General features: G+C 37.6%; 2 long non-coding RNA genes across 10 annotated transcripts; both read left to right on the forward strand.

Moving 5' to 3' along the window:
* Positions 1 to 6,592: 6,592 nt before the first annotated feature.
* Positions 6,593 to 32,930, forward strand: LOC111577808 (uncharacterized). Its single transcript, XR_008604401.1, has 4 exons — positions 6,593 to 6,766; positions 12,228 to 12,337; positions 23,781 to 23,982; positions 31,374 to 32,930. It is a non-coding gene; the product is annotated as an uncharacterized LOC111577808 (long non-coding RNA).
* Positions 32,931 to 53,365: 20,435 nt separating this feature from the next.
* Positions 53,366 to 60,285, forward strand: LOC111584907 (uncharacterized). 9 transcript variants are annotated; one of them, XR_008604438.1, is made up of 7 exons: positions 53,486 to 53,503; positions 53,578 to 53,661; positions 53,746 to 53,926; positions 54,272 to 54,440; positions 56,842 to 56,998; positions 58,279 to 58,402; positions 58,466 to 58,683. It is a non-coding gene; the product is annotated as an uncharacterized LOC111584907 (long non-coding RNA). The 9 variants fall into 9 exon arrangements; XR_008604434.1 differs by lacking the exon at positions 53,746 to 53,926 and having other exon boundaries at positions 53,438 to 53,503; XR_008604436.1 differs by lacking the exons at positions 53,486 to 53,503; positions 53,746 to 53,926 and adding an exon at positions 58,725 to 60,285 and having other exon boundaries at positions 53,510 to 53,661; positions 58,466 to 58,623.
* The last annotated feature ends 8,897 nt before the right edge of the window (positions 60,286 to 69,182 follow it).

A 69,182-nucleotide genomic window follows, 5' to 3' on the forward strand; every position in this document is an offset into this window, starting at 1 on the left:
GTGAAAGACATGTTCTGGAACATGAAAGACTTAAAATTTTGCTGAAAATGGGCTTAATATGGGACTTTTGAACTAAATGAGCTCTGAGAGAATGAAATCCTCCACTAAGGCTGATGCCCTTTCTTGAGATTTTAAAGAAAGAGATCCAGATCTTTCTTCTTTTACCGTCTATTTCTGTTTCTGGCAAACAAAGCACCCAAACACTGACTCAACTATAATCAAAGCTGCCGTCAAACCAGCACTTCTGACCGATACAAAGTGACATTTTCTTTTCCCTTCAGAGAGCCTGTTTATTTGTGGAGGCTGCAGGAAGAAAAAAAGTGTCTTGAGCTGCATCAAATGGAGGAAAAAAAATCCATTTTCACCTTAAAGACTCAATTCATAACAGCTGCTGGGGGCCAGCCACTGTTCTTGGGGACCGACTTTGTTAATGTGGTGATTTATAGGCGGCGGGACGTTGAAGGTATACGGTGATGTAAGCGTCGGTCGTAACAGGACACATCACAGTCCCAGCATTAGCTCTCATCCTTCCTGTTTCTAATCCTGCAGCCCTCTCCATCAGCCTATTCCCCCCGCCTGGTCCGCTGCCATCCGTCTGCCTCTGAGCCGGAGGTGCCGCTTGCTATTTGGATGATTTAGTCGTGGAGGGAGCGAGGGATTTCATTAGCTGTTTACCTGAGGGCCTCTGGTACCTGCGGTGCTGGAAGGTTCGGCTTTATTGAAAGAAGCCCACGCTCGGCGCGGTGGAGCGGCGGGTTAAGGTTCACCTGCTGCATCTGGACGCGGGTTTGAGTCCTGGGAGCGAGCCCCGGGATGTGATTTAGCATCCCGGTGCAGGGGTTCGGCGTGTTCCAGGTGCACCGCAGGTTCGAGTCCTCACACCTGGGATTGGGTTGGTTTATTAAAAATCCACACCACGCTGGTTTGGAGCGCCGCCGCCTCCTCGGTGCTCAGGTGGAGAGTCTGAGTCGGTTCCAGCGGCACTTAAAGCCTCTTTTATTAGTTTGGTTATTAAAGCAGGATCCTGGTTTATGACTAGCTGAGCCTTATCTGCAGTATTTTTAGTGATTACAAACAGAAAGCACAGGGACAAAAACTCACTGGTGTTTTTTAATCACCATAATAAGGAACATATGTGCATATACTATAAATACTACTGATACATCTTCATTTATTCTTCATACCTACATACTTATACTGTGGTTAAAGCTCAAAATGTGGATATTTTATCACTTTTATTCTGCCATTGAGGCTCTTCCACCTAGATGTTTTACATTGCACTGCACCTTCACTGCTTTTTTGTTGTTATTTATTGATGATATAATAATATGTTATATACTTATAGTAGTGGTTTGATATTTCTATATTATTTATTTATTATATTTACTATTTTATGTCATTTGCACCTTCTGTCACTCTTTTCTCTATATTATATTTTAGATTTTTTCATTTTTATTTTTTTGTTTTGTTTTATTTTTATTTATTTATTTATATATTTATTTATTTATTTTTGTCTGCATTTGTTCTCATTGTTTAACTCCACAAAAGGGGTGTCAACATTGTATGTTATTTATTTTATTTTATTTTTATTTGCCTTCACTTTATACCCTAACATTCTGTGTTGTCTTATTGTTTACCCCTTTATTGAATATCCATGCTGCTGTAATGATTTAATTTGATTAGGGTTAGGGTTAATTAATAGGACTTAATGACTCAAAATTTGTCTAAAACAACTTAAAATTTGCCTAAAATGTCTCAAAACTTGTTTAAAACTACTCAAAAGTCCACTGTGAGAAGGAACGTGGTGGAGTTATGTGGCAATCGGCATACGTCCGTCCGTCCGTCAGCAACATTACTCAAAAACAGACCAACAGATTTGGATGACATTTTCAAAGAAGGTCAGAAATGACACAAGGACCAAGTGATTAGATTTAGGCAGTGATGCAGCTTATAGTCTGGATCCACAGATTTGTTAAAGATTTCTGTATCATTGCCAGATAGCAGCACGGCGTCACTGTAACCATGACAACAAGTGAACACTACATCAGCTGCCTGCTGACGATCACATGATTGTGATCCTACTACAAATCCATCACTGAGGACCATAAATGTTTATAAAACTGTAACTGTGAAACATTCCTACTTTTTAAAGAAAATTACAAGAATTTGAAGACAATTTAAAGTCATTTTAGGCACATTTTTAGTAATTTTTAAAACCCTTCTCAGCCATCCTAGACTATTAACTCATTTTTGACAGGTTTTGAACAGTTAAGGAGGATTTTTTGAGTAAGTTCTGGACAATTTTGATTAATTTCTAGTCATTTTGTACATATTTCAGGTCATTTTTGACAAATTTTGACAACATTTAAAGAACACACTTATTCTATGAGGTCGAATTTGAGCCATTTTGGATGTGTTTTTATTGTTTTCAGTCGTTTTTGGAACCCTTCTAAGCCATCCTAGATGTTTAACTCATTTTGGACAGATTATGAACAGGAAAAGAGGATTCTTAGAGCAAGTTCTGGACAAATTTCTAATCATTTTGGACAAATGTGGAGATTTGTTAAAGATTTCTGTATCATTGCCAGATGGGGCACAGCCTCACTGTAACCATGACAACAAGTGAACACTAGTCAGCTGCCTGCTGATGATCACATGATTGTGATCCTACTACAAATCCATCACTGAGGACTTATCAGGACTTATCCATCAGAAATGATCCAAGGAACAACTGATTAAATTGTGGGGGTGTTTCTGAGTCCCATCAACTCCCACCACCTGCTACATATTTAGGTCACGTGATTCGGTATCCGTACATGACGTACACATGCAGAACACACGCCTGATCTCAGCACAAGGTCATTTTGTTTGTGAGTACATCTATATTAAATGGACACATTCTGTGTTGCCCTGATTTTTCTGCCACAAATTTTTTCTAGATTTCATCCATCAGAAATGATCCAACGATGGCTTTTCTTGTTAGTTCTGCTGCAGCTTATTAAGTTCTGCATACTGAGGTATTTGTACTTCACATCCAAAGTTTAAGTTCAAATGGTGAAGCTCTTTTAGGGGCTGGTTTTTATCAGGAATCTACTTTGCGGTCCAAAAATTAGTAATCCATTTTCCCGAGCTGAGTCAATCAAACGTGGATTGGCGGTGGAGAGTTCTCCCCGTCGTCGGCGCTCCGTAATGAAGCGGCAGTATTTGTTCGGCTGTCAACCTGCGGTAAGTGGCAGAGTTAATCAAGCTTATCTTTGTAACGTCAGCTTTAATCAACGTCGCCTCACATGTTCTGGGGCCTTTGACATCATTTGTATGCAGCAGTCGGCGCTCGGCTGGCTCAGACAGCTGTGGATATAAAAGGTCGCACACTGAACCTCCGCCACACACATGCACTGCAGCACATACGAATGCACAAATAGAAATGGAAAAAGAGCTGCCACGTGCACACCAGCTTAAAACACTCACATACAAATGCACAGCTGCAGGGAAAAGAGTTCAAATACAAATAATTTAACTTTTTTAGCCCCAAATCTGATCTGAATCATTTAATACTGAGTATCTGAGTCTTAAATCTAGTGTCATTTTCTGGATATTACATGCTTCAAGTCAGATAAAGCTATTAAAATTCCAGTTTATGTGCTTAACAACTGAGTATTTCTGCAGTTATTAAAATAAAAACCCCTGCATTTTAGAGGGTAAAAGTAGCATTAGAGGGTAAATGTAGTGTTAGAGGGTAAATGTAGTATTAGAGGGTAAATGTAGTATTAGAGGGTAAATGTAGTGTTAGAGGGTAAATGTAGTGTTAGAGGGTAAATGTAGTGTTAGAGGGTAAATGTAGTGTTAGAGGGTAAATGTAGTGTTAGAGGGTAAATGTAGTGTTAGAGGGTAAATGTAGTGTTAGAGGGTAAATGTAGTATTAGAAGGTAAATGTAGTATTAGAGGGCACATGTAGTGTTAGAGGGTAAATGTAGTATTAGAGGGTAAATGTGACATTAGAGGGTAAATGCGACATTAGGGGGTAAATGTAGTATTTGATTCCTTAAAAATTGTACAAAGCATCTTGAAACTTGTCAAAAAGTTCATATAACTTGTGTGAAATCACTCAAAAATTGTCCAAACTGACAAAAACACGTTAAAAATGACTCAAGATTTGATGAATGTGACTCAAAAGTTGCCCGAAACGACTTTAAATGTTTCCAAAAACAGTCAAAAATCGTCCAATTCATGTTGATACCAATCAGTTAAAACTCCCTCGGTCGGCTCGTCCCTGATATGAATCCATACGTCCTGCATGTTATGTAATAAACATATCCACACCCACATGTTACCTTCTGCCACAGTGGAAGAGTTGAGGAGTAAATGTGAGGAGGAGGAGGGTCAGCGGGGAGGAAGAGATGAAGAGATGCAGCTATAAAGGGAGTGTAACATGGGGGAGAGCCGTTGTGTTTGTCTAATGTGAGCTTTTATGGAGCCCAGCTGGACAGAAATTCTGCCGTCACTCTTATTATCACATCACTTAGACGGTAGCAGCAATAAAACACGCAGCTAGAAAAGTTTCAGCATCACGAGGAATCTGTGGGCTGAAGTTCGAATTCCAGACAGACTCTACAAATAGAAACACAAAGAAAATGTGGATTAACAGCGACACAAACAATCTGTTCTGCTAATGTGTTGCTGCTGATAGGTTTGTGTTTATCTCTACATAACTAACAGGATTTCCAAGAATCAGAGAACTACGGGGCCCAGACAATGGAATCTAATACTAAACAATGTAAACACATGGTAAAAATCTGCATGTACACTCATGCCCATAAAGTTAAAATGATTTTCAGACACATTCCCTTTTTATTCCTGCTTCACTTGTCACCAGGTGCAAAGATTACATACTGAGTCCCAGTTGCCCAAGTGAAACCAGTTCATGCTTATCAATAGTTTGGTGCTATAAAAAGCAAGGCATTTGCTGTGTTGTCCTTTTCCTGCTTAAAGTCTGTGCGTAGTAAGTCCACATTTTCAGAACTGGCTGGCAAACAAGCCAAACATCATCAAGAGGAGGATCATTTGAGGCCACGAAAATCTCCAGGACAACCACAACTAACTACCAGACGAGATGCCGTAGAAATCGGAAAATGCAAGCAAAGCAGCCTTGGTCGTTTGTGGAGAAGACACCATGGAATCAACGTTTCCCGCCAAACTGTACATCGCAGATCGCTTCAGCTTGGTTATTGAGCAAGACGAAGACCAAGCCTGATTGTTCAACACAGAGTTGCTCGACTTCGCTGGACAAGGGAGCACAGAAGATGTTGTCTTTATGGATGAGAGTCGCTATATCCTTGACCGTATAGACGGAAGACAAACGGTGATTACTTGGGGAGAAGCTCTACGATGACCCCAACCAGGAAACCATTCAGCAAGGTGGTGGCTCAGTGATAGCGTGGGCCAGAAGTCATTATGGAGGAAAAACTCCATTGGTGGTGCTGAATGGAAACGTATGCGATGTTGTGTACTGGGACTTCCTGCCTCTCAGACACAAGAAGGTTCTATGGGAACAACTTTAGGCTGCAAGACGACGATGCAAGAGCACATCAGAAGGGGTCAGCAGAGCCATGGTCTGCTTGCTCCCCTGATATGAACCCTATCAAGCAGCATAGGTAGCCTTAGGACGAGAGGGGCAATATTCCTCGGAGTCAACAGGAATTAGCCTGGTGTAACAGGCCAGATTAACCTCCGGCCAAAGTATTACGGGTATCAAATGACCTAGCCCAAAGTATACCCTGGGGTATACTCTGGCCTAGGTCATTTATACCTGTTGACACATAAAGATTAAACATGTTAAACTCTTAATTATTTAGTTATTTAGGTGTTTTTTTTTTTTAACAAATAGGTATGGCCAATGAACAAATCACTAGGAAAGAACATAACTAGAATGTCTTTGAGCTAATTACAGTAGAAAAAGTTCAAATCAAAGGAAAACTGAATTGAAAACCACAAAAAATGTAAAACATTATCAAAGAAGATCCACATTAGCTGATGTTGCTTTCAATTGTTTCTGTACAACAGATCTCAGTAGAATATGTCTTTGGAGAAAATACTTAAATCTATGCACTGTGCATTGTGTGCTTCTATCTATCTATCTATCTATCTATCTATCTATCTATCTATCTATCTATCTATCTATCTATCTATCTATCTATCTATCTATCTATCTATCTATCTATCTATCTATCTATCTATCTATCTATCTATCTATCTATCTATCTATCTATCTATCTATCTATCTATCTATCTATCTATCATCTTTGAATTGTGCTTAAATTAAGATTGACTTGATCTGCGCTCCATAAGTCAATCCTTGTATCAGCATGATGTGTCTATAACCCGGGTAGATAACCTCAGGCTATTAATAATGTGTTTTTAGACAGTATTCTGAGTTAGTCCCTTGATTTGCTTTTCCTCTCAGGAGAATCAGTACCTTAAATTGGCCACAAGGTGGTAGTAGAGGGCCGCTATTGTCCCTAAGATTGAATTTGATAAATTTTCTTAGTGCGCGAAGAAGTGCTCAGGGTGGTCATCTTACCGAAATACGCCATCTTTTCTTTTTCTGCCTTCACCAGTCCTGTGTAGATGCTACGCTCGAGCTCGAGCTGGATTTACTTAGCAAACAAACCATAAAAGAGGTATTCTGACACTGAAGTTAACTGCAGAAGTTACGGAAGTAGACAAGAATCATCAGACGTCTTTGAACCACGTAGAAATCGATATTCCGGTGAGTTATGGGTGTTCTTCAAGGTTTTACCGTAGCATGCTAACGCTAGCGAAGTGAAGCTAAAAACAGGAAACACGAGCCCCGTAGTTTGTCTAAAAAAACAGCCGGGATAACTTTGATAGGAATTAAATGGTTTTCCATTGACATTTGTTAACTGTTTCATGTGTTTACTGAGTTGTATGTTGTTCCTACTTGAGTAATTTGCTGTATAAAATGAAGGATCTCCACTCGGTGCTGGCTAGTTAGATGCTGCATACGTTCAAATGCTAGAGTACATTTCATGCGGCTAGACTGAGTTACTGAGTCTTAGTCCAACGTGACCCAAAGCTGGCCAGAAAACTTCCAGATTTGTCAAAAACAACTTGAAAATTAGGGAGGAGGTTCCACTGACTGACTGGTGGAGAACCTTTAGATCTCCATCAGGGAGGCGGTTCCTGTGACTGACTGATTGAGAACCTTTAGAGCTCCACCAGCTGGAGGGGGTTCCTCTGACTGACTGATGGAGAACCTTTAGATCTCCGTCAGCTGGAGGAGGTTCCTCTGACTGACTGATGGAGAACCTTTAGATCTCCGTCAGCTGGAGGAGGTTCCTCTGACTGACTGAACCCTCGTTTCTCCTCCAAACCACTGGCGGAATGATGAGTCAAACATCAGGGAGGGAATCAAGCCCCAGAGATCACAGCTGGAGCTTCATCCTCCTCCTCCTCCTCCTGGCCTCGACCTTTCCTCCTGACCTCCTGCTATTCTTCTGCTCTCCTCCTCCTCCGTCCTGCAGCTTCACCCCCTGCTGCTGCCATCGTCTCCCTCCTCACCCTTTATCCTCCCCCGTCACCCCCCAGTGTTCCTGTCACCTTTCTGCTTTCACCCCTCCGGTCCTCTTCTATCATCCGTCCCTTCTGCTGGAGACATTAGAACCTCTGTCACTCTACCTCCCCCTCCTCACCTCCTCCTGTCAGCTGACCCACATACAGTAAGTCCTTCTCTTCTTCTTCATTCAGGTTATCAGTGTCTGTCTGCTCAGCCTGCTTCCATCCCTGAACCCCAAATATTAATGCAGAGATTTCTACACAGAAAATAAAATAAGAATCAACAAAATGACAGAAAATACAAATAAAAATCATCAAAATGACAGAAAATACAAATAAAAATCAACAAAATGACAGAAAATACAAATAAAAATCAACAAAATGACGACAATTACCAGCCAGAAACTGTAAAAAAAACAGTTGTTCTGCATCTGTTTGTGCTTGTTTTGTGTCTCTTTATGACAATTTTGCATCTAATTGTAGTAGTTTTGTGCCTGTTAATTGTTGTTTTGCATCAGTTTCTACTTATTTTGTGTCTCTTTAGAGTTTTGTCTTTTTGTTGTAGTTTTGTGTCTCTTCCTGACAATTCTGCATCTAATTGCGTTCGTTGTGCATCTGTTTCTGCTCATTTTGTGTCTCTTTGTGGTTGTTTTGCATCATTTTGCAGTCATCTTGTGTGTCTTTGTGGTTGTTTTGCATGCCCGTATGACAATTTTGCATCAAATTGTGGTAGTTTGCATCTCTTTGTGCTTGTTTTGTGTTTCTTTGTGGCTGTTTTGTTTCTCTTTAAGGTTGTTCTGCCTCTCTTTGTGATAGTTTTGTGTCTAGTAGTTGTTGTTTTGCATCTGTTTCAGCTCATTTTGTGTCTCTTTACAGTTGTTTTGTGTCTTTTTGTTGTTGTTTTGCATCTTTTTGTGGTAGTTTTGTGTCGTATTGTGGTGGTTTTGCATCTAAGGGACTGCAGATGGAAATTAGCTTAAAGCTAACTCTGGTGCAATACATCAAATGGAAACATTATGTTTAATATTGTGCATGTTCCCTTTTTAAATAAACTGATAATAATAATAAAACAAAATGTCTTTATGACAATTTTTCATCTTATCATGGTCATTTTGCATGTCTGTACTTTGTGTCTCTACAGTTGCTTTGTGTTATTTTGTTGTAATTTTGCATCTTTATGTGTTTGTTTTCTGCCTATTTGTGGTGGTTTTGAATCTTTTTATGATTATTTTGCATGTAATTATGGTCATCTATTTTTGGTAGTTTTGTGCCAGTTTGTCGTGGTTTTGCATCTTTTTGTGGTTGTTTTGTGTCCCTTTATGATAATTTTGCATCTATTTGTGGTACTTTTGATTGTCTGTGGTACTTTAGTTTCTCTTTGTGGTGGATTTGAGTCTCTTAATGAGAATTTTGCCTCTAATTGTGGTCATTTTGCATCTCTTTGTGGTAGTTTTGTGTTTAATTGTGGTGGTTTTGCATTTCTTTATGACATGATAGCTGATATCTCTGACTGGGGTTGTAGTTTTGTTGATCTGTCTTCTGATTTGTAAACATCATCATGTTTGTGTTGCGCTCCAGATATCATTCAGAGACACCAGCAGCTGAAATAAAACAAGGTGTAGCTGCTAAATAAGAAGTGGGATTCTGTAAGTCGACCACAGAGTTTATTTACAGAGCAGCAGGAAACACAAACAAACCTGGGCCTGCTTGAATTCAATTTAAATAACTGAATTAGAATTACATTTAATAGTCACGCCTTGTTTCTTAGAGCAGGTTGATAAACGCTGAGAGTTGATCAGCTGAAGGTGTCTCTGATAGAAATGAAACACGACGACGGCCTGATTTAACGGCGTCTTTTGTAAACAAACACACAAACATGCTGGTGAATGTAGACTGTCAGAGTGAGACACTGATTGGATGTGATTCATTTGTGTGTTAACAGCCAGACTGTGACAGTGCTCATTTTGCTTCTATTTCTGGTTATTTTGTGTCACTTTATGACAATTTTGCATCTAATTGTGGTACTTTTGAAGGCTTTGTGGTTGTTTTGTGTTTCCTTGTGGCTGTTTTGCATCTATTTGTGGCTGTTTTGTTTCTCTTTATGGTTGTTCTGCCTCTCTTTGTGGTAGTTTTGTGTCTATTAGTTGTTGTTTTGCATATGTTTGTGCTTATTTTGCATCTTTTTGTGGTAGTTTTGCATCTAATTATGGTGGTTTTGCATCTCTTTGGAATTGTATTCCATGTTTTTATGCTCATTTTGCATTTCTTTGTGGTTGTTTTTCATCTATTTGTGGTAGTTTTGTGACTCTTCATGACAATTTTGCATCTATTTGTGTTATTGTTGAATGTCTTTGTGGTTGTTTTGTTTCTCTTTGTGGTGGTTTCGTATCTGTTTCTAGTAATTGTGTGTCTGTGTGGTTGTTTTGCATCTTTTTGTGGTAGCTTTGTGTCTATTTGTGGCTGTTTTGTGTCTATGGTTGTTCTGCCTCTCTTTGTGGTAGTTTTGTGTCTATTAGTTGTTGTTGCATCTCTTCCTGACAATTGTCCATCTATTGCATTTGTTTTGCATGTTTTTGTGGTAGTTTTGCATCATTTTGTGGTGGTTTTGTGTTTAATTGTGGTCATTTTGCATCTGTCTGTGCTTACTTTGTGTCTGTTTACAGTTGTTTTCTGTTATTTTTTTGGAGTTTTGCTTCTCTTTGTGATAGTGTTGCGTCTCTTAATGACAATATTCAGTCCAAGTGTGGCCACTTTGGATCTATTAGTTGTTATTTTGCATTTCTTTGTTGTTGTTTTTCATCTCTTTGTGGTAGTTTTCTGCCTGTTTGTGGTAATTTTACATCTGTTTGTAGTTGTTTTGCATCTTTATGAGGTAGTTTTGTATCTATTTGTGGTAGTTTTGTATCTCTTTATGACATGATACCTGATATCTCTGACTGTTTTTGTTGAGCTGACTCACACTAAGAAAGCCAGATTAACATGAAAACTAGAGCAGGTTGATAAACGATGAGAGTTGATCAGCTGAAGGTGTCTCTGATAGAAATGAAACACAATGACAGCCTGATTTAATGGCGTCGTTTGCAAACAAACACACAAACATGCTGGTGAATGTAGACTGTCAGAATGAAACATTGATTGGATGCAGTTCATTTGTGTGTTAACAGACTGACTGACTGTTTAAGGAGGAAGCTAAGTGACAGCGATCCAAACACAAGCTGTGCTGCGACTCCCTGAACCTGGTGTCAGACGGCTGCCTGCTGCACTGCGTCAGGAACTCCATCTAAATGTGCATCGTATGTAGGAAGAACGTGCACAGCCTCTGTTTGCATGCAGCATCATGTTCCTGCTGCTCTGCTTCACCGACTCCTGGCATATCTCAGCTTATTTCCATCCTCTGCTCATCCAGCTTCATGCATAAGAACACGTCTGTGTAGACAAACTACTTCTGGAGATAACAGCCTCTTTCATTCGCTCCTTGTTTGCTCTGAATGAACGTCGGCTCTTCCATTTAAATGCATGTGTGTGCATTTATAACGATCCACCTTATTAAAGCTACCTGAGCATCAATACTCAGTGAGAGACTCGTATCTGGAAAACGTCTCTGTGCAAAGAGAATAGAGGAAGCAGTGAAATGTTCTCAGCAGGGTCGGCAGGAAACTTCTCCACTCTGAGGAACCTGAAATCAGTCACTAGAAGTTGCAAAACCGCAGAGAAACTTAGAAGAAATTTTTGAAACTTCTTATAGCAAATTCTGTGTCTCAATGCCGGCGAACAAAACCTATGAGTTCTAATAATGTTTTAGAGAGTTTAAGGGATGTTTATTATTTCAAATAAGGTTCTTTTGTCGCTAAAAGTGAACTATGATGGAACGTTTAAACATTCAGAGGAAGTTTGGAGAATGTCGTCAAATTATGTTGCATGAAAACAAAAGAAGAACGTTCTCAATCCAAATCACCAAATGTTCTGCTGTAAGAGTGAACACAAGAGTCTTCATGCATTGAACAAAATTACTTGAAAATTGTCCAAAATGACTCAATATTGGTCCAAAAATAATTGCAACTTGTCTAAAGTGGCAGAAACGGGTCCAAATTGTCCAAAATGAAATTTGTATGTTTGCTGGCTGGACTCAGAGCGCCCACTAGTGGCCCAAAAGAAAATGCATAAATTAGCTGTTAAACTACAAAATTTGCAGAATAAACTGGAACCTGAACACCACTAGTCTCTCTCCGTCCACATTTCTTTGTGTTTCCATCAGGTGCTGCTGAATTTGTGGCTTTGTTCCTTCTCAGTCTTTCTTCCAGCGGTGATACTTCACACCTAACTCATTTTTGTGTTATTTTAGCATCCTTTTGTGTCATTTTTGTGTAAGTTTAGTATCCTTTTGTCCTTTTTATGTCATTTTTGTTATTTAAGCCTCCTTTGTGTCATTTTTGTGTCTTTCTGTGTCTTTTTTGTGTTGTTTAAGCATCGTTTTGTGTCTTTTTGACATTTTTGTGTTATTTTAGCCTCCTTTTGTGTCTTTTTGTGTAATGTTTGTGCCTTTTATCTAATTTTTGTGTTAGCAACACATCTACAAACTAGAAAACTTGCAGAATAAACTGGAACCTGAAGACCACTAATCTCCCTCCATCCACATTTCTTTGTGTTTCCATCAGGTGCTGCTGAATTTGTGGCTTCGTACCTTCAGTGTTTCTTCCAGCGGCCGGTGATGTATGTTTGAGGCCTTTTAAAGGTTCCTATCTCCCCCCGTCTCCTCGGCTCTCAGGTGTGTTATTTATGAGTCAGCCTGCTGGCCTGTGAATGTCTCTGCCTCCATTTTATGCTCAACTCCTTCAGAACTCATTAGAATGTGAAGGGCAATCTACCCACCACAGAAAGAGAGGGAAAGTGCCAATTTTTCCTCCTCTGCTGTTTTTTTTCCTTCTCTTTCTGCCTCGCAGCCATTACACATGGATGTCTGTTTTCAGAGGTGGGCAAAGGCATCTGGGACAGCATCGATTTGGATAACAACTGAGTGTCATGAGGAACAAAAGTGACAAGAAAAATACTGCTGGAGTGTACTTACTCCTCCAGTGTTTACTTCAGCTCCCAACACTTAATACAATCTGTAGACAAACAGCCAGGAGAAGGTTTCTAGGTGTTTTTTCTGCTTCTGTCTGAGAGGCTGCACTTTACTTTTTATTCTGTGGATCTGTGTTCTGGTGCATCTTCACTGTGCCCAGACAAGGGTGGACTTGTAGAAGGTGAATCTGAAGCTAACAGAGGAAAACACCAGCTAGGGTTAGGGTGAGGTTACTAATTTTTTCTCATTTTGTTCTTTGTTTTTGTTGTCTGTGTGTCATTTTTGTAATATTTCATCTTGTTTTTGTTGTTTTTTGTCTTTTTTCTGTCTGGCTTTTATTGTTTGTGTCACGTTTTTGTCGTTTTGTTTCTCACTTTTGTTGTTTGTCATTTTTGTAATACTTTGTCTTGTTTTTTGTCTTTTTTAAAAGTAAAATCCTATATTATTCAGATAGCTGTGACTAAATGTTGTGTTCCTTTATAGACACTCTGTGATCTGGAAGTTGTGATGTGGAAATGATAAACTGAGGCTGAATGTTGATGAAATTGAACTTATTTTTCTTAACAAATTTCTGGTTGTTCTTAATGTTTTGTAAAAAAATAATTCCTTAAATGTGAACATTTTCAGAATGTACTTTTTTACACTAAAACAAGGGAAAAATTTGGAATTGTGGCTATTTATAGGTTATTATGCTCTGGCTGTGCTGGTCCAGATCACTTGAGATCAAATTGGGCTGAATGTGGAACTTGAACTAAGATGAGTTTGACACCCCTGACTTAAGTCATCTGTTTCTATAGCGTGTCTCTGTGTCTGCCTCAACATCCCTGAAGTTCCACAACACTTTCTACCCACCCAGATCTTGGAGGCTACACATGTCCATTGTCTGATGTGACTCTCGGGGTTTTTTTGCAGATTGTTACAACACAAAGGGCTCCTTGTTCGACTGCAGCAGCAGACATGAAAGCTCACCTGCCACATTTCCACTGTAAGAAGCTGCTAAATCAAGGCGAGCAGACTGAGCTCGCTGAATTTACATCGCAGGGTTTGTCTTGCAGAAAACCTTTGTGTGTTTTAGCCTGGGATTTGACGGGGGAATACTTTGCATTGAGCTCGTGTCTTTCAGTCGCTCCTTTATGAAGCAAACCTGATGCAACAGCACACCAGCCTCCACAGCTGGGTATTGTTCCTCATGATCAAAATCCTCCGTCTTTCTCTTAACCATGTCTTTCTTTTCCCCTCCTCCTCCTCCTCCGACTCTCACATCGATTTGGTTTATCCCCTGTACTTTCCCCTCCCCGACCCTCCCGCCTCCCCCACCGATCTAATCTCCCTGTAGTATAGTATTGTCAGACTTTGATCAAAAACCTGCAGCTCTTATTCACTCTGCTCGGCTCGGGCCTCGCTGTGCTTCTGCTAATACTCGGTGGACTTAATGAGTACTACGGGCCCCGTTTGATGGAGTGCTGCACGCCGACACCACTGGCCTCCAAAGTGATGCAAGATAAAATGCTGACTTTACTTTCAAAGAGAATGAGGCAACAATTAGCGCTCACTTGAAGCGTTAATGAGAGATGATGTAGTCGTGAATCATCGCTGTCTCCAGCCGTCCTCACACGCTGCCTTCATATACTTATATAATTTACACACGGCTGCTCGCGGATTGGAAATAACATGAGACAGCAGAGACCCGGTGCAGGTTTTGATTACCTCACACACACACACACACACACACACACACACACACACACACATATATATATATATATATATATATATATATATGCAGCCATATTTATCCTGCCAAACCTTATTCTGCAGCTGTCTGAGGTTTTCAATACAATTCTCCAGGAGGCTGTTTGTGCAGCCGGCAGTTCATGAATTCACATCTAAACTGTCACGTCAATATCAGCCAGGAAGCCTGCTCCAGTACATACAAATATACGATCTAATGCACACATAACACTCATTTTGGAACCTTTAAAGGAGAAATATCTTGTATATTTCCAGTGGCACATTTTATATTGTAGGATAACCCTGAAAAAAATCCTTATATATATTATACTGGCCTTAGTTAATCCCATAGACTGTACTAGTACATTAAAAATGGACATAGCCAACATGACATCAACTGTTTTAAAGAGTTTATAATTTGTTTATTTTGGTCTTTTGGTCATTTTGACATGAACCACACCCGTACTGTTGATTTAACATTAAAATAGACTTTTCAGTTTAATATGTGCCACAGAAAACATATTGTTTATCCAGAATCCGGTTTAATCAAATGGTTAATTTTTGGCAAATTTTTAAATTCAGATATTAACAAATAAGGTAATTTTGATCAAACCTTTAAGCCACCCTAACAACAACCTTCAGAAAGTTGAAAATCTGACAATTATTTCTGTTTTTAACTTTTTTTTTTTTTAAGGGCAGCTGCAAGGGAAATGGTGCATCTTAGTTATTATATAAATACAGCATTGAGCATAGTATTTATAAGCTTTTTTAATTCCTCTTTTACACATACTGCACTTTTTACATTTGTTGTGTATGTAAAGACATAGTGACTGACACATTGATATTGATACTGTAGCAAGCTGTCAATCACAAGGTCACCCTAAAACTCACCCTGTTTTATCATCTATTTTTCTCTAAATAGGATCGTAATTTATGAAAATAACATCTTACTGTATTTAAAAAGTCCTAAAACTAGCAATTGAGAACATGAATTCATTAGGAAAATGTTCACTGAGGTAAAAAAATCAAGTAAGAAGTTTATCATTTGTATGACTGGACTTTTTGCAGAGGAGTTACCCCCTACTGGCTGTTAGATAGAATGCACCTTTAACGCGCTGTTGAGTTAGCTGCATTTTTTTCAACTTCAATCTTTTATATCCATTTTATGGTTCATCCTCTGCCTGAAATAGGTTATTTCAGTTCCTGTCTCTTTAAAGCCCCCCTCCCTAAAAGCCCACTCTCTTCTGATTGGCTAATATCCGAAAGCCTGCCAGGAAGTGTTTGTGAGCTGTTCTGCTTACACTCTGTAGACATGCTGAGTCTGAATGTTTTGACTAACAGGGATGATTTTACATACATTTATGTAATTATTTGAAACCTTGGAGATGTTTAATATAAACATCGGATTTGGTAGCATTATATGTGACAGAAAATAAGGAAAAGCAGAGTAGACTGGGGTCAAATGGATCAAAAACTCACAGCTGTTGAGTCATAGATGGAACTATTTTATGATGAGCAGAAATATATTTTTCATATATTCATCTCATTGTCAGCCTTGATTGAATGTCTCACTCTACATCATTTTATCAGGATCAGACTAATTCTTTGGACTGTTTTCCATCAGTTAATTTGTCCTCTTGGTCAGCAGTAACAGCAGCTAAATATCTAGCTTCTACTGCTGAGAAAAAGATCACATTAGCATGGATTAGCAACCCTGTTACTGTGATTAGAGTAGGGTTAGCAAACAACACAGAAAACATGGAATAAAAATGCTACCATTGATGTGCAAGCTGAACCAATCAAGCCTTTGATAGTTTATTATCTACTATTGATCAATATGGAGCAGAAAACTGGAAAAGAGAAGGTTTATTTTTCAAACATTTTGAAGCCCAAATGTCCTCCAGTTCTGGAATGACACATTTACATCACATTTAGGAAGCTTTGATGCTATTGTTGGACGTTAACCTTCATATTTCTATTATTTCAGTATTTTACACCCTAAACCATCCCTGAGTGTGTGAGTTCGTATCGATCTGTCTGCTGCCCAGTTGAGATCTGAGCAGGATTTGAGACCATCAACCTTCCCCTCCTTTTTTTTTCTCTCCAAGAAATTGGGTTTCTTTTCTGTCTTTGTTTCCTGCATTCGTCTATTTTTGTGCCTCTTTTCAGTGAGAGAAGTCAATTACAGTTGACACTGAGCAGAGCCGACAAACAAAACCCTGAGCTGCTGTTTGTTTTCTCTAGTTAGACTCTATCTGTCTGTTTGTAGGGGGGTTTATTCCTCTAAAAGTCTTTCTCTGGCCTGTTTCTCTGCAGACTCACACTCTTACATTATGTTTAATACGAGCTTTGCGCCGTTTCTGGCTTTGAAATGACACCAAAGCCTTTTAAATTACTCTTGAAACTCTCTTTTTTCCTCTAATATTTCTCTCAAAAGAGCCGGTGAGTAAAATATCCTTTTAATTCCTGCCAGTTAAAAGCTCCCGCCACCTCTTTCCACTGAGCTAAATTAGAAAAAGGCCTTTTGACAGCCTTCGCGGTGACTCTGAGTTAGTTGTTGATTTACGGTGTAGTTCGGAGCTGTTCATTGTGGCGCTCACCTTGACTTCAGCCTCCAAAAGCAGCGGCACCAAGCTGATTTCCATCCCAACAATGGAATGAATGGAGTAGATACTTCATTCAAAAGGAAGCTGTTTAAGACAGAATGAAACCTCCATCTGCTGTCAAAGGCCTGATTTCTGTCTGCAGAGTTAAAAAAGTCACTAAAGCAGCCTGTTGCACTGGAAACTCTGCTTATTTCTGGAGTTTATCTCTGAAACTGGTGAATTTACTGAGACAAATTCAAGCCTCAGTTCTTTTTGTGCATAAATTCTGCACTGAGATTCACATAAATCTGCACTTTCATGTAAAATGTGTGGTTTAGTGTGGATGTTATATGGAGGTTACAGCAGACCTTGTGATAGCCGTTTGATATATTACTGATGTTGAATTTTTTTCCATTGTCATTGCCAGTATGTGTTCATCATTGTCATTTTGGACTGTTTTGAGTCATTCTGGACAGGTTTTAAGTTAATTTGGAAAGTCTTTATCCTTCTTTCAATTAATTCTTATTCATTTTGCACAATTTTCAAGTAATTCTGGACAAGTTTCCAGCCAAAAATAGTCAAAACTAGAACTTTCTGTTCTTGAAACTTATCAAATAGTATTGATGTTAGAGGCTCAAAAGTTGGTGAAATGTTGACCAAAGACTGTAGAAATATGGATCCATCCATATATATATATATATATATATATATATATATATATATATATATATATATATATATATATATATATATATATATATATATATATATATATATATATAAGGAAGTTTCAGGGGACCTGTGGTTGAAAACTTTGGACTTCTCACCATTTTCATTGCCAATAATTGTTCATCATTGTCATTTTTGGAGTGTTTTGAGTCGTTCTGGACAGGTTTTAAGTTAATTTGGACAGTCTCTATCCTTCTTTCAACAAATTCTTATTCATTTTGCACAGGTTTCCAGTAATTTCTGACACAGTTTGAGTCATTCTGGACAAATTTCCAGTTAAAAATAGCCAAAACTGGAACTTTTCCTTAGTGTTTGAAATGATGTTGATCTGAAGGTGGATGTTCATCAATGAAGAGATGACACAGGTAGATCAAATTAAGAGTACATTTAATACGGACGAGCTCGTGATTCAAGCATCATGCGGTGAATGAACGAAGAGAGTTACAATGACTAGATCTTTATAGGTTTCAACATCTGGCATAGATTAGAATACATTGCGTGAGAAGAAGAAAGAGAGAAAGAGGGAGCCAGGAGGTCCCTAGTCCCTTTAGGTTAACCCACAGGTCAACCTGTGATGAATGATGGCTAAAGTAAACGTTTCAACATATGGTTTCATTCTGTTTAACATTCTTGAGCTAAAGAAAATATATAGAAAGCACGTATCCCAGAAAAACACATACTATCCTAAATGTTGTGTTCCTTTATAGACACTCTGTGATCTGGAAGTTGTGATGTGGAAATGATAAACTGAGGCTGAATGTTGATGAAATTGAACTTATTTTTCTTAACAAATTTCCGGTTGTTCTTAATGTTTTGTAAAAAAATAATTCCTTAAATGTGAACATTTTCAGAATGTACTTTTTTACACTAAAACAAGGGAAAAATTTGGAATTGTGGCTATTTATAGGTTATTATGCTCTGGCTCTGCTGGTCCAGATCACTTGAGATCAAATTGGGCTGAATGTGGAACTTGAACTAAGATGAGTTTGACACCCCTGACTTAAGTCATCTGTTTCTATAGCGTGTCTCTGTGTCTGCCTCAACATCCCTGAAGTTCCACAACACTTTCTACCCACCCAGATCTTGGAGGCTACACATGTCCATTGTCTGATGTGACTCTCGGGGTTTTTTTGCAGATTGTTACAACACAAAGGGCTCCTTGTTCGACTGCAGCAGCAGACATGAAAGCTCACCTGCCACATTTCCACTGTAAGAAGCTGCTAAATCAAGGCGAGCAGACTGAGCTCGCTGAATTTACATCGCAGGGTTTGTCTTGCAGAAAACCTTTGTGTGTTTTAGCCTGGGATTTGACGGGGGGAATACTTTGCATTGAGCTCGTGTCTTTCAGTCGCTCCTTTATGAAGCAAACCTGATGCAACAGCACACCAGCCTCCACAGCTGGGTATTGTTCCTCATGATCAAAATCCTCCGTCTTTCTCTTAACCATGTCTTTCTTTTCCCCTCCTCCTCCGACTCTCACATCGATTTGGTTTATCCCCTGTACTTTCCCCTCCCCGACCCTCCCGCCTCCCCCACCGATCTAATCTCCCTGTAGTATAGTATTGTCAGACTTTGATCAAAAACCTGCAGCTCTTATTCACTCTGCTCGGCTCGGGCCTCGCTGTGCTTCTGCTAATACTCGGTGGACTTAATGAGTACTACGGGCCCCGTTTGATGGAGTGCTGCACGCCGACACCACTGGCCTCCAAAGTGATGCAAGATAAAATGCTGACTTTACTTTCAAAGAGAATGAGGCAACAATTAGCGCTCACTTGAAGCGTTAATGAGAGATGATGTAGTCGTGAATCATCGCTGTCTCCAGCCGTCCTCACACGCTGCCTTCATATACTTATATAATTTACACACGGCTGCTCGCGGATTGGAAATAACATGAGACAGCAGAGACCCGGTGCAGGTTTTGATTACCTCACACACACACACACACACACACACACACACACACACACACACACACACACATATATATATATATATATATATATATATATATATATATGCAGCCATATTTATCCTGCCAAACCTTATTCTGCAGCTGTCTGAGGTTTTCAATACAATTCTCCAGGAGGCTGTTTGTGCAGCCGGCAGTTCATGAATTCACATCTAAACTGTCACGTCAATATCAGCCAGGAAGCCTGCTCCAGTACATACAAATATACGATCTAATGCACACATAACACTCATTTTGGAACCTTTAAAGGGGAAATATCTTGTATATTTCCAGTGGCACATTTTATATTGTAGGATAACCCTGAAAAAAATCCTTATATATATTATACTGGCCTTAGTTAATCCCATAGACTGTACTAGTACATTAAAAATGGACATAGCCAACATGACATCAACTGTTTTAAAGAGTTTATAATTTGTTTATTTTGGTCTTTTGGTCATTTTGACATGAACCACACCCGTACTGTTGATTTAACATTAAAATAGACTTTTCAGTTTAATATGTGCCACAGAAAACATATTGTTTATCCAGAATCCGGTTTAATCAAATGGTTAATTTTTGGCAAATTTTTAAATTCAGATATTAACAAATAAGGTAATTTTGATCAAACCTTTAAGCCACCCTAACAACAACCTTCAGAAAGTTGAAAATCTGACAATTATTTCTGTTTTTAACTTTTTTTTTTTTTTAAGGGCAGCTGCAAGGGAAATGGTGCATCTTAGTTATTATATAAATACAGCATTTAGCATAGTATTTATAAGCTTTTTTAATTCCTCTTTTACACATACTGCACTTTTTACATTTGTTGTGTATGTAAAGACATAGTGACTGACACATTGATATTGATACTGTAGCAAGCTGTCAATCACAAGGTCACCCTAAAACTCACCCTGTTTTATCATCTATTTTTCTCTAAATAGGATCGTAATTTATGAAAATAACATCTTACTGTATTTAAAAAGTCCTAAAACTAGCAATTGAGAGCATGAATTCATTAGGAAAATGTTCACTGAGGTAAAAAAATCAAGTAAGAAGTTTATCATTTGTATGACTGGACTTTTTGCAGAGGAGTTACCCCCTACTGGCTGTTAGATAGAATGCACCTTTAACGCGCTGTTGAGTTAGCTGCATTTTTTTCAACTTCAATCTTTTATATCCATTTTATGGTTCATCCTCTGCCTGAAATAGGTTATTTCAGTTCCTGTCTCTTTAAAGCCCCCCTCCCTAAAAGCCCACTCTCTTCTGATTGGCTAATATCCGAAAGCCTGCCAGGAAGTGTTTGTGAGCTGTTCTGCTTACACTCTGTGGACATGCTGAGTCTGAATGTTTTGACTAACAGGGATGATTTTACATACATTTATGTAATTATTTGAAACCTTGGAGATGTTTAATATAAACATCGGATTTGGTAGCATTATATGTGACAGAAAATAAGGAAAAGCAGAGTAGACTGGGGTCAAATGGATCAAAAACTCACAGCTGTTGAGTCATAGATGGAACTATTTTATGATGAGCAGAAATATATTTTTCATATATTCATCTCATTGTCAGCCTTGATTGAATGTCTCACTCTACATCATTTTATCAGGATCAGACTAATTCTTTGGACTGTTTTCCATCAGTCAGTTTGTCCTCTTGGTCAGCAGTAACAGCAGCTAAATATCTAGCTTCTACTGCTGAGAAAAAGATCACATTAGCATGGATTAGCAACCCTGTTACCGTGATTAGAGTAGGGTTAGCAAACAACACAGAAAACATGGAATAAAAATGCTACCATTGATGTGCAAGCTGAACCAATCAAGCCTTTGATAGTTTATTATCTACTATTGATCAATATGGAGCAGAAAACTGGAAAAGAGAAGGTTTATTTTTCAAACATTTTGAAGCCCAAATGTCCTCCAGTTCTGGAATGACACATTTACATCACATTTAGGAAGCTTTGATGCTATTGTTGGACGTTAACCTTCATATTTCTATTATTTCAGTATTTTACACCCTAAACCATCCCTGAGTGTGTGAGTTCGTATCGATCTGTCTGCTGCCCAGTTGAGATCTGAGCAGGATTTGAGACCATCAACCTTCCCCTCCTTTTTTTTTCTCTCCAAGAAATTGGGTTTTCTTTTCTGTCTTTGTTTCCTGCATTCGTCTATTTTTGTGCCTCTTTTCAGTGAGAGAAGTCAATTACAGTTGACACTGAGCAGAGCCGACAAACAAAACCCTGAGCTGCTGTTTGTTTTCTCTAGTTAGACTCTATCTGTCTGTTTGTAGGGGGGTTTATTCCTCTAAAAGTCTTTCTCTGGCCTGTTTCTCTGCAGACTCACACTCTTACATTATGTTTAATACGAGCTTTGCGCCGTTTCTGGCTTTGAAATGACACCAAAGCCTTTTAAATTACTCTTGAAACTCTCTTTTTTCCTCTAATATTTCTCTCAAAAGAGCCGGTGAGTAAAATATCCTTTTAATTCCTGCCAGTTAAAAGCTCCCGCCACCTCTTTCCACTGAGCTAAATTAGAAAAAGGCCTTTTGACAGCCTTCGCGGTGACTCTGAGTTAGTTGTTGATTTACGGTGTAGTTCGGAGCTGTTCATTGTGGCGCTCACCTTGACTTCAGCCTCCAAAAGCAGCGGCACCAAGCTGATTTCCATCCCAACAATGGAATGAATGGAGTAGATACTTCATTCAAAAGGAAGCTGTTTAAGACAGAATGAAACCTCCATCTGCTGTCAAAGGCCTGATTTCTGTCTGCAGAGTTAAAAAAGTCACTAAAGCAGCCTGTTGCACTGGAAACTCTGCTTATTTCTGGAGTTTATCTCTGAAACTGGTGAATTTACTGAGACAAATTCAAGCCTCAGTTCTTTTTGTGCATAAATTCTGCACTGAGATTCACATAAATCTGCACTTTCATGTAAAATGTGTGGTTTAGTGTGGATGTTATATGGAGGTTACAGCAGACCTTGTGATAGCCGTTTGATATATTACTGATGTTGAATTTTTTTCCATTGTCATTGCCAGTATGTGTTCATCATTGTCATTTTGGACTGTTTTGAGTCATTCTGGACAGGTTTTAAGTTAATTTGGAAAGTCTTTATCCTTCTTTCAATTAATTCTTATTCATTTTGCACAATTTTCAAGTAATTCTGGACAAGTTTCCAGCCAAAAATAGTCAAAACTAGAACTTTCTGTTCTTGAAACTTATCTAATAGTATTGATGTTAGAGGCTCAAAAGTTGGTGAAATGTTGACCAAAGACTGTAGAAATATGGATCCATCCATATATGTGTGTGTGTATATATATATATATATATATATATATATATATATATATATATATATATATATATATATATATATATATATATATATATATATATAAAAGGAAGTTTCAGGGGACCTGTGGTTGAAAACTTTGGACTTCTCACCATTTTCATTGCCAATAATTGTTCATCATTGTCATTTTTGGAGTGTTTTGAGTCGTTCTGGACAGGTTTTAAGTTAATTTGGACAGTCTCTATCCTTCTTTCAACAAATTCTTATTCATTTTGCACAGGTTTCCAGTAATTTCTGACACAGTTTGAGTCATTCTGGACAAATTTCCAGTTAAAAATAGCCAAAACTGGAACTTTTCCTTAGTGTTCTTGAAACTTTTCAAATTCTACTGATGTTAGAGCCTCAAAAGTTGGAGAGATGTCCACCAACGACTGTATTTTAGTAGAATTATGGATCTATACATATATCTGCACTTGCAGGAACTTTCTGGGGACATATCACCTTTCATATGATCAGTTAAACAGGATTTGAATGTAATGTCGACACCTGAGGCACCAAATATGACTTTATCAGTATTATATGTATCATAATCCTTCATTTGACATTTTTAATTACTATAATGCACATTAAATGAGTCATTTTTACCACCTATGGCTCTTATTTCACAATTTTCTGACTTGTTTTCTGCATAATTACCAAATATATTTCTAATTGATTAAATTATGCTGATTTCATCCCTATTTTCATCATATTTTTCGTGTTGTGTTTGTGTCATACGATCAGTTAAACCTCCTCCTCCTCCTCTTCCTCTCCTGTGATTTCTGCTATCTTGTTTATATATTTTCTCTCCCTCTTATCTTCTGTCAGGCAGGAAAACAGCCATTTGGGGTCCTGCCGACACCAATTTCCAGCAGCAGAGCGACGCATGCAGCCTCCCTGCTCCGCCTAATGCAGCTCTCCACACAATCTGGCATCATCTCTCCATCATCTGCAGATCCCACCTGCCCTCCACCTCCTCCCTCCTCCGGTGTTCCATCCCTCCGTCCGTCTATCTGTCCGTCTATCTGCGGTAATGAGAAAGATGTGTGTGTATGTGTGTGTGTCAAAAATGACCCAAAAAACACAAAAATGACACAAGATGCTAAAATAAACCAAAAATGACACGAAGTGACACAAAAAGAGCCAAAAATGACACAAAAGGATGCTAAAATAACAAAAATGACACAAAAGACACAAAAATGACGTGAAGTGACACAAAAATGACACAAAAATACACAAAAATGACACAAAAGGATGCTAAAATACCAAAAATGCACAAAAATGATACAAAAGCACAGAACATTTGGTGAGTTTTGTTGGTGGTTCAGACATTTTACGGTTTAGCAGAAGCAGCTGTGTGTGTGTGTGTGTGTGTGTGTGTGCGTGTGCGCGTGCGCGTGTGCTTCAGCTTTGTTAGCGAGTGTGTGTTGGGTCTCCTTATCTCCTAGGTGATCTGTGATGTCACACACTCACGGCCTCTTGTCCAATCAGGCTCTGTCGGCCTGCAGGTGTGGCTCCTTCAGCTGCTTCCTGACAGACATCTGACACACTCTAATGAACCACACATCAGTGTGTTGTAGCTCACAGTGTGTGTTTGTGTTGTATAGAAAACTTGTTGTCTAGAAGTGTGTTTGTGTTCCAGAGGAAAAATGTTTGTTATAAATAATACAGACTTCTGTTTACTCCAGTAGTCGTGAAAACGGCCTCTAAGTAGCAGCTGAGGAACTATTTGTTTGAGTTTTCTTCACGTGACCAAAGAAAATAACTGCTAGAGAGCTGCACACCAGTGTTTGTCATTCTGGACTAATATTGAGTCATTTAGGACACATTCTAAATAATTTTGGACTAGTATTGAGTCTTTTTGGACAAATTTCAAGTCATTTTCTTTAACTTTTAGTGCATGAAGACTCTTGTGTTCACTCTTACAGCAGAACATTTGGTGAGTTTTGTTCATGGCTCAGATATTTTAGTTTACAAGTTAATCTGAACAATCTTTGGACACATTTTGAACCTAATTTTAAGTCATTTGGGATTTGGCATTTGGCATTGAAGACTCAACAGCCAGTTTTCAAGTCATTTTAGGTTAATGTTCAACCTATTTTGGACTGGTTTTTGTCATTTTAGACTAATTTTGAGTCATTTTAGACAAGTTGCAATTATTTTTGGACAGGTTTTGAGTTATTGTGGGCAAATTTTGAACATATTTTAAATAATTTTGGACTAATTTCTAGTCGTTTTGTTTAACTTTTAGTGCATGAAGACTGTTGTGTTCACTCTTGCAGCCAACAGAACGTTTGGTGAGTTTTATTCGTGGTTCAGACATTTTAGAGTTCAGTGGAAGCAGATGTACAAAGTAAGTAAACCTGGTGGACTGAGAGGCAGCTGCTCATTCTGATTGGTTCACTTGGGCACAGTGGGCGGGGCTACACAGAGCTGGATGCCTATGGGTTCTTTCTGTTTTATTAGAAATTGAATTAGATTCTTTCTGTTATCTAGTTAGAACATTGGCTAGAGAAGTGGCAGCAGGAAACATCTTCACATCCTCACAGCTTTTCCTTCACACCTCCAACACAGTAAAGATGGATTTCACCATATGGGACCTTTATAGAAACAGATTCCATCTCCATTCTATACACTGAGACTAAATACTCTGATTCCATGCTGGGATGCAGAATGGCTGCAGGAAAACGGCCGCGGGGAGGACATGGGTTATCTGCACGGCCAAGCTACTTCAAAATGACTTTTTGAGCTTCAGAAAACCTTTGTCGCCTCACACCTTCAGATGTGTTTTTCCTCCATCAAGCCGCTGTCAGCTCCTCATCCTTCCTCCTCCTCGTCCTCACTGCCCTCATTCCACCTCCGCCATCACAAACAGACACACAAATATGATGGACTCGCACTGCTTCGTCACCTGAGCTCCAACAAACACTCGCCGATAGACGGACGCCGAAGCTAGAGGGTGAAAATTGAGGCCGGACGTCATGTCAAACCAAGGACTCGTAACAGCTCAATACATCAGCCGGTGTGCGTTTTTATTTGTTGGCGAAATGACAACCTCTTTTCCAGCAGCAACACACCCACACACAGGCAGAAGCAGGTGAAGTCGCAATCACAGCAGCAACTGACGGATGAGTCACTCCGGACAGCCCATTGAAACATGGAGAGGCGGCGTGATAGTTGTCACACTTGTTTACTGACGTCTCTCCATCCAGACTGATGAAAAAAAGAGATGGAGGTGTGACCTCTCAGAGATGATCTGAACCAATCCCCCCGTGCAATTTCTCCTTCAGACTCTGTTTTAAACTGTCCCAATTCATTTTTTCTACACTTTTTCTTCTTTTTTTCTCCACCACCTCTGTCTCTTTTCCTTCTCTATCATTGATGTAACACTTCAGAGTGTAATGATAGGTTTTCTGTGCTCGGCTTCGCTGTGTAGTTTTGCCCGTGGATCCTCTAAAATGTCTGACCCACCAGAAAAACTCACCAAATATTCTGCTGTTTGCTGCAAGTGTGAAAACAACAGTCTTTGAGCGTTCAAACCTGTCCATGATCACCTGAAAAATTGTCCAAAATGACTTAAAACTAATCAAAGTGTGTTAAAAATGACTGAAAATTTGTAGTAAATGGCTCAAAACTCATTCAAAATAATCAAATTTATGCTGAACATAACCTGGAATCCAAAATGATTCCAAACGTGTCCACATTTCCTGAAAATGTGCTCAAAGTGACTAAAAATTTGTCCAAAGTGACTTGAAAATTCTAAAATGATTGAACCATGAACAAAGCTCACCAGATGTTCTGCTGTTGGCTGCAAGAGTGAACACAAGAGTCTTCATGCACTAAAACTTGGTGAAAATGACCTGAAAAATTGTCCAAAATGACTTGAAATTGTCCAGAACTCATCCAGGTGTGTTCAGAAATGACAATTTGTCCAATATTACTCAAAACTTATTTAAAAAATATCAAAATTACTTACAATTTGTCCAAGTTGGCTTGAAAATATTTCAACCATGAGCAAAACTCACCAAATGTTCTACTGTTGGCTGCAAGAGTGAACACAACAGACTTCATGCACTCAAACTTGGCGACGATGACCTGAAAAATTGTCCAAAATGAATCAAAACGTGTCCAAAATAATTGAAAATATGCTCAATGTAAATTTTACGAAAATGTGCTCAAAGTAACTCAAAATTTGTCCAAAGTGATTTGAAAACTCTAAAATGTGTGAACCACGAACAAAGCTCACCAAATGTTCTGCTGTCGGCTGAAAGAGTGAACACAAGAGTCTTCATGTACTGCCAGCTCCTGAGGAACTGAACACCCAGTCTTCGTGCAAATAATCTTGTCTAAAATTACCTGAAATATTGTCCAAAATTACTTGAAACTCATCCAAAATAAATTGAAATGTTTTCAAAATTACTATAAATGTGTCCAAAATGTATAAAAAATATCTTCAATGTGGCTCAAAATCTATCCAAAATTAGTCAAAAAATTTGTCCAAAGTGACGTATGACACAAAATTTGAGTGCATGAAGACTGTTGTGTTCACTCTTGCAGCCGACAGCAGAACATTTGGTGAGTTTTGTTTGCGGTTCAGACATTTTAGAGGTTCAGTAGCTGACAGTTGAACCACTGAAACATGGAGAGGCGGCGTGATAGTTGTCACACTTGTTCACTGACGTCTCTCCATCCAGACTGATGAAAAAAGAGATGGAGGTGTGACCTCTCAGAGATGATCTGAACCAATCCCCCCGTGCAATCTCTCCTTCAGACTCTGTTTTAAACTCTGTTTTCTTCTTTTTTTCTCCACCACCTCTGTCTGTTTTGCTTCTCCATCACGGATGCAACACTTCAGAGTGTGATGACGGGTTTTCTGCCACCCTCTAAGAAGCCGAGTGCAGCACACAATGCAGAAACTCCTGTATGACTTTCAGAAACCAGACGCAGCTGGAGAGATCCCAGGCAGCGCAGTCTGATCTCATGATAATTTCTAGAAATGTGTACAAAAAGCAGCTCAGACCGGTTTTGTTAGCACTGTATGAAAAATTGAAAAGGAAGGAACAGCTGCAGAATCCCATTATGAGAGCTGCCTACGGGGCTGGTTAGAGGGCTGAGAAACAATGAAGAAGCACCGCCGACTCCCTCACTACTGTACCTGCCTGTTCCACACTGATACAACATGACACCGCTTAAACGTGGCTTAAACTAGATTATCTTAGCTTAGCGCTGGATATAAATAGGATAAACAGAGTCAAGCCTGTTTGCAGGACAAAGATGAGTGGAGTATGTGATTCTAATCCACAACAGTTGGTGTCATGTTCAGCAAATATCCGCCTCACCATCCCTCGCTGTCAGTTTTATGTGTGTGCTGAAGATAAAATAATGAATAAATCTGTCAGTGGGAAACAAGGAAAGTGGCTCAGATTGATGTGAAGTTTTGGAGGTTTAATTAACATCTAGAGAGGTTAAAGGACCATGTTGTGGTTAAAATGAGGAATTACTGAAAAAACATAATGACTGCAAGTAATAAATATGAAACTAAATGGGTTAGCGCCACATTATTTAGACCTTACATCACAGGTAAAGCACTGAGGTCGACCAGTAAGTTGGTGTTTTGTGTTTTTTTAGATCTAAGTTAAAAAAATTTCAGTAGCTCTGGAGTTTATCTTATCATGTAAGAACTTCTTGGACTTTAAAATCGCTGCTGAAGAACGATTTATTTTTGTTGTTTAACACCCTGACTCCATCTATTATTCTTTTATTTCTCCTATTATCTTAATAATTTTGTTTTATTTTGGTCTTTTAGTCATTGTGTTTTATTATTTTAACTGTGCAGTTGTTGGTTCAGCTCCTGTTGCCTATAAGTGTGCCTTAAATATAAACTTGACTTTGACCAGAAAGCTTGAATAGATTAGCAGTAAGCCACAGCATCTGGAATCTCGTTTTCACGCTCAGCTGCTGCTCTCCATTTTCATTTTTTACCTGAATTTATTCTCCTACTTTTCTTCCATGTCAGTTTCTTCTTTCTTACTCATTTATTTATTCCTCCCTCCATTTTTTATTCCCTCTAACTGCACTCATCATTACCTGCCTCTCTTCTCCCCTCGTCTCTTTTCCTCAGCCCAAATCCTCTAATTGAATAATTTATTAGCCGGCTGCTCCAGAATTTATTACTCGGGTGGACATAAAGAAAATACAAAGAGAAGAAGAAGAAGAAGTGGAGCAGGTAGACACATGCAAGTAAGGTTTAGAGAAAAGGAGATTGTGGAGGTGGAGTCAATGCTGCTGTCTTCATTTACAGGCACCAAAAAATATTGTTTCCTTGTCTTAAAAAAAAAAAAAAAATCCAAAAATTCAGCAAAAAAATTCCACAAATTTCCAAAATTTTGCAAAACCTTCAAGAAGAAAATTCCAATAATTCCTTAAAAGTTTACATTGAAAGTTTTATTTTTAAAAAAATCCCCCAAATTTGGCAAGAAAATTCTTGTAAATATTTTCAAAAAATGAGTAAAAATCTTCCAAAAAAATCCTAAAAATATCTAAAGTGATTCCATATATATCAGTAAAACGTTTAATATTTTCTTTAAGAACATTCACATAAAAATAATTTTGGTTAAATTTTTTTGTGAATGTTCTTAAGAAACATTTTTAACATTTCTTTTTTCCACCAAAAATGTTCAAAGATTTCCCAAAAATGTTGAAAATGTGGACATCAGAAGTTTTACCGTGAAAATATGTATTTTTTTCCACATTTTCAAACTTTAAAACGGGTCAGTTTTGACCCACAGGACGACACCAGGGTTAAACTTATTTTGAGTTTTCGTGTAAAATTCAACTCAAAACAAGATCATTTCCAGATTGTTTGACTTAACAAGATATTTAAGATGCATTGTCTTAAAACAAGTCCCTCCATCTGCTGAAATGTCTCTTGTTAAGTGAATTTATCTTAAATCAAGTGGGATGAGACATTTTGACTAAAAATAAGACAAACAGATTTGGTAAGATTTAGAGTTTTTGCAGTGTAATAAGGAGGAAGAGGACAGAAATGCAGTAAAAGGAACCATTAATGTCTGAAATGGGAGGAAATAACTCCTGGTTGTTTAGAACTGTTTGATAGCAAGCATGCAAGTTTAAAACCTCCTAACTTGACTTTCTGTTGTGGAAAGTTTGCAGGAAGAACATCGGAGCCGTTTGAAACCCAGCATGTACAATGAGCTAGCATTAGCGTCCACATTGACTCAGCGTTCTGCGGCTTCGTACCTTGGATGAAACAAATCACCTCCAAGTGTTGGCGGACCTTCCGGCTAATAGCTTCCATCTATCCAGAACACACAGCTAATGGGCCACGGAGCTGCACATGTTCCTTCATTAGCATGGAGTCGCTGCTGAGCGTCATTTCCACTCAGTTAATGTGTATTAATGTGCAGCTAAAAATAGTCCCTCCTGTTTGACTTATAGTCACTAAAAACTACAGGGCAAAGCTTGTTTTCTAAGAAATTACAGTCTGTTGTTTTAAACCCCTAAAATCTGCTCACTACCTCAAAGCTATTATCTTGGTCATTATTAAGACGAACCACACATTAAATACACAACCGGTCAAAAGTTTTAGAACACCCCAATTTTTCCTGTTTCTTTTTGGAAACTATGCATGTTAATGTGTCATTGTACTCTGAAATGAAAGTATAGAAGAAATTAAGTTTCAAAAAATCAATTTATAAACCAAAATGTAGTCTAAACTTTTGAAAGGAATCATCCTTTCTCCTACTGGACGGCGTACAAAAATCCTGCTGATGAACCAAAGATTTTTCCTGTATTTAAATCATCTAAAAATATCATTATTTTTCAGATATTTGCTGTCATTTTCGCAGTTTTTACAGTGTTTGAATGTTACACTATTCCACTGGTTTTCACTCTTTTTATTTGCAGATATATTCTTTTCTAAAAGTGTAAATATTAAAATCTATGCAGTGATGAGTTCAATGGGGCTGTATGCAGATTATAACTAGAATTAAGTTTGACATTTCGCTGAACAGACGAGCAGCTAAGATTGTCAGAAAGATCAAATCATGCCATTTTATTTGATCTGAGCTCCACTTCGCTGCAACAAACACCTCCACAATAATTCTAATGAGAATAAAAGATGTTAATTTGGACGTTTTGTGCATTTGTTGGTCTCTGAGGGTCAAAAGACCCTCCTGATCCTGACAGAATAACTCCCTGCTGCTGTCAGTCTGTTCAGGGGATTTTTTTTAGGATCTAAAAACACACAATAAACAGCTGTATTTTGTAGAAATGACTCAGAGATTCTTTTGATATGTGCATCAGTAAACCCAGAAACCAGCCGAGCAGACGGACATTTATCTGACCCAGCTCTTCATCTCTTCTCCTTCCTCCTCTTCATCCCTCCGTCCTGCCTCTCAGCCTCCCCTCAGGCTTCTCTTGTAGTTTCCAGCCCATCAGCACTTTGGGGGAAGATGAGAAGAAGCCAGAGCCGAGCCTCGGGGCCGAGAGGCGACGGGAAGAGGGAAGTCTGGAGTGGACGGAGCAGATGAGCTTCCACTCCTCCACGTCCAGGCGTTGACAAATGGCCGTCTAATGACCCGAGATTAACCGGCTGAGAGGTCAAGATGAAAAAAAGCAGCTCTGAAGACGGAGGCGAGAGGAATTTCATGGAGGGAGAGAAGTGAGTGACTGAGAGTGAGATGAATAGACCTCCCTCCAGAGCTCCGTGAGATGGAAGGAGATGGATTACAGCGTTGGACTTACTTAAGTTTTCATCGAGTTCAGCAGTGGGAGGAGGCCGGCCGGTTAAAGTGGCTCAGACAGAAGCTGTACGATTCACTTTGGCTCGAAATAAACTGTAGAATATGGAATAAAAGCAAGAGACAAAAGGCAAAAACTGTCATTTTAGATGTTCAGATTCTGTTCAGAGTTCACCTAAATGCTCTTTAGGACCCAAACTAAGTTCGGTAAAATGTTTTCAGACCTCTGAATCTTTGCATTTTCACTCTCAAAGAAACATCTTACCTGTGAAGCCATTTTAAAGGTTCAGTATCTCCAGAAATAAAACTGAAATGTGGTGAGGAACCAGACAGGATAGTTCGATTGACCTTTTAATTATGTCAACTGCAGGAACTTTATATAGTTTGGTGAGGATTTTACAAAATTATTCAAGGAAACCCAACTAAACTATTTAGGAAAATACTTGGCAATGATGATTTATCTGTTATTTCTAATCTAAAACTAAGTTCTGTCAAATATTTTGGCTGAATTTTGAGAATTAATATCCTGTCAGACCTCTGAATCTTTGCATACTCTCAATGAAATATCTGTGAAGCCATTTTAAAGGTTCAATATCTCCAGAAATAAAACTGTCAGAGCCGTGAAATGTGGTGAGGAACCAGACAGAATAGTCTCCAGCACATCTAAATAATTAAATGCAGTCAGCAGAGGACAATTTTTCTATTATTCAACCTTAAAAATGGAGAAAAAGTGCAAAATGTTGATCTGAAAGGACACCGACTGACCTTTTAATTATGTCAGCTCCAGGAACTTTATATAGTTTGGTGAGGACTTTACAAAGTTATATACAAGGAATTAATTAAATGAAAAAAAAAAGCACAGTTTCCAAATTAAGCTGGTATTGTGTCTCCATAAAGTTCCTGTATATACAGTATATGGATGGGTCCATATTTCTACTAAAATACAGTCTTTTCTTCAACTTTTGAGGCTTTAACATCTGTGTTGTTGGGGTTTCTTCATGATAACTAAAATATTCTCTCATTCACTGTAATTTTTCTTTACACAGTTGTTGGGCTTATAAATTTTAATAGTTCCTTCATTTGTTTTTTTTTTGCTGCCAGAAAACAGCATTGAGCAGTGTTCTGTAAAATATGCACACCTGTCTGATGTATTTTATACTTTACAGGTAAATATACACAGTTTATAGCTGCTTTAAAACCTTTCTTTCTGTACTTGTGTGTGTTTTAGGAGTAAAATTCTATCTTTTTCATTCATTGTTTGTTTGGTCTGTTTTCCCTCTTTCTGTCTGTTTGTCTACCTGTTTGATGTGGTTCCAGAGACACTATTTTGTTGACCCGGGCTGATAAATTATTTAATTCGATTACCTCCATCTGTGCAGAGGACGGTAACAGAGCTGCTGTAAACCACCGCAGTCACCTCTGACTTCATTTTCTGGCTGAAAATAACAAAAAATGTGTGAGTTTGTGCCTTTACAGAACCTCCGCTGGGAATAAATCAGGCTGCAGGGCCGTGGCGATGGTTGAAGTTTGTTTCCTCACCAACGTTCATGACAAACTGCCGCCGAGCTGAATGAAGATTTTCCCAGAATCCCAAAGCGGCGGGTCGGACGTGGAGAGTTCGAAGCCTCTCACGGATTCACGGTTACTCTCCACTGTATTAATAATATTAGAAGGTAATCCTTTCACATTAAGTTTTTCATTTCAGGGGCAGAGCGCTCTCAGCTCCGTCAATACGTCTTTGTGCTGCAGTGGTGCCCTTGGCGCTGTGTGCAGCAGAGCTATTATTTCTGGGACAAAGGTTTCTGCAGCCTCTGAAAATGACAGTCTGGCCGCCTGAATGTGTCTCCAACATGCATCAAAAGCAGCACTTAAACATACATGAAGCCGACCCTGAAGCATCCATCGACACCTTCGAGCTCATAGCAGAATGAAAAATGTAAAACCAGCCGGATTTGCATGCAAATAAACACGACTTTCTTACTGTAGCTTCTCAAAAACGAGAATAATCGACAACAAAATGTCTTAAAGTAGAATTTTTATTCCCATAAATTCATGTTTTACAGGATTTCTCCAGCCTGTTTCAGATGAGCTTCATGATGCTGAATTTCAAACATCAGGTCAATCAAAGCATTTTTTTCCAGTTGCCTTTCCTTGAAAGGTTCAGTCTGGCTGCTGATGGCGGTGAAAGCGTCGCATTGTGAAGCACAGTTTGTCCCCATTTAGTTTCTTCTACAGAGGGCAGCTGATTCACTCCTCCAGGCCCTGTATCCAATAGCACAAAGAAAAACCCTCTTTGTGGCTGTTTCTGAAGAGAAAAATGTCAGATCTTTCATCATGACACACGGACAAGCAGCATTTTCATCAGATTCACTTTGGAGGTTGAAGCGTCTCATCGACTGAACTGTGACTGCTGGAGGTTGGATCTGAGCTGCAGTTTCAATGATGCAACGTTCTGTTAGCGACTCAGATTCTCATTCTTCTTCTGTCAAACTGGACGTGACACCATGACGTCAGCTTTAGAATCATGTGTCTAAATGTCAAACACAAGACTTTTCACTTTTCAGTGTAGCGGGTTTGTTTCCTTATTGTTCAGGATTTGTGTGTTATTTGAATATTTCAGTGGGTCTTTGGTTAGATTTCGGCTAGGATTGGACTCTTCCTGTACAGAGTGCCAGCTCAATGCCATTTTTGTAAATAATACACATTCCAAGGATATCATTGTTATTAAAATCAGTCAACTGAGGCTCCAGAAGCTCCAACAGATGTAGAAAAGCTGTATCCTCGGCATGATGTCAGTAAATGTAGTGTAGATCAGCTGTAGTGCCTGGTTCAGTGGAAATAAACAAAATAAATACACCAGTGTTAAATGTCAAACAAGGAATGTGGTTTGGACTGATCTGAGTTTTCAGGGGTTTACTTAACATGTGTGGATTAATTTTAAGGTTGTCATGGTTAAAATGAGGATGTTACTGCTCTTTGAATCTTTGCTTCCAATAAAAGTCATAGTTCTTGAACAGAACAAACAGAAACAAATAATTTCTATGAACTGCTGGCATCATCTTGCTTTGAAGGTCTGTCTGTGTTTGACTAGAATAAAAAAAGTACAACTTCTCATTTGTAGCGATGACACTGAAAAATACAGACTTTGGTCCAAAATCACTTAAAACTTGTCCTAAAATACTCAAAATTTGTCCAAAGTTAGATATAGATTTGTCCAAAATGACTCAAATTTGTCACAAAATGGCAAAATGAACAATTATTGGTTCTGTTTCTGCAGTCCTGCGATTGGCCAAAGTCTTTTAGTTTCTAGATCCTGAAAACTGAGCCAAATGGAGGTTAAAATGTCTGAACCTGTTGAATTACAAGCCGCTGACAGGTGATGCTAAAATATTATGGTCCTGCTCATCTTTAACCACAGACGTCTGAAGGTTTTACTGCAGAAGTTGTCGTCTCTTTAAAGCTGCCGCTGACGGCTCACATGAAGAAATTCCTCCGCTGAGCCATATTTTAGCAGCAGTGAAATGTCATGTTGGAGGCCGATGAAGCGACTCCTCTCCTCTGAGGATCCGCCGTATCGATTGTCTGACTTTCTGTCGGTATCGCCATGGAAACCGACACCACATGAATGGAGTTTGGTGATAAGCAGGTGGACTTGATAAAATCTTCATATGTGCTCTCATTTTACAGTTTACAGAAAACATCAAACTCATCGTCACCTCTGCAGCTTCAAAAGTGATATTCCATGAAGAATTAGTGGAAGATGAAAAATGAAAGATCTAAACCATGTTTATGGTGGTTTTACGCAGTAGAAACCAAATGCAAACTACAAACTGGGTGTTTGGAAGAAGCACAGAGCTATGATCTATGCAGAATTCAATAATTCACAGGTGCATTACGGAGGATTTTAAGATTTTACAACAGTTTGTGCAGAAATAAGTGATTATTTCCAACAGAAATCAGGAATTAGAAATCTTTAAATCAGAATATTTGGTTACTGTACACAGAGCCCTACAAAAGAAGGATTAAGTCTTTTTTTAGTGTTAAACTCTAATTAAATAAGATTTCCATATCTAACTTTAACCCTCGTGTCGTCCTGCAGGTCAAAATTGACCCGTTTTAAAGTTTGAAAATGAGGAGAAAAAAAATATTCACAGTGAAACTTCTGATGTCCACATTTTCAACATTTTTGGGAAATCTTTGAACATTTTTTAGTGGAAAAAAAGAAAAGTTAAAAATGTTTCTTAAGAACATTCACATAAAAATCAACCAAAATCCAGCAAAATTCACTGGATTTTGGTTGATTTTTATCTGAATGTTCTTAAAGAAAATAGAAGTTTTACTGATATATATGGAATCACTTTAGATATTTTTAGGATTTTTTGGAAGATTTTAACTCATTTTTTGAAAATATTTACAACAATTTTCTTGGCAAATTTGGGGGATTTTTAAAAAAATAAAACTTTCAAGGGAAACTTTTAAGGAATTATTGGAATTTTCTTCCTGAAGGTTTTGCAAATTTTCAGAAATTTGGGGAATTTTTTTGCTGAATTTTTTGATTTTTTTTTCAGAAAAGGAAACAATATTTTTTGGTGCCTGTAAATGAGGACAACAGGAGGGTTAATGTCCATGCCTTGTATATGAACAGAAACATGTTTAATCCACTGAGCTTCAAGACGTTTTTCACTGCAATCTAAAGGAGAGAGAACTCAGAAATGTCTGAAATGTCTTTGCAAAACTCCCACATGCAGTCGCAAAAGAGCAACTAGACGATGCAACACCACAGCAAAGAGACACAAAATAACCTGAAAGAGAAGAAAACCAACACAGAATAGATGCAAAATGAACATGAAGAACTGCAAAGCTACCGAACCACAAAAAAAACACAAAAACGCGACTCAAAATACGCAAAAGTACACAATAAGAGACACCAGATATCAACTACAAGATGCAAAAAGACAGTAAAATACATAAAATCTGCAAACTCTATGGAAACAGAACAACATGAAAAAGGACAGAGTGAAGAAATGTTTTTGTGCAGAATGACTCAGAATGACTAAAATTATATTATTTCTATGCAAGTCTATCATAGACATTCAAAAAAAACAACTACACAATGCCACAATGCAGCAAAGAGACACAAAATGACCTGAAATAGATGCAAGCCAACACAAAATAGACGCAAAATCAACATTAACATGTGCAAAAACTACGCAACTGAGAGAAAACTCCAAAAAAGAGACAGAAACAACAAAACAGAGCAACAAAATGGCCACAGAGACACTAAATATCAACTACAGGATGCTAAAATACAGTTAAAGATCTAAAATCCTGCAGCTCTGTAGAAACAACAACATGAAGGAGAAACAACTCAAATGTGTTTTTGTGCAGAATGTCTCAGTTAAAATGACAGAAAATGTTGGGAAAGGTTGAATTTCTTTGATTATCTATAAAATAAAAATTAAAAAGCCTGAAATTAACATATTCAATATTTTTTTTAAAAGACATTTAAAAATGTACTAGACAGAAAATTTACTATTTACGTTTAATTTGCTTCCAAACTCGTCTCCTGTCTATATAAACACTGCCTGCAGTTCAACCAAGCAGCATAGAATTCTTAGTTTTTTAACAAATTCTGGTTCAAACTGCTTACTTTTGATGACTTTTTAGATGACGCACACAGAATAAAGTGGTTTTAATTATCATGACTCTAAACTTTACAAAACAACACAAAGGAGTGTTTCAAGGACTGTTGGAAAGTTGCATCTCCCATGATTCTTTCTGTTTTTACAGTTTCTCGCTGATAAATGATGTAATTTTGCTGTTTTTAAGGACAAACACTTTCAGACCCGCTGGCGAGTTTCAAGGGATCGTGGGGTTAAAACTCTGGTGTCAAATACTAAATTACTTGCTGAGGAAGCTTAAAAATAAATGAAAATAAAGAAAAAAAATCAATAAAAGCCTTCAGGATTTGTATCTGACCTGAAACCCCTGAAGAGAACTCTGCATGTTTTCCCTTCTGGTTCTCTCTCCAGCGACACGTCTGGATGTTCAGTGGAGGATTTGACTTTCTGTTACTGTACTGATGAGGAAAATGATCGATTGGAGGGCATGAAATCAAATTATTCTGCAGCCTGCTGAGGTCGTATCACTGACCAGAACCTCCCAGACAGAACAGAAGCTGTTTTTAGGAACTTTCAGGTCCGAGTTTTCATGTTTTATCTCATTTTCAATTGAATAAAGTTTCCAGCAAATGTGCAAAAATAAATAAATGAAGTCCACTGAGTCCAAAATGTTTAATTCCCTGATAGAAGCAGTTAAAGGTGATCAATGCTTTAAAAAAAAAAAAAAATCATTATATAATAGGACTTTGATACGATACCTGTATAAATACACTGATAAAGGTACTGAAAGGATACTACTGCAAAAACCTAAAATATAGAGAAAAGTAATGTTATAATAGAGGAGAGAATACAAAACTTAAAATTATTATACATTTTTGATTCATAATAATTTTAATATTAATTTTAAAAATGTAATCAACACCTTCAATTTTTATTAATATAGTTTTAAAATTATTATTATTATTATTATTATTATTATTATTAATAATAATAATAATAATAATAATAAGAATAAGAATAAGAATAAGAATAAGAATAAGAATAATAATTTTAAATTATTATTAAAAACAAATGAATAATTATTTCATTCTTATTAATTACAAATTAACATGAATTTTGTCAATTTTGTTACTATTATTGTTATCATATTATTAGATAATATTATGATTATTACAATTAATAATATATAATAATAATAAAATTCTTATTAATTAACTAATGAATTTATTTATTAATAAACATTTATTATTATTATTATTATTATTATTATTATTATTATTATTAACTAAAAAATACTAATCATTTTATAAATGTAATTAATAAGTCTGAGTCTTTTTGAGCATCATCAAAATAATAATACTAATATTTTTAACTAATATCAATTAATAATCATCATTTTAACATTATTTTTTTTATTTTTAAAAAATTAATGCACAAATAATCACACCAGCCTTATCAATTAGATTTTATTTCTATATCACTTCCATTTTTCATAAAAACTTAGAAGTCAGAATGCATTAAACCTGAATGAGAAAGTAATAAATAATAACAATAATAGTTATTAGAACAATAACAATAACAATAACAATAATAATAATAATAATAATAATAATAATAATAACACTGAATGGACTAAAATACTTTAATAACCTAAATTAAACTGCTTTTTGAGCAGCGACCACATTAATGTCATTAATACAATAATAAATATTTATTAGAACATTATAGGTGATAAAATATTCCTGAGGAAGTCTGTTCTCAGTATTTGTTTATTTTTAATGGAATCTGACTGAATAGAAAACTAGAAAATGAACTCTGCTGAGGACGTTTATTAACTTCAGTTATTCAGGTTTGAGCTTCATCACCATGAAAACATTCAGTCTATATTTTTATTTTCAAGCTAAATAAAACTGTAGTTTATGCGGTGTTCAGTGTATTCTTGTTTGCTGTAGGAATGTTTTTGACAATAAATTTGTGTGTTTATAAAAATACTTAGGCTACCGTTCAAAGGTTTGGGGTCATCCAGACAATTTCATGTTTCCCATGAAAACTCCCATTTTTATCCATGTGCTAACGTCATTGCACAAAGGTTTTCTAATCATCAATTAGCCTTTCAACACGGCTGTTTTCAAATGATTTTCAGGACAAAAAAGCTTCCTTCCTTCCTTCCTTCCTTCCTTCCTTCCTTCCTTCTTTCCTTCCTTCCTTCAACATCTCCTCATGAAAGTACTTTTCTTTTGTTCTTGCAGAATCTTGACTGTTGTCTTAAGTGTATACATTTCTTTGCAGATGATGTGATCCAAAGTTTTTCCTCCAAGAAAAGTGCACTCACTGAAGCTGGGAGGTTCTTTTATAACAAAACCCAACGTAAAGTCACTTCATTTCACTTTTTTAAACGGATTTTACTCTTACGTGTCCAGAAATAAGCCCAATTATTCCGACTAGAGCTGCACGAACAGCGGCCTGTTTGCACCAAGTGTAGTTCAGGATCCACTCGTTCCACACTTGCAGCTCTTATCGTCCACGTCTGCTTTGAAGCAGCACCTCACCCCTAAACAAGCACCTCCCACCCCTACAGAACAAGAGCTCCTGAGTGGCGCCTGTCAACAAAACAAGCGCCCCGGTGTACAGAGGTTACCGGTGACAAGAGCCTCGGGGGTGGCTGTTGAAAAATCAGATGGATCTGTTTATCAGAGGAACAGGCCTTTTCACACTGCACATCCAAACTAAATAAACAGTAAAAAGCGTCCCTGGACAGTGTGTGTACATAAATCAAGCGTCCCTCTCCGGTGATGGTGCACAAAAATCTCCACTCAGCCGTCCCTGTCTGGAAATGAAGCGCCTCTGAGGACGGGAACGAGGGCACTTCTGCTCTGATTCCACACATTGAGCATCCCCTCAGTCACATCTGTCCAGAGATTACTGTCATATTTCACCATGATGGTGCACCTTCTTTTCTTCTCTATTCTTTGCCCTTTTTTGTTGTTGTTTGGTTTGTTATTGCATTCACACCTCAGCAGGAATTCAGGACTCCTGGGATCCACCGTCATCGCTGACATTCAGAGTTTTCCTCCTCACACTGAAATATCACCCGCTGCTGGTTTCTTCCATCGTGAGGAGAGACTCACAAGATTACGTCTCCTAAAAGTTAAATATGTGCGGCTGACAAATTTGTTGGTCTACCTGCAGTTATGGGAAGTTTTCACTCACGTATTCTTCAGTGGAAGTACTTTAAAAATCAAAACCTGCTGGTTTGTGTGTTGTTGTTTTTCCTTCATTGTATCCATGGTCATTGTTCTGATATGTTTATTTGGTTTTAGGTTTGCTAGACACATCTATATTTTGTGTCAAAATGATTAAAAGTAAAATTAGTCCCACCTTAACCGTAAAAATAATCAATACAGAGGAAAGAACAAAAGTTTCATTTGAATTCCTTTGATTCTTTCTTTTCCAAAAATTGCAAAAACCTGTGAGCGTATAGAGATGTTAAAAAAACAAATTAAATTTGTCCCAAATAATACACATTTTAACTCAGAAAGGGTTCAAAATGAATTATTAATAATGTCACTTTTACTGTTACTTTTAAAGAATGTTCCTTTATGATGTCTTTTAATCATTGCACAGCCTTGAGAACAGTCACGCTGCATTTAACTGCACGTAATGTATGAATAAAATCTCTTGAATCTTAATGTGTAGCTCGTCTTGGATGCAGGAACGGATGTTTTCATGGCTGCTAACAGTCATTTAGCTGCAGCTTCAGTCCTGCAGTTGCTGTTTTACCACAACCAGCCACAACAGAAGCTACTGAGGTGTGAGGAAACAAGCGCAGAGCGTTTTGTAAAACAAGCGCTCAGCAGTAACGCCTGTCAACAAAACAAGCGCCCCTCTGCTGCTGGGGTTGCAGATGACAAGTGGCCCTCAGGTGAGGCTGTCTGAGAATCAAGCAGCGACCGTCTGCGTCTGGAATTGCTTTGAGCCGTCAACTCAGCGGTAAACTGAAAGGACCCAATTAAAGAGTGGAGAGAGACGGAGCTTCCTCCAGCTCCCAGCAGACCATGTCACCATCTGAGGCACCGAACAGTCTGATTGGTGGCTTTTTACCTCCTACCTGCAGGACAGAAGAGCTTCCTCTGATTCCTCTCTCCATCCCTCACCTGCTTCTGGTTTCCTTTTGTTCTTTTTCTTTCCAAACAGCTGTGATTAGCTGCCACATGTTAGCCCCTGAATCTGGATAAAGAGAACAGAGTGGCGCAGGTGGAAACGCACACAGAAATAAATGCTACCGAAGTTCCAGCAATTTATTCAGTCAGAACCTGGAAATATTGACAGTTTTTGGACTTTCTTCACATACTGACATCCTGAGCCTGCACATATCTTAACATACAGCTACACCTTGGATGAACATTTAGCTTTAAATTAAGCAAAACAAACAAAAAACAAACTTGCATATGTTCAGCAACGTACAACATCCAGAATATTTATGGTTTTTGCACTTTCTTCTCATATTTACTGCATACACTGAATCTGCACTAGTGTTTACATGCAACTGCACCTAGTATGGATGTTTTTGTACAACTTTAAGCAGTAATTTTTTCGTTGCATGTAGAAGTGCAGCATCAGTTATTGTTTATATGGTTCTTAATGCACTAAATAATCTATTTTTTTATTCACGATGTCAGATCTTTTTCATGGCTGCCCTGTTTTTACTAATATTTTATTTCTTTGACTGTTTTTTCTAATGTTTTGTGTATTTTAATGCTTTGTGAAGTAGTTGTTGTTTTAGTTGCAGTTGTACTAATAGTTGTTGGACTTGTAGCAGTTGTATTAGTATTTGCAGTTGTTGTTGTTGTTGTTGTTGTAGTAGTAGTAGTTGTTGTATTTGTTGTAGTAGTTGGTGCTGTAGTTGTTGTATTAGGTGTAATTTTTGTTGCAGTAGTTGTTGTAGTTACAGTTGTTATAGTTGTTGTAGTAGTAGTTGTATTTATTGTTGTAGTATTTGTAGTAGTTGTAGTAGTCAGTGTAATAGTTGTTGTAGCTGCAGTAGTTGTTGCTGTAGTTGTACTAATAGTTGTTGGACTTGTTGCATTCGTAGTTGTCGTAGTAGTTGCAGTTGTTGTAGTGGTTGTTGTAGTTGTTCTAGTTGCAGTAGTTGTAGTAGTAGTTGTAGTAGTAGTTGCAGTAGTTGTAGTAGTAGTTGGTGTTGATATCATATCTGTACATATCTAGATGTTAATGTGTCATAAATTGTCTTTATTATACCTTCATTATATCTTTATTGTATTTCTTTCATGTCTCAGCTGTATCCAGCTGCTGGAACGTCTAAAATTCTCAATCAATAAAGTTCATCTTATCGATAGTTTTATATTCTATATCTGCAAATTTCTTCTGTACTTTAAAACAAAGCAACTTTAGACTGACATTGCTGCTTAATTTCACTGTAAACTCTGCAATGACAATAAAGGAACTCAGCTCTGTGTGCAGCTCAGTGTTACTGAAAAGCCTCAAACAGCTGCAAGGTCACCGAGTTCCAACTCAGTCTGCAAGGCTCAATGTCAAACTTATTTATAAAGCACATTCAGAAACAACAAGAGCTGAACAAAGTGAAACAGCAAACCATAAAGCACAGAAGATGGATTTAACTAAAGGACAATAAAATGAGAATGAAAAGGCTGCACTAGTTGAACTGAATTAGAAAAGACGAGTCGGCAGCAGCAACTTTCTGAAGTCTGAGCGGTTCTGACATGAAAAGCGAACTTTGTAACTTCTATTGCCTCCATGTTTGTGTCTGATTCTCTGAATATCAAAGAGCATATGGTTCCTAAAAGCTCTAAATAAGGGCTGAAGATGAGAGTTCTGCTAAATAAGAACAGTCCAGTGTGAGGTGACTGCATTTGGCCACTAATCCTGACTTCCTCTGCATGTTAAAGTGGAAGTCAATTTGAATTTTGTGCTTAAAACTCTGTAAAAACTGAAACCCCAAAACAAAAACTGGACATCATAGAGCAAAAGTAGTGTTAGAATCCTACAAATTAGGTCAAAATGTTTAGTCAGTTAAATTTCTAACATGCAACCTTCATTCTTTAAGCATCCCAAATGGTAAAAATCCAGTTTTCCTGTGTTTTGTGGTTGATCAGAATGAGCAGCTTTCTCTCTGTCCACCAGGTTTGTTTACTTCCTATAGCTGCTTCTGCTAAACTCTAAAACATCCGAAAGGCAATCTTGTCCAAACTGCCGTAAATAATTACTCAAAATGACTCAAAATGTAAAAAATTAGCCAAAATATGTTAAAAATAACTTAAATTATTCCAAATCACTCAAAACACATCCAGAAATAATCTAACTGAGTTCAAATGACTAAAAATTTGTCCAAATTGACTTGAAACTCTTTAATGTCTGAACCACAAACAAAACTCATCAAATGTTCCGCTGTAAGAGTGAACACAATAGTCTTCATGCACTAAAACTTGTCAAAAATTACCGAATAAATGGCCCAAAATGATTCTAAACTCATCCAGAATTATTCAAATGATGTTCAAAATGATTTAGAATTTTTTCAACTTAACTTGAAAACTCTAAAATGTCTGAACCATGAACAAAACTCACCAACTGTTCTGCTGTTGGCTGTTAGAGTGAACACCACAGTCTTCATGCACTGCAAGCATCTGAGGAACTGAACACCCAGTGGATTATTATTGATGCTAATGTCCCCACAACAATAGGAGAATCCTCAGTGTTAGCATGTTGTGCAGCTAATGTGGCTAACATGATCTGTGATGGTCGGAGCTCTGTATAAACTGGAACACTGAGGGACATTCAGACATGGTGGAAACTTTCATTTAAACCAGTAAACCAGGACTGGGTGGGTTACTGTGTTTTCATGTTAGCATCTGTTAGCTTCTCTCCTGCTCTCTGTGCTCATTAAACTGCATTTTAATGCAGCTGAACTACAATAAAGCTGCTCTCATTTACACGTTTCTGTTTCTGTTGTCAGACGGCAGAACGAGGATGAAACAGAGACTGAAACTCATCCAGACGACACGTTAACCAGCAGTCGCTTCGTTTACAAGCTGCTGCTAAATTAGCTAAAATACTGATTTTATAACGACGTCTGACAAACTCACCAAACACAGGAGATAAAAACAACAACAATTCAGATATTTAATGTCAAATGATCCTCAGAGAGAAAGTTAGAAGACAGAAAGTCCAGGTTTTTCAGAGAGAGTCTTCTTCTTGAAGGAGGTGGGGCCAACAGCAGATCGTTGGTTTTTTGAGCAAAATTTAGAACAGAACTGCAACCAAGAGTTACACAATCATAGAGAAATTAACCTTATTTATCTTATTTTGAGCTGAAAATTTGAGACAAATTCTAGGATCTTTCAAAGATGGTGATGCAAGAAATGAAATAAAGAACTGGCCTCGATCAAACCAAGAAAACGGTCAACAAAGAACAACACAGAGCCAACGAATTAACCGGGAAACAAGCCACAAAGAAATCAAACAAACAAGGACACGAGTAACAAACAGAAACTGAGGGAGAAAGTGTTCCAAGCCACCACATCTTTCCTCAACCTTGTTTCAGCTCAGTAAATAAACTATCCATCATCGTTAGCCAGCTGCCATCTCGGCCAATCAGAGGCCTGGGAAAGCTGTTACCGGGCGCCATAGGACGTGAAGGCTCGCCGGATAGGGCCAATTGCCTCTGAAAGATTAACGCTTCAAACAAGGCCCTACATGTGTGTTACCGCTCAAAAGGAGGGAAAAAAACATCAGAAGCAGCTTCCACGAATGAAACCGTGAAATCTGGCATTCAGCCGTGGATTGATATTTCATTTCCCGAGACGTTTCCTCAGCGTTTGTGTCTTAATTCTGAGAAGATGGAGTGTAAAGGAGGCGATGTAGATCCTCATTGATGCTGTCATGTGTTGAATGTTAGATTATGCTGCTGCATGAACGCCTACTTCTATTGTACGAAAACAGAAGATATGCATAAAAATTCAAAGGTGTTTCAATAACAAGCAGAGCTGCATAACATAGGACACTGAAATATGCTGCTTTTTCTGTGATATATATCGAAAAAAGACAGGAATTTACCCTATTTAGTAAGAATTTGTTATGCTAGAATGAGCAGGGTGATTTGTATGAGTGTATCTGCATAAAACATAACAAAATTATTGAAGAAATGCTAGAAAAATAACATTTTTCACCTCTTTCATGTTAAAAACAAAACCACGAAACATAAACTGGACATCATAGAGAACAAATGGAGGCAAAATACTACAAATAAGGTTGCAATGTGCAGTAAGTTCATTTTCTAGCACGCAACCCTCATTCTTTATAGGGTCCATGTGGTGAAAATCTATTTCTATTGTGTTTTGTGGTTGTTAGAAAAGTCATTTTGAACCTGTTTTATGAGCTGCAGATGCATGTGAAATGGTTTTTGCTTTGGATCGCATTAAGATTTGACTTTGCACTTGTGATTCAGAGCTTTGTGCTGCTGATTTAAATGATCAAACAGGTTATTTAGCAAAACACGGAAGAGAAAAAAAAAATTAGTTTTTGGTCGACCAACTTTGCAACACAGCCTCAAACAACACAAGTCTCCTTCCTTTATGCTGATTATTATTTGTACTCTTTTTTATTGTAAATTCCAGCATGTTTTTACAACTTATTTCTTCTACCAGCAAGATTTGCACTTTACTTTGCATGTTCTTTTGCACATTAGTTCGCTTATTTTAATGAAATGTGACATAAGTGAGCGACAGGAGGTTGAATAAAGCATTTATCTATCGACATCATTCTTTCTGTAGCAGAGATATTTCCATACAACTGATGAGGGCTGCATGATTACCGGAAAAAAAGATAATCATGATTATTTATTAAGATTGACATCAATATTCCTGCTAATGCACAAATCCGCATCAAAATGAGACTCATTCAGAGCATAAAATATAAATAAAACTGCACCCAAAACTCTTCACTGGCTGAACATTTGCTTATCAACAGACTCTACAAGATGTTCCCTCCCATGCAGCTGCAGTAGAAGCTTCTAGTCGTCTGAGCTCAGAGAAGCTTCTAGTCTCCATCAGTTACTGCAGACAGATCAAGAATAACTTTGAACAGAATCAAAGAAGGAGCCAGATTTACCTAATTTGACTTTGTCATTTTAGACCAATTTTGAGTCATTTAGACCGAGTTACAAGACAATTTCGGAAAATTTTAAGTAGTTTTGGACGTGTTTGTTCTTTTGGACAATCTTTGAGCAACTGTGGATGCATTTCAAGACATTTTAGACAATCTTTGGTCCATTTTAAACACATTACAAAACATTTTGTACAACTGTAGTCATTTCAGACAAATTTTGAGTCATTCTGAACAGTTTTTAGGATATTTTGTTTTGAAAAAGGCATTGAAATGTCAGATTTACTTAATTTTACTTTGTCATTTTACAAAACGTCTCACTGGCTGAACATTTGCTTCTTAATAGATGCTACGATTTCCAGATGTTCCCTGAACGTCTCCCATGCAGCTACAGTAGAAGCTGCTAGTCGTCTGTGTTCAGAGAAGCTTCTGGTCTCCATCACTTACTGCACAGAGATCAAGAATAACTGAACAGAGTCAAAGAAGGAGATTTTCAGGTGATTTTATCTCTATGGACTGATTTATATGAAGATTTTAAACAGAAATATCAGTCGATTGTGTTCTTTTCACTGGTTTTTAAATGTTTTTCTGATGTTACTGCCCATTTTTTTGTGCACATTTGGAGCCTGCAGATCAACAAACTTTGCAAATAAAGTTTTAAAGATGAAGTCTGTGCATCCAAAAAGCCTTAAATCAGAGTAAACGATGACAAACTTCTCTTGCAGATGAGCAGGAATGAAGAAAATGAGAACTATATGAATTTTCTATTTCTTTTTTTGAGTTAATCTGCATTATTTACTTCCACACACATGGCAGCGTCCTGATATACCATGCAGGCCGATCCTTAACGCATCTTTTTACTGTACATCTGTTGATGTGAGATGATGATGGTGTCGTCAATAAGGCCACATTAAAAGCCTGTTTTCCAGACATCACAACATCTCTCACAGCCCACTCTGTATTCCATATTGATTCTGGCCGTTGTGCAAACATCCTCCCCGGCCCAAATCCATCTCTCTCTCTGTTTACATATCTCTGTGTGACTGAGTTAATTCTCCGAGCTGCAGGCGACGCCGAGCCAGAGCCAGATTGATAACTTTTGTTTGAGAGAGAGACTTCATCGATGCCGTCACACACTGTGTCACATTACAGAGGCTGGATGCTGATTTCCTGCCCGCCGACGGAAACTCCACTTTCTTTCAAGATGAACCCTCACTGGTTTTAAAGAGGGATTCATATCTGCTGCTAGAATCAACATTATACTCAAAGATTCAGGTGCATGATGCTACAGAAATACACTGTCTATAAAAAGTTTTCACCCCTTCGGATTTTTCACCTCATTTTGTTGCTTTTACACATGAAATCCGGGCCCGTGTAATTCAGCTTTTTTGACAAGATTTTTAAAAAAAAAAACAAAAAAAATCTCTTTAATATCAAAGTGAAAAGAGATTTTTGCAAAACCATGTCAATTAATTAAAAATATATAAGGTAAAGTAAATGACTGCATAACTGTTCAGCCCCTAAAGTGACTGACCTCATTCAACAGAGGTCGAGAAAGTCGATGCCAGCAGTGCCACAGTTAGTGAAATGGAGATAACCTGAGTGCAGCTGATGTATCTCAGTGATTGTGGTATAAAAACATCTGCATTTGGAAAATTTGGTTTCTGGTTCATTAGTCTTCCTGCAACAATTACAACATGAAGACCAAAGAACACTCCAAGAAACTCAGAGAAAAGATCATTGAAGAGTACAAGTCAGGAGATGGCTATCAAAAGATTTCCAACTTACTGGACGTCCCACAGAGTTCAATTAAATCCATCTTTAAGAAATGGAAGGAGTGTGGAACTTGTTTAAATCTGCCTAAGGTGAACGTCCTCACAAACTGAAAGACTAGTGAGGGAGGCCACCAAGACACCTATGACTCCTCTGAAGGAGTTTAAAGCTTCAGTGGCTCAGATGTGAGAGACTGTTCATTCAACAGCTGTTGCCCGGTTTCTTCACCAGTCAAACTTTATGGAAGACTGGCAAAGAAAAATCACTGTTGAAAAAAGCTCATCTGAAATCTGACTTGGAATTTGGCGTTCTCATTCAGGCGTTCTCATCCAGGCGTCCTCATCCAGGCGTCCTCATTCAGGCGTCCTCATTCAGGCGTTCTCATCCAGGCATCCTCATCCAGGCGTCCTCATTCAAGTGTTCTCATCCAGGCGTCCTCATCGAGGCGTTCTCATCAAGCGTCCTCATCCAGGCGTCCTCATTCAGGCGTCCTCATCCAGGCATCCTCATTCAAGCGTTCTCACCCAGGCATCCTCATCCAGGCGTTCTCATTCAGGCGTTCTCATTCAGGCGTCCTCATCCAGGCGTCCTCATTCAGGCATCCTCATTCAGGCGTTCTCATCCAGGCGTTCTCATTCAGGCGTTCTCATTCAGGCGTCCTCATCCAGGCGTCCTCATCCAGGCGTTGTCATTCAGGCGTCCTTATCCAGGCGTCCTCGTCCAAGCGTCCTCGTCCAAGCATCCTCATCCAGGCGTCCTCGTCCAAGCGTCCTCATCCAGGCGTCCTCATCCAGGCATCCTCATTCAGGCGTCCTCATTCAGGCATCCTCATCCAGGCGTTCTCATTCAGGCGTTCTCATTCAGGCGTCCTCATCCAGGCATCCTCATCCAGGCGTCCTCATCCAGGCGTCCTCATCCAGGCGTCCTCGTCCAAGCATCTTCATCCAGGCGTCCTCGTCCAAGCGTCCTCATCCAGGCGTCCTCATCGCAGCTTCCCGCTGTGGTAAATTCCCGTCGAGTCGAGTCAAATGTGAAGCTAAACGTGAGCGGCGTCGCCATGGTAACTTGGCTGAATCTCAGCGACAGACTCGGAGCTTAACGAGCCTCATTTTTTTGGATTCTGGAGGGTTTGTTTGTTTGTTTGTTTTAAACTATTGTATTTCCTCTTTCTGAGGACTAGATGAAGCCTCCTTCTCCTCCATTAGCATCGACGACGTGACACCAGAGATTAAACCAAGATTAACGTGTTTGGAGAAGCTTCGAGGCCGACTGAAAGCTTAAAGGAGACAAATTAGACACATTTGCAGCTTCATTTTTCATTCTGGGACTCACTACAGAGAATTTGCATCTTTAAAATCCTTTTATTTAGCCTAAAAATATTAATATTAGCAGCAGACTTGCCCGAAAAGCTCCCTGTATTCTGTATGCAGCTGCATGAAAGCCTTTACCTGTGAGCATTGGCTGAAAATCAAACCATAATTTCTTGTTTTTGATTGGAAATAAAAACTTGTTTGAGCTTGAATCTGATCCAGAAAATGGAAAAAGACAGAAAACTGCTTATTATGTCACATAAAAGTAGATTTTACTCAAATTATTTGAATAAATAAATAAAATAATTCATTTAAATAAATAAATAAGTAAATACATTGATTGATTGATTGATTGATTGATTGATTGATTGATTGATTGATTGATTGATTGATTGATTGATTGATTGATTGATTGACTGATTGATACTTACCTGGAGTGGAGGGATTTTGTAACATCTATTGGCGAAAAAACGTACCTACATATAGAAATAGCAGCAAAATAAATGCAGATATTTGATGGGCACTGCTGAATTTTATTTCGCATAAAAAAAAAAAAAAAAAAAAAAAATATATATATATATATATATATATATATATATATATATATATATATATATATATATATGAATATTCTCTTCTGTTTTTGTGTTTCGTGGCATTATTATCATTCAGTTTTCAACTTTAGGATAGTTTTTGAACTACTCACTACTGCCAGTGTGTTAAATGAACTAGATTCTGTAAAAAAATGAAAATTCTGCACACCTCGATGCAACCGGACAGTCATTAGTGACTCAACTGCAACCAACAGTCGGTTTACAGGAATTCAGGGACTTTTTCAACTGAACTGCAGGCAGTGTTGAAAGACGAGTACGGAAACAAATTAGAAATGGAAATATTACTGTCAGTGAAATAAATAAGTAGGATTTGAGTATTATTAACTCACTTCAACAAATATTGGACATGTTGATTCCAGTTTTTTTCAAATTTTGCTCAATATATAATGAAAGAAATTCAGGTTTTCTTCCTTTTTCTAAGATTTCTGATGTCCTTTTTTAGTATTAAATTCATTTTCAAGATGCTTTGGACAAATCTGGTAGTCATCTGGACAACTTTGAGTCACGTTGGGCAATTTTAGAGATATTTTGACCAATTCTGTTAGATTTAGGACAAGTTTCGAGAAATTTTGGACCATTTTAGAGTCATTTTGGATGCATTTTATGAAATAAGTACACATAAATACACATAACACATTTATATTTTCTAATTTCCATCATTCTAACTGAAGACATTTCTTCATTTTTTCTCCTTCATTCTGTTTCTATGGAGCTGTAGGATTTTATATCACTGTGAAAAATGAACCCATAGAGAAGAAAAATGTAAATAAAGTACAGAGATTTAATGTAAAACAATGTGTGCTGCAAAGCCTTTAATGTGGAAAATTAAATCAACCTGAAGAACTGAACGATTAATTCTAGTTTGTTGCTGCGACTCCACATAAACGAGAAGCGGCTGCTGAGCTTTATTCTGCAGAAACAGGAAATTTATGCTTGAAACATCGAAGCAAACGAAGGTTTTAAGTTTAGAAACTGGAGCTGAGTGTTGAAAATGATTCTCTAAAATCAGAGAGAAATAAAGTGGAAGCAGCAGAATCTGATCCTCTGCTCGTTCGTGTCACTTTAGGATCCGAGTCCATTCTTCACAAAAATAGACTTTAAATCACATCCTCAGTACAAATTAGCATCAGATAAACCGCTTCTCGCTTCTGTCTCCTTCATGAAACCTCCAGACATCGCAGCGATTTACTTCTTAGCTTCATGAAACTCACTGACAGAAGCAGCAGAAACCAGATTCACATTTATAAATAAACCGTTTGGAACAGAAATCTGCTCTGAATATGAGTTTTAAAAGGTTTTTGTGGACTTTTGGTGCTGCTGGATGTTATTTTGCAGCTTTTAATTAATTAAACGCTGGTTTATGTCAAACACTGGACTGTTCATCTAGAAAATTAGGAACATCTGTGAGTGCAGCGATTCAATTCTGATTCTTATTGTATGATTTTTTTAATGCAAATTAAGTTTAATTTCAAGTCTAAAAAAATCGTATTATACATATATATATTAAAGAAATATAGAAATTTATGTTTAATAATTGTGATTCTTCATTTTCATATATTTAATTCAATTTTAAAGTTGGACATAGTGTTTTTAACAATAAATATATGTCAGATTTACTGTTTTTGTCTAAAGTTAAAGGTAAAAACTCATATTATACTTGATATGATCTAAAAATAACAGTAGATTCTCATAATTTGAAAGCGTTTTTTTGTTTTTACATGCAAATATATCATAAAGCACAACTATTAGTGGAACTTTTCTGCAGTAGTAAGTCTGATTATTTGTATTTTCTAACATCATTCAACCATTTTTATGGGTTGATGATGTTTTTATGTATGGAAATGTCACTAATTAAACAATTAAAAGCCAAATAGTACACAATATGTCAAATTAATGATTTAAACTGTAATTAAATGAGGGAAAAATCTGTATTTTTAATTTTTATTTCCTATTATACATTAGTTGCTGACACCATATCTGCTGGAACGTTAGTTTTTTTAAAATATAAACTCCTGTAAAGTTGAAAATTATGCAAATTCTTTGTGTTTTTATGGTGTTTATGCTCAATAATTTAATTTTAGAGGTGGACATACTATTTTCTAACATTAAATACATGTCAGACTTACACTGTTTTTATGTAAAAATTCATATTATACTGGACATAACCTAAAAATAACACTTTTGTAATTTCAAACCGTTTATTGACTTTTTTGTTAAAATGTAAAAATTCTGTAATAAAACAGAGTTATTAGTGGCACTTTTCTGCAGTATTAAGCCAGACTATTTGTATTTTCTAATATTATTCAACCATTTTTTTTAGGTTGATGTTTTTTACACATGGAAATGTCCTTAATTAAATAAAATTATGTTAAATTAATATTTAAAAATGTATTTAAATGAGGGAAAAGTCTGTATTTTCTTTACAGTATGGTTATTTCCTGTTATTCTACATTAGTTGGCACCATAGCTGCTGGAATATTACTTTCATTTATATTTTTTACAGTACAAACTGCCATAAAGTTGAAAATTATGATAATTCTTAGTGTTTTTATCGTGTTTACGCTGGGATGAATGGTAAAATTTTCGATTTTTTTTAAAAGAAAACATTTCCATCAGCACTCTTTAGGCTCCAGTGATTAATAATTAACTCTATACGCCAATAATTGTAGAATTTACTGTTCTACATCATAAAAACAAGTAAACTCACCTGAGAAACTGAGATCAACAGGTTTTTTTCTGGTTTAATATTCAGCTTCTGACGTTTCTCTGCCCCGAGTCCTTCCTGAATATTAGAAAAGCAAATATAGGAAAACAGGAGCGTTAATTAGGTTTTAGGTTCCACAGAACAATATGAGTTTCCACCCGAGGCAACTGCAGTAATGAACCAACAGGAATGACCTCCAACGTGACAATGTGCTGACGAAGGCCAGAAAAAAAACAGCAGGAACGTAGTTTAAATGTGGGATTTATTCACGGACACAAAGCAGCAGCGATGCACATGTAGCAGGATGGTCCTGCCCAAGGTGTGTCTGTGTTCTTCTGGGCTGCACGGGGCTGGAAGCCAATCGGGACACGCCCACCAGGTATAAAAGCTGGGGAGCGGCCCCCTGTACGTTCTCTCTCTCTCTCTCTCTCTCTCTCTCTCTCTCTCTCTCTCTCTCTCTCTCTCTCTCTCTCTCTCTCTCTCTCTCTCTCTCTCTCTCTCTCTCTCTCTCTCTCTCTCTCTCTCTCTCTCTCTCTCTCTCTCTCTCGCTAAAGCCACGCCCCCTTCCGGTTGCTCGCCCTGGTTTGTTACCGGTGTGTAGAACGTTCGGCGTGTTGTCTTGATTGGCGGTAGGTTGTGTTGCCCCTTTTGTCTGGTTTATTCCAGCTAGCAGCCTGCCTGTTTGGTAAAATGTTCACTGCAGTTGTAGGAAGCTACAGCGGCTGGAGCGGCTCCTGACGTGCTCTCCTTGTGTGTATGTGTGTGTGTGCCACGCAGCTGCTCAGAGGTATGCTCGTTTTTCTTGGTGTTTAACATAATGAACTGCTACATGCTTCTAACACAGCCTTTCTGTTGTCACCACGCTGTTTAGTGGCAGCGCCAAGGACCCGCTGCTGTTTAGCCTTGCTGCTGCTGCTTTGCTTCACTTTGACCGTGTATCTGTGACGGGCTAGCTATACGGCTAACTGCAGCTAGCCTCCGCTACTTCTCTGCCTTATCAGCCTCGTCTGCTTCCGCTCGGCGTCAGCCGGGTTAGACCAGGCAGCTTGGAAGTTGGGTTTCTTTTAGAATTGAATATTTATCTTATTGTTTTTAACATTCGTACTCTTTGTGCTTTTATTTGTGTCCAGGTAGGGACACAGCTTTATGGGTGGATATTATTTGGGTTTAGTTTCTTTTTGTTTGGCCTTATGGCCTATATTGGTTTGATTAATTAAGATCAATTTTCTATTTATTTGTTATTTGGTTAGCTGTGTCTAAAGGATTGGTTTAGTTTCTTTTTTTACTTTTGAACTTTAGTGTCTGTGATTCTTGCTATTTTTTTTGTATTTTGTATTCTGTGTTCAAATGTTTCTTCATTTTGCATTCCCACTAATCCCCCTTTTGTTTGGTTTCAGAGGCTGAGCATCTGTGGTAGGGACGTGGTGTTGTCAGTGGTGGTATCCTTCCCTGTGTGATGTGTGAACCCTGGGTATTTTTCGTTTCATCCATCACCTGTGTGTGTGATTTTATTCACCTGGTGACCTCTCCCTGTTCCTCCCCTCTGGTGACACATCCTGCCACATGGTAAGCAACAGCCTCTGCCCCTTTGCACCTCCCTCCCCTTGTTTTATCTAGTTGTTTTAATAGATTTTAACTTGATTGTCAAATAAAATTTGATTACTTAATTGAGCGACCACGTCTCTTGCCTGGTGGTATACGGACCTGTGTGCCTCAGACAAATTATTAAGAGGTAGAACTGTCCTTGGGGGTGAACCCCCCCGAGGTGGCGCTGTCGAGCTTAGCTTAAGAGCTACTGGGCAATTTGACCCTGGCCTTGGCTCTAAACTCTCCCTGTTATTCTGTAGCCCTCCTAGCTTGCTGCTACTACACTCGCCACACACAGATGTAGGAGATAATAGAACAATAAGACAGAACATTTATCAGCAGAAGATCTGTAAGTTTTACTGCAACGCCTCAGACGGAAACCTCCAGAAAAAAACAATGAAACATGTCAAGGACAAAATTATTAGAATAAAAGACTTATGAGAAAAAAATACACTGAAGATATTCATATCATCGTGCTTTGCTGTCATATATAGATAAATCTCAGGTTTTAGTCATGATTTCTTATTTCTTATTATTTATTAAACCGTTCAACAATGAAATCAACACATAGAATACGGTTTCAATGCACATTCTGAGGATTAAATCTGAATATTTGGCTTTTTTTTCTTCAAATGAAATACAGTTCACATAACGGAAATCCAAAAAGCAAGAATTTTACACTCTGGTTGGTTTGTGCTGAATGTATTTATAAAAAAAAAAAAAAAAAAGTTTTTTCTTTCAAAATAAGCTGTAGTGACACTTTTTTCACAATAAAATGCTTAATTTCAGTTGATATCGGTAATTATTGATCATTTTTAATGATAGATTTTTAGTAAAGACCAGGAAAAAATGGTTTAAATTGGATTAAACATCTTCAGCCAAAAAGAAGGAGAGGAGGAGGAGGAAGAAGACGAGGAAGAAAAAGGAGAGGAGGAGGAAAAGAAAAAGAGGTATAATAAGAAGTTAAAAAAACAATATTCATTTTGCATTTTTTTAAAAAAGCAAAAAAAAAGTACAAATTCTGTAAAATAAAGGTACCTCAATTCATAGGCATTTCTAGCCCCTAAATTGAATCCCAGCACCCCTAAAATTTGAGAGATTTTTTTTTTTTGTATTGCATGTCCTTTTTTTTTTTTTTTTTTTTTTAACAAACCAGAAAAGTGTAAAAACCATTTTGATCCTACCCAACTTTCCCACCTGGGCTCTGAGCTTCTACCTGCACAGAGCTCAGCTGCCTCCCAGAGATGTGACGTCGTGGTGGAAGTAGCTGCTTTAAACCAGGAGATGTGGCACAATTCTGAACTTCTACCACCCAATACCAACTCATTATTATCATTACAAGTCCTCATTTCTGCTGCATTTAATCACAGGTTACTGTTTATGTTGTTAGCTAGGAGTTAGCTGATGTTTTTTCTAGATAGCAAACGTTCCAGGTGGTCAGTGTCTGAACTGGACTGAGAGGTGTGTGTGTGTGTGTGTGTGTGTGTGTGTGTGTGTGTGCGTGCGTGCGTGCGTGCGTGCGTGCGTGCGTGCGTGCGTGCGTGCGTGCGTGCGTGCGTGCGTGCGTGCGTGCGTGCGTGCGTGCGTGCGTGCGTGCGCGCGCGCGCACAGACAGACAAACAGCCTCATCATGGACATAAGATTGTTTTTTCCAAAAAAAGAGCCAGGTTCAGGTAAGAGTGTCAGATCAGATGGTCTATCAGGACTAATGTTGTAAGTTGGATCAATGTTTATTTCTGTTATTAGATAGAAAACACATTGTTTGGTTATTTGCCTTTAGGTTGACAGTACAAAGAGAGAGAGTACGTTATTTATTCGTATTCTTATTGGTATTTTTTCATATTTATGTAATTTTTCATCTAGTTGAATACAATCTATTTGTGTATGATTGTCATTCCAAAGAGGGAGAGATGAAAAAGGGGAAGGAGAGGAGAGAGTTTAAGGTCAGGAAGAACCAGGTAAGAAAACAACCAGAGAATAGTGGCAGAAAAACAGCAACTGTTAAGCTGACAAGCATTTAAAGAACCTTTATCAGATTGGATGGTTTAGTCTCAGACTTTTTCTTTCACAAATGTGGGAATGAAATTGCGTTAAAATGTACAAAACAGTGAACTTTATCTTGCCTGTCCGGGAACCTCTGGGTTCTCAGCAACTCCTCAGTAAGGAAAGCAGCTATTGGCTGTCCTAAAAGTCGCTAAATGATGTCATCGCCTAATTTGCATCATTTCCTGTTTGCATGTAATTGTAATCAACGTTGTAGGAGAGACAGAAAGTGAGTTTAAAACACCCAAAATCTGTTTCTGAACTAGAGGCTGAATGCAGTGATTTATTTTAGTGACAGTGAAGAAACATTTTCATTTCCATCCCGCTCTGTAAGCAGGATGGATCTGCAGAGACTTTGATTCATCTGCCGTCTGGACATGGAGTGATGTGGGTCTCCTCTAATCAGACAGTGGGATGCTGCAAGTCACTAGACTGACCTCCTGTGCTTTGGAAGGGGAGGAGCTCACAGCGCCACCTGCTGCTCGTTGAGGACAGTAACTGCAGAACGATCCCAGCTTTCATGTCAGACAGGGGCGGATCCAGATTAATTTTAGTGGGGGGGCACAGGGGGGTACAACAGATATTTTGGGGGGGTTGTAAGAAAAAATTAAAGCTGCTACCGACCTCTCGCTTTTACAAAGTATTTTTCATGTGTTTTTTGGCTCTTTAACCCAATAGGAAAGCTGTATATGACCTTTTCATTTTAGACTGTTAACATTCAAATTATGATGGACTTGTTTATGTGAATTACAACATCATTAGCTGCAACATCTGCCTGTTCTGTAAAACTGGTAGCTCAACGACAGCATCCTGAGGGCAATTAAGTGACAAATATTGTGCAAGAACAGCACTATTACAACCCTGTCAATTTCCACAATGTTTACTGCCAATTATCACACATAAAACAAGAAATAATATTCTGTACTAATACTTCTCTACTACCCAATACACAGTGAATAAATATTATCTGAAAGTCGGGTTATTGTTTTTTATCAGCACAATACAAAAAGATTCATGTTAGACATATTCCAGTTAAGACTAGAATATCAGGATTTATGTAAATTTACCTCAATAATATGAATGTTCAGGTTAAGATTGTACAGTGATATTTATTATGCAAGTTTAGCTGATTAAAGTTTATGACTCTGCACTACAATATTATTTATTATTTAAATTGACATCATTATTATAATATTTAGGGTCAGACTCTACAGTATTGAGATTAAGAAATCAAATATTCTATAAAATGTAAATACACTGAACTAATCTGGATATATTTAAGTGAGACTCTACAATATTATTTATGACACAAATCTATCTAAATCAACATTTTAATCATTTCTTACTCCAAACATTGACTGGACTGATTTAAATATTAAAATCACTCCTTTCTAATCCTCTGCTGTACGTTCAAACCTGAGGCCTGAAATAGAAACACACAAGTATCTGATTGAAGGAACTTCTGCAGAGTCCTGGTTCCAGAACATGATGATAGAATTATAGACAAACTTTAACAAAAGCTGCCTGAGAGTTTACAGCTTTTTATGTTAGATTTCTTCAGTAATTTAATGAGAGTTATCAGAAAAAATCAAGTGTTCATTTGATGAACTTCATTTCCTAAAACATCCAGAATTGGAGCTCATATCTTTGGCAGCTGTAAAGTTTCTGCTCCTTCAAAGTTCACAACACAATGAATGAATTCCTAAAACACTCTCAGTGCTGGAGAGCGTTTGATGCTGAAGCAGTGACCAGTTTTTCTGTTTCTTCTCTGGAGATGCACAATGAGGGACGTCTGCAGAGACTGAGAAAGAGTCTCATCACATCCTGACATGAGGAAAAAGACTTCATTGAAGACTACAATGAGAAAAACTATCAGACAGCAGACGGCTGCATTCAAGGTGAACTCTGAACATTTGATCTGGAACAGGAATTCAATAACGGCAGCATGAGCTTCATTTCAGTCTGTAGCTGCTGAATTCATGGATGAATCATCTGGCACTAGAGAGGAAGACCATCAAACATCCACATCAGCTGATGGAGGTCCAAGAGTCTCACCCAACAAACAACCTACAGAGTGAAGACCTCCAATCTGATTGGACGGCCTCCTATTCAGCCACATGTGTGAACAAATGCCTCTAAGCTGATTTGTTTTCTAAAATAAATCTAGTTTGAGTCCTAATCTATGCCTGTGTGTTTGCTTCTTGACACTGCTGTTAACAGTTTAGGCTGCTAGATTGTTCCAGATAAGACAAGTACAAGATTCTTCAGAGCTGTTCTACCACGAGCCTGACAGGAAGAACTCCAACAGCTACTGAATGTTCCTGTGGTTCCCTCAAGGCTACAGGAGGAGCCCTACGAGGACGAGCCGGTCCACCTGATGGCGGCCAGTCGCTGCGGTTCAAAGCCAACACCGACTACGTGGACTTCTACTGGACCACACGGAGGCCTTCAAACCGGACCAACAAGTTCAGCGACTCCCCGACTCGTGGGTCTGAGGACGCCGCCGAGCCTCGGTCCAGCCGGCCTCCTGTCTGTGGGTGTTTGAGTGCTGAGAGGTTTGTGGATGCATGTGAACGTTCTGTGTTGAAACAGCAGCTTTGGACTCAGTAACGCCGGGAAAAACCAAGAGCTCCTTTATTTGTGACTTCCACTAAAAAAACTGATGAAAATAAGTTTGCCAGGGTTCTGACTGATAACAGATTATTAAATAATGAAAATAACTGTTTAAATATTCCTTTAAACAATCCTTAGGTCTACATTTCCTTTACACTGACTTCTTGGTAAATGTACAAGTATTTTTGGTGGAATGTACCATTAAGCCTAATGTTCAAGGGTTCTTCTGGGAACATACCATTAAACCAACCTTTTAGGTAAATGTTCCAGGATGTTGGGTAGAATATACCATCAGATCAACCTTTTAGATGTACATTGGAAGATTTTAGAGTGGAATATTACTCCAAACTCCTTTACACCAAGATTTTTTGGTCTACATTGAAGGATTTTAGGTGGAATATTCCTTTGAACGAACTTTTTAAGTTTATGTTCCAAGATGTTGGGTGGAATATACCATCAGACCAACCTCCAAGGTCTACAGTAGTGAATTTTAGGTGGAATATACCATTAAACTCACCTTTTAGGTCTACATTGGAGGATTTTAGGTGGAATTTTCTTCCAAACATCTTTTAGTCTACATTTAAGGATGTTTAGGATGGTATATTCTTCCAAACCAACTTCTCAGGTCTACATTTCAGGTGGAATATTCCTCCATACTATCTTTTTTGGTCTACATTGAAGGATTTTTTCTAAACCACCCTTTGGGGTCTATATTTGAGGTTTTAGGTGGAATATTCCTTTAAACCAACCTAAATTTCATGTTTTGATCATTATCAAGTGAGAAACCTCAGTCCAGACTCCTCATAACGACGTTTGAGATTTATGCTGCTGTTATTTGTTTAGTCCAGACTAAATGACAGAAATCCACAACTGTAATTTTATTTCAGGACTCGGTTATTAAATGTCAAAACAATCTATGTGACTCTAAAAACTCAACAGCTTTACAAACTCTAAGATTAAACTCTCCACAAGGATCTAAAATAGGTTGGACTTCTACATGAGAGCTTTAATTATTCTTCATCTACTTCCTGAAAAGTTTGGTCAATAAAAAAGACAAAAACTAATATTTTCAGCTGAACTAAAGACAGACTTTGTGATTTTTCTGCTCACATGTTGTGTTGTTGTAAACTTCCTCTTTCAAATAAATAGCCTCCTAACCCCCTGGAAACCAGCGTTTGTCCTGTTTTTGTGTTGCTCCTCGGCGACCCTAGACAGCCGGGTCGTAATGTTTTTTGAGCAACACACCATACTATGACGTTTTTACAATGATGGTTCTACTATGGAACCAGTTTGACATGTTCAGGTGTTCTTTGTGTGAAAACTCAGAGATTTCAGGTATCAGAAGGTGGTTTTCAACTTTCTTTGTTAACTTTCTGCTTCAACTTTAAACTAAATTTCCTTCACTAAGCCAGCCCTCTGGACTTCCAGGAAGCTGTGTTCCTATTGGCTGTCCAGGTGGCTGCTTGGTGTTATCAGGAACACCTGAGCAGCTCAGTGTCTTCCTGCTTTATTTAGCTGCAGACAAACATTTCCTCTGATTCTCTTCACCAGTGAACTGGGTTTGGTTCCATTGCTTTAGTTTGTTCTTTAGGCATTGGCTTGCAGCTTCCAGCAGTAAAATCGTCTTTAATGTGTTTCTTGGTGTGTTTTAGGGCTTTGTACTGGATAGTTGTCTTGGTAAATGAGGTTCTTTAGCCACAGTTAGCACATGGTGCTAATGTGTGCAGTGATTAGTGGATTTGGTACAGCTGAGTTGTGTCTTTATCTTGGCTGTAGTGAGTCTTTAGAGGTTTCTGGTCAGGCACATTCTGTATTCTTGTTTGAGAACCAGCGTTGGTTGTCCAGAAGGTAAGAGTTCCTGTCCTGATTCTCTGTTGTCAGAGGTTTTCTGGTAGGCTGCAGGAGACTTTAGTGTTTGGGTTGTGCTAGTTTGGTTTTTGTACGGTTTCATTTGGACGACTATCTTGAGGCCCCTCCATGTGGTTTAGTGAGGTTTTCTGGAACAGTTCTACAAAGCAACCTGCAGCAGAAGAGACTTTGAGAGTTTTTAGGAAGTTCTGGAGACCAGACTTTAGAGCAGCAGAAACATTTGTCAGTAGTTTGAGCAGGAGAAGGTGATCTTCAGAGTAGAAATGAGACGGAAACCTTCTTGACCCGTGTGGTGAGGTCCTGTACCAAGAGTTTGAGCAGGTTGTGAAGAGTCTGTAGTTCTTTGGTCTGAAAGCACAAGAAGAGTCGACTCATTAAAGGAGAAAACAGGAGATATTGTTGGTTCTTCTGTCACTCTGCAGTTTCCTTAGACTGAATATCAAGTTTATATTTTAAATGATTTCCCATGTGAGCCCAAGAAGACTTCAATAAACTCCCTCCATCCCCTGAACACAACACATTTTATTACCATGTTAAATCTTTTTTTTTAATGTTTTTGAGTTTTAATTATAGTTTTAGCATAGTTGTTTTTCTTTGTTTAGTTTTGTCATCTGTGTGAAAGGTGCTAAACAAATAAAGTTGAATTGATAAACTGAATAATTGACTAACTCATGATTGTGACAACAGAAGTATTTTCATTGTGATTTAAGGGTTTGTTTCATTTTTAAGGTTGGGGTTAAAATCTTGACAGAAAAAAAGATTGAAGAAATAAATTACAATAAACAAAGCAATTAAATCAAAGGAAAAAACATTTAATACAATTAAACTTTTAAAAAGAAAGTTAAACATTAAATACAATTAAATTATGTTAAACACAAAATATTTAATTAGATAATTAAACAGAAGATACAAAACATGTATTTATGAAATTAAACAAAATTTTTTTAACAAAAATATTAAAGATGAAATATTTTAGACAATGAAACATTTTTTAAAAAATATAATTAAAAAGAAGAATATTAAGCATTTAAAAAAATACAAAACATTTAATTAGATTATTAAACCTTTAAGAAGACAAAACATTTGATTAAAAAATTAAATGTTTAATTAGAAAATTAAATCTTAAAGACAATAAAACTTTAAATAGGAATTAAACAGAAAATACAATGAAGCATTTATAAAGAAAATTAAAGATTAAAAGGTGGTAAAACATTTAAAAAGAAAAACAGATTTAATCGAAAAATTAAACATTGGGAAAGAAAAGGAAATTTTTCAAACAAGTCGATAAACCATTTAAAAAGACAACAATTAAACATTAAAAAGACAAAACATTTTGAAATCAAATCAGACATTAGAAAAGAATAAAAGGTGAGAAAAGAGCAAAACTAAACATTTAAGAAGAATCAAACTAAAGACAAAACATTTGAAAGGACACCAGTTAGACTTTAGAAGATCAAATTCAACAGAAGAGACAATAAAACGATGAAAAAAAAGCAAAAACAGATAAAGGTCTTGAAGCGTTTTCTAGTCTGAAATGAAAACATCAAGTTGTTTCTTCAAACATTTCCTCTTTCTATGTTCTTGGTTTGATTGTGGACAGATTTACTAAGAACTCATTTCAGAAAACTGCTTTCCAGATAAAGTCTACTAGTAGTTGAAGGCATTGATCAAACTAATGTTACCTTCTGATCTCCACAAACTTTACTGTTCAGTGAAGAGAATCAAAGTTTGTTGAGGATTTCTAAAAAACCCACAGGTGAAGGTCTGAGAAGAACTCAGATGGATAATCTAAATGTGAAATCAAGACTCATGGTCACAAGTTTTAAGGCTTCTGTTAACCAGAAAGTTCAAACTAACAGAGAAGTACTGAGAAACTTTTAAAACTTCAGTCCTCAGACTGTCTAAAGGTTCAAACTAACAGAGAACTACTCAAGAACTTCTAGGATTTCAGTCCTCAGACTGTCTGAAGGTTCAAACTAACAGAGAACTACTCAGGAACTTAGAAGATATCAGCCCTCAGACTGTCTGAAGGTTCAATCTAACAGAGAACTACTGTGGGACTTAGAAAATTTCAGCCCTCAGACTGTGTGAAAGCTCAGGTCCTGAGGACTCGGGAGGTCTGGAGGCTTGGAAAGTCTTGGAACTGAGGGTTCCACCCTCCAGCACAAAGGCTGAAGTCCCACCTCCTGAGAAAAACGGTTGTCGAGACTCGAGTTAAAAAAAAAAACTTGAAAACGACAAAAAATAGATGATAAATGCGCAAAAAAAAGAAGAATTAGTATCTGAGCGAATAGCTCAGGGGATAAGAAGACGGACTACCAACTGGAAGGTCGCCGGTTCAAGACCAGCCAGTGGCAGTTTTCTTTCTTTGTCTTTGTCAGGATTTTGATAAAACTTAAGAAGGGTCTGGTCTTGAACCAGCGACCTGCAGCTCCATAGGCAAATCCTTAACTCACTGAGCTACAGATCAGATACAAAGAAATAATTTCGTCGTCCCTTTGACATCGTAGTTCCTGAAGTGACCACATGGGCGGAGCCAAGGCGGAGTCTGGGTGGAGTCAGGGCGGAGAGTAGGCAGGGAGGTGGGTGGCGGCCTCCCCCCTCTACTCCCCCACCTCCCCCCACCACCCACCACACCTTCCCCCGCCCCACGAGTTCTTCGAGTCTCCACGAGTTCTTCGAGTCTCCACAGGTTTTCCCCAGTTTCTGGAGTTTCCACCAGGTCGGAGGCAGAACAAGTTGACATGAAGAGGTGTTGAAGTCGGCCAGGATGGACTGACTTTTTACAGCGACTAGAAGGAAGACCACTAGAAGAGCAGGTCTTTAACCACCATCCATAAAATCCATGGAGTCGGTTCCAGAGAAATGAAAGAAGGTCAACTTTTATCAACCTCCATCCACATGTTCAACTTCATATCTTTACTTTGACATTTTTAGCACCACAAACCTTTAGTATCACACTTTATTATCATTTATTAGGACTTTAATGGAATCCACCAGCAGATTTAGTTTTTGTTGACAAACTTTATTCTTGTCATCGTGGGACTGCAGTATTTAAAACTCTTCCTTCTATTTGACCTCATGTTTATTAGTTTTAGTGGAGAAAGTTATTTTAATTGTCCATTAGTCTCTTAAAAAACAAACAACAAATTGGATTAGTCAAGAAGTTTAAATTTCTTACATTGTCATATTTTAAATATGACAAAAAAATATGAAAATAAAGCGCCTTGAGACAATTTGACCTGTAATTGGCGTTATATAAATAAAATTGAATTAAAATTGTATGTATCTTGTAATGTTGGAGTAATTCAGACATATATGTTGGAAAACACATTTTCTTTGTCCATTAAATCTGTTGATTGTTTTCTCCACTAATTCATTTCTTGTTTTGCTTTATAAAATGTCAAACCCAAATATATTCAGGTTACTGTCATAAAAACCTAAAAGATTTACACTCATGATGCAGGAATCAGGCAGTTTTTCACTTTTTATCTTAGTTTAGTCAGAAAGACAGTTGATAATGTGTGAATTGTTGCAGCTTGTGAGCCGTAAAAGGTTTTAATCTTTGGGGCCGAGTGTCAGAAAACATTTAGAAACCAACATCAACTAAACACTCAACAAAGATTTGAACATCATTAAAGGGAAATCCAACTTTTACATGACAATGTCTAATTAAAGGACATTTATTTCCAATGTAAATTTGTGATATTCATCCTCTGGAGCTTTCTCTTCACATCGTCTTCCACCTGGACTGGTTTGGTTGGGAGCATGTGCAACAAACATTTGAAAAACTGCACTTTAACATCAATGAATGACACTGAAGTTTAATCTCTACATAAATGAGACTGAGTCTGGATGTGCTGCTCTGTCATTAACTCCTAAGTTTAGGGAAAGTTCACACAAAAGAGAACAGTTCAGATCAGACTTGAGAATGAACTTATTTTGAACAAACATCTCAGACTTTCTGAGCTTCAGCACCTCTAGCAAGATATTTTAACAACAAGCAACTCAAGAGATCCAGAAGTTGGAGAGAGTTAGCTTTAGCTGAGCCAAAGAACATGTGGGACGCTAACCTAGCAAACATTTCAGACTTTTCTTTGTGAATTCTGAGAAATAATTTCCTATTTAATGACAGAGCTACACATCTTAACTCAGTCTCATTAAAACAGACTCTAATTCAGTGTCATCCATCCATATTAAAGTGCAGTTACCCAAAATGTTTGTTGCATGAGCTCCAACAAATCCTGTCCAGGTAGAAGGCCACTTTGACAAACAGGAAGTGGAAGATTCCAAGCAGATTTATGGAAGGGAGAATCGGACTGTACTAAGTGTGGTGGAGCATAGAGGGGTGTTTTGTGGGTTTTTAAGGCTGATAATGATTATTAGTGAGACATTTGGAGTAGATATTCATTTGCAGTAAATGAAAGTATTTAAAATCTTGGAGTTAAACTTAGAAGAACACAAACTCTAACAGAAAACTTTGTTGATACGTTTTTGTTTTGTTTACACATATTAAGTTAAAGGAGTTTTATTCGTGATGTACAACCAATCAAATCACTCCAGAAGACAGAGCGACCACAGGTAGATAAAGGTCCAGAACCAAAGTAGCGCCATTTTTAAATGTATTTATTACCGTAAATCAGTAAAAAATAAAATACTGATAATCAGTAAATCAGTCAGCCCACAATTACTACAATTCTACAATGTATGTCTCTGTCCTTTGACTTGTTTATATACAATATACTATGTATATTTTATACTATACTACTATGTTTGTTTCCTCCTCCTCTGTTTTCTGGATTGTACTCAGCTTCATGCCTTCGTCCATCAGGCCTCCGTTGACTCGTCCCGCCTGCCGTCTCTGGAGCTGAAGCTGGATTGGAACAGACCAAAGTACAGTCCAATCACGATGCCAGCTGCCTCTCAAAAGGCTCCTTCATCTGGCAGGTGGCAGCACTTCTTCTGAGGGGAAGCTGAGCTGGTCCAGCAGAACTTTGGAGATGTGTTCCAGTGGTTGGTGGATGTGTGGGGAGATAGAGAGGGACCTTTGAATTGTTCACAAAGGAAAACAGGGAACCCATTGGTAGTTTTAGTTTAGGCTACTACTGCAGTGTGTTTTTGGGTTTTAAGAGGTAAACAGGAAGAGGTTTTTTGTATTGATTATCTTTTACTTTGTTCCTGGTTGGAATGCCCATCAATGTCAACATGAAGTTCACTTTTAGTTCTGTTTATTTATTTTTATTTTACTAACACCCATTTGCTTTTAACCCCCTCACATGTTGCGTTGTTGTAAACTTACTCTTTCAAATAAATACTTGTCTAATCCTCTGGAAACCAGCGTTTGGACTGTTTTTGTGTTGCTCCTCATCTACTTCAGAGAGCCGGGACAAAACAACGTTTGTTGGACCAAAGGCTATTCTGTGACGTTTTTAGAGCGACATGCTATACTATGACATTTTTTGGACCAAATGATGAAGTAGTGTAAAGGAGGCCGTGAAAAACACTCCAGAAAGGTTTTCTTTGAAAAAAAAAATCATCATGGATTTTGGCACAAAAAAACGCCTTACTATACTATGTCGAAAAAAAATGCGATTTTTCAAACATGTTGTAAAAACATGCCACATGATGAAATAATGTAAAGGAGGCCGTGAAAAACACTCCAGAAAGGTTTTCTTTGAAAAAAAAAATCATCATGGATTTTGGCACAAAAAAAACGCCTTACTATACTATGTCGAAAAAAAATGCGATTTTTCAAACATGTTATAAAAACATGCCACATGATGAAATAATGTAAAGGAGGCCGTGAAAAACACTCCAGAAAGATTTTCTTTGAAAAAAAAAATCATCATGAATTTTGGCGCAAAAAAAAGGCCTTACTATACTATGTCGAAAAAAAGGCGATTTTTCAAACATGTTGTAAAAACGTGCCATATTATGAAATAATGTAAAGGAGGCCGTGAAAAACACTCCAGAAAGGTTTTCTTTGAAAAAAAAATCATCATGAATTTTGGCGCAAAAAAAACGCCATAGTATACTATGTAAAAAAAAAATGGTTTTTTTCAACATGTAAAAACGTGCCATATGATGAAATAATGTAAAGGAGGCCGTGAAAAACACTCCAGAAAGGTTTTCTTTGAAAAAAAAATCATCATGAATTTTGGCGCAAAAAAAACGCCTTACTATACTATGTCGAAAAAAACGGCGATTTTTTTAACATGTTGTAAAAACGTGCCATATGATGAAATAATGTAAAGGAGGCAGTGAAAAACACTCCAGAAGGGTTTTCTTTGGAAAAAAAAATCATTATGAATTTTGGCACAAAAAAAACGCCTTACTATACTATGTCGAAAAAAAATGCGATTTTTCAAACATGTTGTAAAAACGTGCCATATGATGAAATAATGTAAAGGAGGCTGTAAAAAACACTCTAGAAAGGTTTTCTTTGAAAAAAAAATCATCATGAATTTTGGCGCAAAAAAAACGCCTTACTATACTATGTCGAAAAAAAACGGCGATTTTTCAAACATGTTGTAAAAACATGCCATATGATGAAATAATGTAAAGGAGGCCGTGAAAAACACTCCAGAATGGTTTTCTTTGAAAAAAAAATCATCATGAATTTTGGCGCAAAAAAAAACGCCATACTATACTATGTCAAAAAAAACGGCGATTTTTCAAACATGTTGTAAAAACATGCCATATGATGAAATAATGTAAAGGAGGCCGTGAAAAACACTCCAGAATGGTTTTCTTTGAAAAAAAAATCATCATGAATTTTGGCGCAAAAAAAACGCCTTACTATACTATGTCGAAAAAAACGGCGATTTTTCAAACATGTTGTAAAAACATGCCATATGATGAAATAATGTAAAGGAGGCCGTGAAAAACACTCCAGAAAGATTTTCTTTGAAAAAAAAAAATCATCATGAATTTTGGCGCAAAAAAAACCGCCTTACTATACTATGTCGAAAAAAAAATGCAATTTTTCAACATGTTGTAAAAACGTGCCATACGATGAAGTAATGTAAAGGAGGCCGTGAAAAACACTCCAGAAAGGTTTTCTTTGAAAAAAAAAATCATCATGAATTTTGGCGCAAAAAAAACGCCTTACTATACTATGTCGAAAAAAAAGGCGATTTTTCAAACATGTTGTAAAAACATGCCATATGATGAAATAATGTAAAGGAGGCCGTGAAAAACACTCCAGAAAGATTTTCTTTGAAAAAAAAAATCATCATGAATTTTGGCGCAAAAAAAAAGGCCTTACTATACTATGTCGAAAAAAAAATGCAATTTTTCAACATGTTGTAAAAACGTGCCATACGATGAAGTAATGTAAAGGAGGCCGTGAAAAACACTCCAGAAAGGTTTTCTTTGAAAAAAAAAATCATCATGAATTTTGGCGCAAAAAAAAGGCCTTACCATACTATGTCGAAAAAAATGGCGATTTTTCAAACATGTTGTAAAAACGTGCCATATTATGAAATAATGTAAAGGAGGCCGTGAAAAACACTCCAGAAAGGTTTTCTTTGAAAAAAAAAATCATCATGAATTTTGGCGCAAAAAAAACGCCTTACTATACTATGTCGAAAAAAAAGGCGATTTTTTTAACATGTTGTAAAAACGTGCCATATGATGAAATAATGTAAAGGAGGCCGTGAAAAACACTCCAGAAAGGTTTTCTTTGAGAAAAAAAATCATCATGTATTTTGGCACAAAAAACACGCCTTACTATACTATGTCGAAAAAAAATGCGATTTTTCAAATATGTTATGAAAACATGCCATATGATGAAATAATGTAAAGGAGGCCATGAAAAACACTCCAGAAAGGTTTTCTTTGAAAAAAAAAAATCATCATGAATTTTGGCGCAAAAAAAAACGCCTTACTATACTATGTCGAAAAAAAAATGCGATTTTTCAACATGTTGTAAAAACGTGCCATACGATGAAGTAATGTAAAGGAGGCCGTGAAAAACACTCCAGCAAGATTTTCTTTGAAAAAAAAAAAAATCATGAATTTTGGCGCAAAAAAAACGCCTTACTATACTATGTCGAAAAAAAAATGCGATTTTTCAACATGTTGTAAAAACGTGCCATACGATGAGGTAATGTAAAGGAGGCCGTGAAAAACACTCCAGAATGGTTTTCTTTGAAAAAAAAATCATCATGAATTTTGGCGCAAAAAAAACGCCTT

The sequence above is a fragment of the Amphiprion ocellaris genome, chromosome 16, assembly GCF_022539595.1.
Source record: "Amphiprion ocellaris isolate individual 3 ecotype Okinawa chromosome 16, ASM2253959v1, whole genome shotgun sequence".
NCBI lineage: Eukaryota > Metazoa > Chordata > Actinopteri > Pomacentridae > Amphiprion > Amphiprion ocellaris.